This window comes from Vipera berus, assembly GCF_964194415.1.
Source record: "Vipera berus genome assembly, chromosome: 3".
Lineage (NCBI taxonomy): Eukaryota > Metazoa > Chordata > Lepidosauria > Squamata > Viperidae > Vipera > Vipera berus.
The window spans coordinates 206,329,961-206,402,049 of NC_138204.1; the positions used below are offsets into that span (position 1 = coordinate 206,329,961).

The window sequence follows — 72,089 nt, forward strand, 5'->3', positions numbered from 1 at the left end:
TAAAGATTATGACGGCTTCCAAGAACCACGTTCTTATCAGAGAGTATCTTAGGTTGACACAAAAAGGTTGAAGGCAGGGCAGTGATACCAGCACTGGGGCAGATGTGGGGGATTTCGTGAAGCCAGCCCTGGAGTCCTGCTAGGAAATGCCAGACCCTCACTTCATCCTTACTAGCACTGATAATGTTACCTAGTTTGAGGAATGAAAGGTCTGCAAGAAAACAACCAGGTTCAGAGAGTACCAAGGACCCCTCACTTGAACCCAGAGCTACAAATATTCTCCTTTATTGGTACTCACTTAACAGCCCTGCTTTCTGCAAATAGGGACTGGCCTTGCTAGACAGATGAAGAAGACAACCATACGGGCTGTAAAGGCTGGGCCAGGCCTGAGGAAACCCAGTGCAAGTCTAGCGTGAAGCTCACTGGACACTTTGGGACCATTTTTCTGGCTCTCTCTCTCTGAGCTTATTTTTTTTAAAATCCCATTTATATCCCGCCCTTCTCCGAAGACTCAGGGCGGCTTACAATCTAAAGCACAAATCAATGTGCTTAGCACTAGCCTTCATTCTATGTATATGCCTGCTTATTAGGGCTTTCACACACACCCCAAGCGGCATTATTACAAAGTCAGCTTAATTGCCCCCCACAATCTGGGTCCTCATTTTACCTACCTCGGAAGGATGGAAGGCTGAGTCAACCTTGAGCCTGGTGGGACTCGAACCTGCACTAATTGCAGGCAGCTGGTGTTACTTAAGGAGGCATTAGCCCACTGCTCCACCAAGGCTCTGTATTATTCAACCTTAGAGAGTGGTTATTCTGGGGATAACTTAGACATCCTCATAAGACCCCCTAGATCTTTCAGGAAAAGTGGAATTTTATGCTTACGTCACTTAGGTCAGATGTACAGGATAGGAAGAAAGAAAAGAAAGAAAAGAAAGAAAAGAAAGAAAAGGAAGAAAAGAAAGAAAAGAAAGAAAGAAAGAAAGAAAGAAAGAAAGAAAGAAAGAAAGAAAGAAAGAAAGAGACAGAGAGAGTGAGAAAGAGAGAGAAAGAAATAAAGAAAAAGAGAGAGAGAAGGGAGAAAGAAAGAGAGGAGAGAGAAAGAAAGGGAAAGAAAGAAAAAAAAAGAAAGGAGAAAGAGAGGAGAAAGAGAGAGGAGAAAGAAAGAGAGAGGAGAAAGAGGAGAGAAAGAGAGAAAGAGAAAGAAAGAGAGAAAGAAGAGGGAGGGATTATTTTATTTATTTATTTCCCCACCCACCCGCTGCCCCTGCCACCGCCACCATCTTTTTTCAAACACATTTTGGGTGGCAAATAAATTTAATAAATAAATAATGATAAATTCAATCATTCATTCACTCATGCATTCGATGAAGACGGACCTCGACTGACAGCCAATCGTTTAGTGACCATTCAGAGTCACAGAGGCGACAGAGGACTGAGGTCCTGGCACGGCTGCAGCAAACTCCCCGGGGTCACGTGATCAGAGCTGTAGCACCTGGCGAGCAGCAGGTGTTTATGGTCGCTGCTTCATCCCAGGATCCTGTGATGGCCCCGGGTGACCTCCCCAGGTGACATTGAACAAGCCAAGTCAAATGGGGGAAGCCCGATTTGCTCAACGACCGCATGATCTACCCAGCAACTGCAGGGACTTGTTTAACAACCAGGGCCAAAGGGGTCATAAAATCAGGCCTAAGTGACTTAACATCTGCTTCGCTAATCAATGGAAATCCTGGCCTCAGAATTTATGGTTTTAAGTAGAAGACTACCATAGCACGGATATTTTTACAGGTGGTCCTCGACTTACCACAGTTCGCTTAGTGACCCTTCAAAGTTACAACGGCACTTGAAAAAAGTGACTTATGACCATTTTTCACACTTACAGCCATTGCAGCAACCCCACATTCACGTGACCACAGGCTGGATGTTGGCAACCACATTTACAGCTGTTGGAAGCATCCTGTGGTTACATGATGACATTTATGACATGTTTTGCTAAAAAAAAAATTACATTTACTTCTAGTTTTCAACCAATCCAGCCTGGAGGGAACTATTGGTTTGCTTAACAATTATGCCATTTACTTAACAACCACCACAAAAAAAGTTGTAAGATCAGATCAATTATGTTCCAATATCTCAGGGGCTGCCCCAAAGAGGAGGGAGTCAAGCTATTCTCCAAAGCACCTGAAGGCAGGACAAGAAGCAACAGATGGAAACTGACCAAGGAGAGAAGCAACCTGGAACTAAGGAGAAACTTCCTGACTGTTAGAATAATTAACCAGTGGAACAACCTGCCTCCAGAAGCAGTGAATGCTCCAACACTGGAAGTTTTTAAGAAGAGACTGGACAGCCGTTTGTCTAAAATGGTATAGGGTTTCCTGCCTGAGCAGGGGGTTGGACTAGATGACCTCCAAGGTACCTTCCAACCTTATGATGATGATGATGATGATGATGATGTGGGTGACCCATTTTACACCGTCACGATTTACTAGCCTGATGGGTAGGCTCCATTATGGAGTGAGTCAAGGACTGCCTGTATTCATTCGAAATGATTGCATCCTTTTTTTCTCGAATTCCATTCTTATGTTTACACTGGAGGGGATGCACAAAAAAATGCAGGTGAATGTATATAAGCTTCTCCAAGCTAGGAAAATATTGGATTTGTTCACTCTCCCTGTGTCTCCACAAGATGCTATTGAACCGAGCTGCTTGTGTTCTCACTGAACCATGAGCGAACATGCCCAGGTTGGGTCTGCGTAACCAAACACCCCTTTCCATGCATGGTGCACAAACCCAGACATTCTGCAGGTGTGCTTTAACCATGGTTAAAGGTCTCATCAAAAGAAGCACTGAGCTTGTTTTCGGTTCGGAAGCTGAGCCTGGCCTGGCTGCTACTGGAATCGGAGGCTTCCCAAGAATGGGCTAAACTGGGTTGTCCTTCAATGTTTATCAATAGTTTAATAGCTGGTTTGGGACTAGTGATAGAATAGAATAGAATAGAATAGAATAGAATAGAATAGAATAGAATAGAATAGAATAGAATGGAATGGAATGGAATGGAATGGAATGGAATGGAATGGAATGGAACGGAACGGAATGGAGCGGAGAGGAGCGGAGTAGAACAGAACAGAACAGAACAGAATAATAGAGGAGTAGAGTAGAGTAGAGTAGAGTAGAGTAGAGTAGAGTAGAGGAATAGAATAGAATAGAATAGAATAGAATAGAATAGAATAGAATAGAATAGAATAGAATAGAATAGAATAGAATAGAATAGAATAGAATAGAATAGAATAGAATAGAATAGAAAACAGGACAGGACAGAACAGAACAGAACAGAACAGAACAGAACAGAACAGAACAGAATAGAATAGAATAGAATAGAATAGAATAGAATAGAATAGAAAACAGAACAGGAAAGGATAGAATAGAATAGAATAGAATAGAATAGAATAGAATAGAATAGAATAGAATAGAATAGAATAGAATAGAATAGAATAGAATAGAATAGAATAGAATAGAATAGAAAACAGGACAGGACAGAACAGAACAGAACAGAACAGAACAGAACAGAACAGAACAGAACAGAACAGAACAGAACAGAACAGAACAGAATAGAATAGAATAGAATAGAATAGAATAGAATAGAATAGAATAGAATAGAATAGAATAGAATAACAGAGTTGGAAGGGAGCTTGTAGGTCATCTAGTCCAACTCCCGGCCAAGCAGAAGACCCTACACCATTTCTGACAGATGGCAGACCAGTGTCTTCTTGAAAGCTTCCAGTGATGAAGCTCCCACAACTTCTGAAGGCAACTTCTGTCCCATTGGTTGATTGTTCTAGCTGTCAGGAAATTATTGTGCATAATGGAAGGACGTCATGATTTTTATAGCAGGGTGGTACGCAACCATCCTAGAAAAGTGGTAGCAGGGGAGGGGAATGAGCTGAACCGGTGGCAGCACTGCACAAGCCTGAGTGAGAGATGGCTGGAGCTGCAGGGCTGTCAGGGCTCAGTGGAAGCGCCAGGATTAGTGCCAGGCTCCAGCTTTTGCTGAGCCCAGAAGAAGTGCCAATCAGCTGGAATGTTGCGGCATCTCCAGGGTCTTGTGATTTACATTCAGATGCTTGGCAACTGATTCATATTTATGACGGTCACAGTGTCCCAGGGTCATGTGAAGTGACCAAAACCTGCTGCAACCATCCAGCAGGGGGGGGAAAATAAAAACCAAACACCCCCCCACCCCACCCCCACTGCCAATCCTCAACAGAAATGCTCACAACAATGAAAATCTCGGACAGGAGGAAGAGCACCGCCAGGCAGGCAGGCAGGTGTCTTGCTCGGCTGTGGCTTGGGGGGCACTTTTTCCAGTGCCATTGTAACTTCGAACAGTCACTAAGCGAACTGTTGTAAGTCGAGGACTACCTGTACTTCATCACTTTTTTCCTTTCTTTTTTTTTTTTTGGTCATCCAAGTTTTTGACACCTTGCTAGGCGACTGGTGGTACTCGGATGTTGCCATATCCTAAACGTGGTACAGTGGGTGAAAAGGTTGAAAAGCCCTGGGATATAGCATTTGCCAGAAGGACCTTGGGGTTATCAAAGACTTGACCTTTTTAAGGGAAAATGGCAACGAGAGCTCCGGAGGGGCATAATGGAAGTTGTCGCTCTCAGGACTCAGAGAAAGGAATTAATCCATCAGGCAATACACTCAAAGGCTCACGTTCATGTCTCCGAAAATGGATGGAGGACCGAAAGAAGGTTGACATAGCAAAAGGCTAATCTTGGAGCCAGGAGTGGAGAGGAAAGACGGGCAGGCGAAACCCTGCCTTGCAAGGGTCTTTGCCGACACCCCCCTCTCGGGGTCTGCCTTTTCAACGCTGGCAGCCTTTCAGAGTTTCATGTGCCAAATCTCCAGGCGATACCATTAGCCTACTTTCAAAACTGCCACAGCCTTCAAATCCCTGGAAACAGCCTTTGCGTCAAAGCCTTCTAGGAAAAGAGACTCAGCTATTCATCAACTCGGAAAAGCTGGCGAGGATGATGGAACGGGGACGGCTGCTGTTTCAGCACAAAAAGCTTACTAGGGGGGAGAGGAGGGCTGGTTTAGGTTGTTTGGGGGGGGCTCCCAATTCTGCCTTTAAATAAAAGATGACGCCACGCCCGCCGTCCGAATGGTGTCAAATCCTCCCCATAAGAGGCCTCTGAGAACAGGAAGGCGATCAAAATGCGCATTATAGACAGCTTATTGTGCGGTGCTGCTGAATTTTGGTTAAATCATGGGTGACTGAGTAGGGAACATATTAAGCCACTATGCTGGATTGTCCTAACAAGCCCCATTCTGTGCCTACTGATGCTGGAAACATTCCCAAGCATTGTCATAATAGGAGTCTGATACGACTCAGACAGTGGTTAACTTCTGGAGTTTTTTTTTTTTTATTATTCCATTTATATCCCGCCCTTCTCCGAAGACTCAGGGCGGCTTACAAACTTAGCAGTAGCCTTCATTCTATGTATATGCCTGCTTATTAGGGCTTTCACACACACCCCAAGCGGCATTATTACAAAGTCAGCTTAATTGCCCCCAACAATCTGGGTCCTCATTTTACCTACCTCGGAAGGATGGAAGGCTGAGTCAACCTTGAGCCTGGTGGGATGCGAACCTGCACTAATTGCAGGCAGCTGGTGTTACTTAAGGAGGCATTAGCCCACTGCTCCACCAAGGCTTCTTTTGATGGGGATTGAAATGCAAAATGTATTTAGATAGTCCTTGACTTAGGACCACAACTGGAACCAGAATTTCTGGTGCTAAGCAAAGAGATTGATTGTTAAGTGAGCCATTGATGATTTTTACAAGCTTTTTTTTTCTACAGTTGCTAAGCAAATCACTGTAACAACAACAACAATAATAAAGTTGGAAGGGACCTTGGAGGTCATCTAGTCCAACCCCCTGCTCAGGCAGGAAACTCTATACCATTTCAGATAAATGGCTGTCCAGTCTCTTCTTAAAAACTTCCAGTGTTGGAGCATTCACAGCTTCTGGAGGTAGGTTGTTCTGCTGGTTAATTGTTCTGTCAGGAGGTTTCTCCTTAGTTCTATCTAGGTTGCTTCTTTCTTTGGTTAGTTTCCATCCGTTGCTTCTTGTCCTGACTTCAGGTGCTTTGGAGAATAGCTTGACTGCCTCTGCTTTGGGGCAGCCCCTGAGATATTGGAACTCTGCTATCATGTCCCCCCTCATCCTTCTCTTCATTAAACTAGACATACCCAATTCCAGCAACTGTTCTTTATATGTTTTAGCCTCCAATCCCCTGATCATCTTTGTTGCTCTTTTTTGTACTCTTTCTAGAGTCTCAACATCTTTTTTACATCATGGTGACCAAAACTGGATGCAGTATTCCAAGTGTGGCCTTACCAAGGCATTGTAAAGTGGTATTAACACTTCACTTGATCTTGATTCTATCCCTCTGTTAATGCAGCCTAGCACTGTGTTGGCTTTTTTGGCAACTGCAGCACACTGCTGGCTCATATTTAAGTGATTATCCACTAGGACCCAAAGCACCTGAAGGCAGGACAAGAAGCAAGACGTCTCCGTGGTCATGTGGCCGGCATGACTAGATGCCAAAGGCGCATGGAACGCTGTTACCTTCCCACCGGAGTGGTCCCTATTTTTCTACTTGCATTTTTACGTGCTTTCGAACTGCTAGGCTGGCAGAAGCTGGGACGAGTAACAGGTGCTCACTCTGTTACGCGGCACTCGGGATTCGACCCACCAAATTGCCGACCTTCTGATCGACAAGCTCAGTGTCCTAACCCACTGAGCCACCACGTCCTTATACCTTAGTTAACTGACTAGCAAAAAGTTCTTGTATTTCCTGTTTGGTTGGGTGGCCTATAGTATACACCTATGGCAATGTCATTCCCCCCCCACAACTTTTGTATTGACCCAAATGTATTCAAGACAGTTTTCTTCATTGTCATGCTCTATTTCTCTAGAGATGCAGTTATTTCTTATAGAGAGAGCAACTCCAGCTCTTCTTTTATTTGCTCTGTTTCTTTTAAATAATGTCAATCCCTCTAGCTGTGTGTTCCATTGGTGGGTTTCATCCTACCAAGTTTGTGCTAACTAAGTGAATCCTGTAGCTTTTAAGCAAATCTGGCTTCCTCCATTGACTTGACTTGTCGAAAGCTGGCTGGGAAGGTCCCAAATGGGACGCTGCATCTGTCATAAACACCATGCCAGATGCCAAGTGACTTTGCTGCAATGGTTGCAATTGTGAGGTCCAGTCATAAGTTCCCTTTTTTCAGTACTGTTGTAACTTCAACAGTGGCTAAATGAATGGTTATAAATCCACCTATAAAGACTACCTAATTCCTGTAATCCCTTACAAAGTCGGGTTGACTGGATGAAGCTGAGAATTTACTGGCCAGGTGCCCTTCCTGACACCACGTGAAGTTCGCAGTAGTTTTTCATTGCACCCTAGGAGAGAAATATCTGCTACCTAGGATTGAACTCTCAACCTTCCGAGTGGGAGGCATCTTCTCCACTAGGCCACCACACCGGTCCTCTGAAGACTATCTATGAAGGATGCTAAACTTTGCTTTAGAACAGGGGTCTTCAAACTCGGCCCTTTTATGACTTGTGAACTTCAACTCCCAGAATTCCTCAGCCAGCGTGCCTGGCTGAGGAATTCTGGGAGTTGAAGTCCACAAGTCATACAAGGGCCAAGTTTGAAGACCCCTGCTTTAGAATATCACCCCTGAACAAAAGCCCACTTTTCCTGCTGAGCCAAAAGTGGCTAGTTGTTGCAGGTTACAAATTGCATGTCTGGAATGGTTTTTCTCCAAGTTGATGAACTGTAGGCATGTCCAGCAGAGATATAACTCCCCAGCCAGTAAAGGGGTGGGGTAGATCGTTTTAGGCAATTGTGTCATGCAACAAATTCAGGATTTTCTCCTGTGAAAGGACTAGTAAGAATCATTTAATTTCTCTCCCACGTATCTACACTAAATCTCTTTCCATTTAATTCCACCCACCCATATCATTCATCAGAGGAATGCCTATTCTTGATTTTTATCTTTAAAACTTTCCTTGGAAGAAGCAAGTTAACTATGGTGACTTTCCTAGGAGATTCGTGCAAAATGCAGTTTATTCCACCATTTGACCAAGCAAAATATATCCTTAGGGGTGGAAAGCAGAAGTATTTTACCACTTAGGAGAAGGGGTGAGCATGAATTGATAACTTACAGGGGGCATGTTTAGTAATTTCTCATTAGTAACATTCCATAAAGAATTGACCATGTGAAATTGGTAATTAATCAAAACTGTTTTAACCGTAATAAACTCTTGAAGGACAGATATTTCTCTCCCTTCTCAAACTTCTTTCTGGCATACCTCAGAAATACCACGATGTAGGAAATAGTTTGTCCTGGACCATGATCCTTCCTCTGCTTGTGTTTCAAAGACAAATAAGACTTTAACTTTTTGATGGCCATGGCGTTATACAGGTAGCCTGTCAATGCTGCTAACATCGAATGTTATTGCTTGACAAGAGATGAAGAAGTAGCCATTTCATATGTTAAACTTGTGTATTGCTTTAAAAGTTTTAGTTTAAGGTTCGGAGGGGGGATGAGTAGGATTGCACCTTCAAGGCCATCTCTCTAACTAAAGAAGATAAGGCCTTGGCAGGTTTTCTAACGGAAGGGAAACTGATTCTTTAAATTAATTGGAGAATATGATTAATGACAAAATTAGAAAGGGGGAGAATTGTGTTTAATTATATTGTGCAAGGGGTGGAGATTTCAGATTCCAGCTTCCTTCGAGCAAGCATTTGCCGGTGTATTAGGCTAATAAAGGACTTTTAAGGTAAACAATGCCTCAGAGTACTTGAAAAGCCCATACGTCGGAAACTTGACATAGTCCTCGACTTACGATAGTTCATTTAGTGACCACTCAAAGTTACAATGGCACTTGCAAAAGAGTGATTTATGACCATTTTTCACAGTTACAACTTTTGCAGCATCCCCATGATTGTGTCATGAAAAATTCAGAGGCTTGGCAACTGGTTCATACTTAGTACCATCGCAGTGTCCCAGGAGGTCCTGTGATCCCCTTTTGCAACCTTCTGACCAGCAAAGTCAAATGGGGAAGCCAGATTCACTTAACAACCCTGTTACTAACTTATCAACTGTGATGAGAAATGTCGTGAAATGGGGCAAAGTTCACTTGACAAATTCTCACTTAACAGAAATTTTGGGCTCCGTTGTGGTTGTAAATCAAGGACCACCTGTGTTGACGTTATGGTGGCACAGATGATGTAACCTAGTTGGGTAATGAAACGTCTACATGAAGACAACCAAGCTCAGAGAGCACCAAGGATCCATCCCTCAGTTCAACCCCGAGCTACAAATATTCTTCTCTATTGATGTAATTGTTGAGGGCTGTGAATGACCTAAACAGAGGCTCTGAATAGGAGAAACTTTTTTTTCCTATTCTTTCCATGCACCCTCAAATCCGATCCAGAAGCTTGAAGGGACCCCTGGAGTAGATTGAGCAGAAAGGGAAGCCTTATGGCAGAAGGTTACTTAGGCCTACCCAGAATCTTAAAAATGGGGTGGTTGTTTTGAAAATTGACTGGTCAATTTAGGGCAAGCTTTGCTATATTGTACACACAGCATGGAAACCAAAACATGTTGCCTGTAACCAGAGCTCCACTTTTCCAGCGAAACACGCTAAACCAAACATTAAAAACCCACGAAGACCTGTTTTTATAAATTCTCCAATAACAAACACATGGTGATTCTTGTGGGAAAACAGTACTTGGGAAGTCAAAATTCCATATTTTCTACGTAAAGCTAACTAGGCTGTCACTGGAACGATAATTTATTACTGTACATAACTGTTTCTCGGGAAGTGGATTAAAAGTGTCTTAATCCAATGAAGTTATGCCGGTATTAACTCATGACTTATATACGGATAGGTTTTCCAGCTGAGGGAACAAGTAAAATTAATCTTGCTAAAATACTATTAAAAGAAAAAAGAGATGGTTAATTGAGGTTAATTCATTCTTTTAGTTTCAATGGAATGTAGCTACGATTAACTTCAGCTTGATCAAAATGACCACAGGAAGGAAGGGAGATGAAGCATACTGGTCTGAGAGCAATTTGAAAAGTGCTATTTGCTTTAAGAAGGGACGCGGTGGCTCAGTGGGTTAGGACGCTGAACTTGTCGATCGGAAGGTCGGCAGTTTGGCGGGTCGAATCCCGAGTGCCGCGAAGCAGAGTGAGCGCCTGTTACTCATCCCAGCTTCTGCCAACCTAGCAGTTCGAAAGCACATAAAAATGCAAGTAGAAAAATAGGGACCACTACGGTGGGAAGGTAACAGCGTTCTGTGCGCCTTTGGCGTCTAGTCATGCCGGCCACATGACCACGGAGACGTCCTCGGACAAACGCTGGCTCTTCGGCTTTGAAACGGAGATGAGCACCGGCCCCTAGAGTCGGAAACGACTAGCACGCATGTGCGGGGGAACCTTTACCTTTACCTTTATTTGCTTTAAGGAACTTACAACCAAAATCACGTGACGTATCAGTACCGCTTTATAAAACCTTAGTAAGGCCACGCCTGGAATACTGCATCCAGTCTCGGTCACCACATTAGAAAAAAGATGTTGAGACTTTGGAAAAAGTGCAAAGAAGAGCAACTAAGATGATTAAAGGCCTAGAGCCGTGGTGGCGAACCTATGGCACGCATGCCACAGGTGGCACGCAGAGCCCTCTCTGTGGGTACGCGCGCCATCACCCCAGTCCTAGGCCTTCAGCTGGGTTTTATAAAACCTTTTCGCTTTAGGCCTCTGCAGCCACGTGCAAAAAAAAAAAAGGTTCAATCAATTTCAACTTCTCACGGAAAAAAAAAATCTCTCAAAGTTGAAATTGATTGAACTTTTTAGTCCCACCCAGTCTGCCGTTACCACCGCAGCCACGGCCACCCAATGGGCCACACCCACCCAATGGGCCACGCCCACCTGCCACCGGATGATACATAAGTGGGTTTTGGGTTGCAGTTTGGGCACTCAGTCTCCAAAAGGTTCGCCACCACTGGCCTAGAGACTAAAACATATGAAGAACGGTTGCAGGATCCGAGTTTAGCTGGTCTGCAGAAAAGGATTAGTGGGGGACATGATAGCAGCATTCCAGTATTTGAGAGGCTGCCACAAGGAGGGGGTCAACTTATTTTCCAAAGCACCAGAGGGCAACGGATGCAAACGAATCGAGGAGAAGCAACCTGGAACTAAGGAGAAATGTCCTGACAGAACAATTAATCAGTGGAACTTGCCTCCAGAAGTTGTGGGTGTTCTATCACTGCAGGCTTTTAAGTAGAGACTAGACTGACTTTTTGTCTGAAATGATACAGGGTTTCCTGCTTCAGCAGGGGGTTGGACTAGAAGAGGGGTTGGCAACCTTAAATACTCAAAAGAGCCACTTGGACCCGTTTCCCAGAGGGGAAAAAACACTGGGAGCCGCAAAACTCACGTGCGCACGCGCATGCACGCAAGGGGGAGAACTTGATGGAAGAGTTTAATTAAAAAGAAATAGAGGCTGCTGTGCATGAGTCTTCTCTCTCTCTCTCCTCCCCTCTCTCTCTCTCCCTCCTCCCCTCTCTCCGATCTTCTGCTCACCTGGCAAGATGGCTGTTCTTGGACAAGCTGACACGCATTCTTATAGGGCTGGCTCTCCTGCCCTGCTTTCTGCTACTTCCTGTGGAGATGCAGCAAAGGGAGGAGCCCCGCCCAATAAGCTTGTCAGCTTCTCGGAGAACAGCATGAGTTTTACACACACACACACACACACACACACACACACACACACACACGGAGAGAGAGAGAGAGAGAAGGGAAGCACAAATGCCTCTCTCTGTCTCTTTCTGCAAATGGCTGGGGGCCGCAAAGAGAAGGCTGAAAGACCCGCATGAGGCTCCAGAGCCGCGAGTTGCCAACCATGGACTTAGAAGCCCTCCAAAGTCCCTTCCAGCTGTATTCTGATTGATTTATACAGGATCTAAATCCAGTTCCACCAACATTACAGCCAGTCCTCAACCGTTCGCTTAAGTGACTATTCAAAGTCATGAAGGACCTCCCCAAAAGATACTTACGATCTGGTTGTGAAGCCTGAATGGCCCCCCACCCCACCCCACCTGGGTTTGGGGTGTCCCGTGGCCACATGATTGCTTTTGCTGAAAAGTTCAGCTTTTTACTTCTGCTTTTCAGCAAAAAACTTCCCATAATGACGAATGGCTTCACTAAACAACCGTGGCATTCGCTTAACGACTGTGCCTTCACTTAATGACCATGGTGATTTACTTAGTGACCGCTGTAAAAAAAAAAGTTGTAAAATCAGGTCAGTCACGTGATGGCCATCTTTTAAGACCATCCTGACAGAAACTTTTTTTTAAAACCAATTTTCCCCAGGCAGCTATTAATTACAGCCCCCCCCCTCTTTAATTACTGAAACAAACCACACTTAGAAAAATGAAAGCTGACTTTTATTATTGTTTCCACAGCCAATCCTTTGACACAAACATGCATACGTATCTGGCTACGCACACACCAATTTTTTTTGGAAAAACATTAGTTATTAAACATACAACATACATCCTTACAAAAATGAGTCGCAATGCAAACTTAACTTTTTTTAAAAAAAAACCAGCAGTTTTTACTAGTTTCTTTCTTTAAAAAAAAAATCTTTGTGTTGGGTACCATTTGTACAAACACAGTTAATTTAAACAAATCTGCTTTTAAATTTTCTTCCTGGTTGCACATAAAAAAAGCTGCAATAGAAAATGAAGTCACTGAGGATTTTTCTTTTTTCTTTTTTTTTTAAATAGCAGTAAATAGGCAGTTTTGCCATGCACGAGAAGCAATATTAAATATTAGTTTTTCAAAAACAAAAAGAAAAAAAAACCACGTTTAAAAATATTTAGTTCAAGTCACAGAACTTTCTCTCATACAGAGAAATCCATAACGCAATGCAGAAATTAGCTGCCATGTACAATGGCGATTCTGAAAAGTAAAAAAATTACCTTCCAGAGATGATACATTTCACTGATTTTGGCACAAAAAAGAAGTTATCAGCTTACCCAAGGACAAGAACGTGATTTTTTTTTTAATGGAAAGAGAGGATATGGGAGGGGGGGAATCAAAAGCAAAACTGAACAAGATAGTAGTTGCAATCACTTTTTTTAAAAAAAAAATCTGTGCATCTCAGTCATTGCAGAATACTGTTTACAGCAGGGCCACACTATACAGGTAACTGTTATTGCAACATGGATTTAATTTGCTTGGAGGTAGTCTCATCATTCAAATGTTTTGTTGTGTACCTATTGAGGAAAGAAGAACACGTAAGTTTGACGCTTTGCCGTTTCTTAAAAAAAAAAAGAGACTCAGATCAAGTATGGTTTGCAGTGCTGAGATAGCAATAGTAACAGCGTTTAGACTTACATAAGAGTTTCATAGTGCTTTACAGCCCCCTGTAAGCAGTTTACAGTCAGCATCTTGCCCCCAACAATTTGGCTCCTCGTTTTACTGACCTCAGAAGGATGGAAGGCTGAGTCAACCTTGAGCTGGTCAGGATCGAACTTCTGGCAGTAGGCAGAGTCAGCCTGCAATACTTCATTCTAACCACTACACCACCGCCTTCACAATGCTAAATAGGACCATTGTCTTCTGTCTGTCCATCTCTCTCTATCATATTCTCTCTCTGTCTCTCTCTCTCTAATTTAGAAACAGCCCATCTGTCTCACAGAGGGACTCTGGGCCGTGTACAAATAAAATTTCAAAACGTAAAAATTGTACATCAAATTTAAAAAAGAGGCAAAGGTGATTACGTTTCCACCTTAAAAAGTTAACTAAAAGGTGGGAGTTCTGGAACAACATGTTCTGGATGAGAAGTCAACTGACCCCAGTGCCAGAAGACATGTTTGGAAGAAACCAAACACAGCGTTCTCCGAGGAGAACTTGATACAACTGAAAAGCATGGTGGTTGAAAGGCTACGGTTTGGGCCAGCTTCCCAACTAAGGGCCCACAATTAATTTTTCATTGTACCAGAAGATGCTGGAGGATAAAAGGAGAACAACTGTCCAAAAAAAAAAAAAAAGCTCAATCAAAATTTGGCCTTGCAACATGACAGGAACCCTAAGTCTTCAAATAAACCCCCAGGAAATGGCGGGGGGGGGGGGGGAGGGGAGGAAAGAAATGGAGGATTCTGGAATGGCCAAGTTAAAGCCCAGATCTAAAGTTCATTGAGATGCTGTGGTTTGAAATGGGCCACGATGCAATAAACCCCGTAAGCACTGTTTCGTACAGCTGTAAAAAAAAATGTATGGAAAAGTGGGGAAAAAATTCCTTTTAGCTGATGTCACAGATCAGTGGGCAGTTATTAAGAAATGTCTACTTGAGATTACTTCTAACCGAGGGACAAAACCTAGGTATTAGATCCGTGTGTCAACGCTGCTAACATCGAATGTTATTGCTTGACAAGAGATGAAGAAGTAGCTATTTCATAGGTTAAACTTGTGTATTGCTTTAAAAGTTTTAGTTTAAGGTTCGGAGGGGGGATGAGTAGGATTGCACCTTCAAGGCCATCTCTCTAACTAAAGAAGATAAGGCCTTGGCAGGTTTTCTAACGGAAGGGAAACTGATTCTTTAAATTAATTGGAGAATATGATTAATGACAAAATTAGAAAGGTGGAGAATTGTGTTTTAATATATTGTGCAAGGGGCGGAGGTTTCGGATTCCAGCTTCCTTCAAGTAAGCATTTGCCGGTGTATTAGGCTAATAAAGGACTTTTAAGGTAAACAATGCCTCAGAGTACTTGAAAAGCCCATACATCAGAAACATGACACCATGGTGTATTTTTTTCCACAGAAAACATGCTATGCAGGTAGTCCTCGATTTACAACCACAACTGAGCCTGCAATTTTGGTCATGAGTCACAATGGTAGTAAAGTGGGTCATTGTGTGACCATGCCTCATTTTATAACCTTTTTTTGCAGCGATTGTTAGGTGACTGTCGCAGTCCTCAAATGAACACCATGGTCATTAAGCACATCCATTATCTACTATGGGGTTACTTTTTTTTTTGCTGGAAACCAGAAGTAAATGTTTTCCGGAGGGGGGGGGGGGAAGAAAGGCATCATAAATTGTTAAAAAAAGAAAGAAAAGGTTTTTCAGGTCCATCGTAACTTTGAATGGTCGCCAAGCAACTGGTCATAAGCCGTGGACTACCTGTATCTATTTTTTGTTGTTGTCGAATAAATGACTGCAAGGTGAATTTTTCATAGGACCTTTTTGTTCAATTACCTCAGCACTCCCTTTATATTCTGTTTGAACGAAAATCAAAAGATTTGATATATTCACCCGTTAAAACAAAGGTTCACACGGGATGTGCTTGTGGACTTATCTTTTCACAGGATGGCACTTGATTCAATTAGCATTTGCGATGCAAAATGTTCTTATTGCATCCAACTCGATCTTTCAAATTTGTACCATTTCAATTTTAACTCTGCTTTGTCCCTAAGCTCAAAACAGCTTCAGGCATGAAGGGTTTACACCACTGCTTAACCAGCAAGTTAAAGAGGTCAGAGGACTTGCTAATTTTTAGCAGCCTGTTTCTCAGAAGCAAGAGAGTCATAGCCAGCAACTTTATGAAGACCTCTGCGATTCAAACAGAAGGGCATTCATGCTGCGTCAAGACGGATTTAAAAAAAAAACACACATCCAAAATGCAGTGATTGTGCTTCACACAAGAGGGCTTGTTAGGTACCTGAGAGCATTTAGAAGACCTTCTACGCTGTTTGGAGGTTGGTCTTTAAGAACCTTGATGCATCCTTTCATCTAGAGTGCCATAAAACAGAAAAACAAAAGATAGTATTTCAAAGTACGTCTAGACATGATGCAGTAATTCCATACCTGTAATTTTCAGCTTACTGATTCATACAGATACTTTATTGGATATTTTAAGAAATATCCGAACTTGGTGTCAGTGTAAGTCCCCTAAATTCTTAAAATGACAACTTAATAATAACAATAAAAAAACCCCGCCACCACAGAAAATCAAAGAAGCTGTAGAATAAATTTCCCCAAGCTCTGTCTAGTTGTGAACTTGGGAGAGACCCATACATGTAAAGTAATCCTGAATTATACCATCGATTGTCTAAATATTGATTTTTTTCCCCCCTAAATTATCCCATCTATTATTTAAAGCAGTAGTTTGAATGCTACTTCATCCACGTGTTGTTTCAAATGCGTTGTTAGGAGAAACACATGAAGGATAGCAAAAAAAAACACCACAAAACCAAATATGGTTACATAAAGAAGCAGATTTTATGAAGACCTAAAGTAATAAAGAACACACAGGGGAAACAGAAAATAACATCAAGGAGAATCCAGACGAGTAGCCTGAAACAGCAGAGTTGGAGTCATGAAAATAAAAACGCAAAATCATTGGAGGCCAGCACAGAACATTAAGAATAAGAGAAAGGGGCTGCTTTGGTTATGTTCAAAGCAAAAGGAAAAGAAAATCAACGTATCATCTATTGAATGTAGAAAGGTTAACTGCTAACAAGTAATAAAGAAGAAGCAGAGTTATTCCTGTTTTTATTTATTTATTTATTTAATTAGTTTTCTATACCACCCTATTCCCGAAGGACTCAGGGCGGTTTACAGGGCAATATTTAAAAGACAATATAAAATTAAGATTTAAAAAATAGAATTAAAAAGAATTAAATTAATTAATAGCCCAACAATAAAACAATGTTAAAAAAACTTGAAACTAAAAAACCCCTCAGTCCAGGCCGGATAGATCGAAAAGCCAGGTTTTCAGGTCCCGGCGAAACGAGCGCAGGTCAGGGGCAGCCCGGAGTTCCACAGGTAAATCATTCCAAAGGGCAGGCGCGCCCACAGAGAACGCCCTCCCTCTGGGGATCACCCGCCGGCATTCCCTGACCGGCGGCACCCTAAGGAGGCCCTCCCTATGGGAGCGCACAGGCCGATGGGTAGTTGATGCTGGCAGCAGGTGCTCCCTAAGATAATCCGGGCCCATGCCATTTCATTCCATCTTCTCTAACCAAATCTTGTGAAGAGGAGGAGGAGATAAAACTTGAGTCTGATAAAACTATGGTCGTGGAATACTTCTTTATTTTGAATGAGTTTAAATTTCCAGGGCCAGATAAATCTCATTCCGGAATGCTGAAGGAACCACCTGATGGGCTAGCCAAATATTTGGGTATTATTATTATTATTAGACTCCCTGGAGAACGGAAATCTCCTTATCTTCAGAAAGAGGAGAAAGGAAAACCAAACATCCAGAAAACTACAGTAATAGATCTGTTTCTAAGCACTTTAAAAATAAGGAAGCCAGCACGGATTTGTCAAGAACAATTCTTGCCAGATCAACTTTATCCCATTTTTGATCAGACAGCTTCCCTATCAAATTGTGGGAAGGTTACAGATTTAATATTGATTTAGCACACACACACACACCCACTTGGCATCTCTCTCCAATTTGACGAGGTGGGTATAATTATTGAGCTAGCTATTTATCCACTTAATTGGAATGCTTTCCAGCCCCACAGTTCATTAGCTAATCAGCATTTTGTAGGAACTTGGACTGAAATGGGGTAGAGAATGCCTCTCCGATTTGCAGCCGATACAAAATTGGATGGGAGAGTTAATAGCTTAGGAGATAGTAGTAAAGTTTAAAATAAGTTTACAGGCTAGGGGGGAAAAAAGCTGATACTCTGTGAAAAAAGTACAGGTAGTGGTCAACTTACAAAAGTTCATTTAAAGGGAAAGGTAAAGGTTCCCCCGCCCATGCGTGCTAGTCGTTTCCGACTCTAGGGGCCGGTGCTCATCTCCGTTTCAAAGCCAAAGAGCCAGCGCTTGTCCAAGGACGTCTCCGTGGTTATGTGGCCGGCATGACTAGATGCCAAAGGCGCACGGAACGCTGTTACCTTCCCACCGGAGTGGTCCCTATTTTTCTGCTTGCATTTTTACGTGCTTTGGAACAGCGAGGTTGGCAGTTAATTTAGTGAGTATTTAAAGTTACAATGGCACTGAAAAAGTGACTTATGATCGTTTTCCACACTTGCAACCGTTGCAGTAACCCCCACAGTCATATGATCAGAATTGAGACCCTTGGCAACTGACTCATATTTAAGACGGATGCGGCGTCCCGGGGTTATGGGATCAACTTTTGGGACCTTCTGATAAGCAGTCATGGGGAAAGCCAGATTCATTCAACAAAACGTGTTACTAAGTTCACAACTGCAGTGATTCACTTAACAACTATGCCAAGAAAGGTCGTAAAATGGGGGCAAAACTCACTTTAACAGCTGTCTCGCTTAGCAACAGAAACTTCGGGCTCAACTGCGGTCATAAGTCAAGGATTACCTGTACTCGCCCCTTTCAGATTTTTGTCAAGGTTCTCACTCGGTGGCAAAAAAATGTGCAAAACTTTCAAAAATCTGAAAAGGGAAAGAAGTGCTGTTTTGCAGAAGTATAACAGAAACAGTCTCAAGTGCTTCACCTAGGAAGCCAATTCCAAATGTCCTAAGATTGGACATTTAGGGAAAAGATCATGGAAACGTCCTAGATTGCAAACCGAATTTGAAACCGCAGCCTGATGTTGCAATAAGAACACTTTTATTAGGCTGCCTCAACAGAAGCACCGTTGCCAAATCACAGGAAGTAATCACGCTCCCCTTTATTCTGCTTTAGTTAGATCCCCCTGGGCTCTGATTTAAGGATTCAGAGAAATTGGAGGAGGCTAAGAGGGGTGCAATAAGGATGATCAGGGGAGGCTAAATCTAAGAGAGAAGGAAGGAAGCAGTAGGATTAGGAAAGCTATCCCAGGGTCAAATGACAGCCCTCTTCAAATACAGGAATGACTTCGTCACATAGAAAGTCAGGATCCGACGCTCCCCTTTCAGAGTGCAGGAAACGGAATCAAAAATATGGATTAAAAAGTTACAGGGAAGCAGATTGAAACTTTCTACCTGGAGAGGATCCAGATAATTGGCTTCACCTAGGCCCACCTGAAGCTTGAATGCCTACCATTCTCAGAACAACTTTCCCCAAAAAGGGAAGACTGGGAAGAAAATTATCCAACACTGTTTGAGTTCTATACTTAGGTGCTGATCCGTGGCCTGGAGGATAGAAAGGTATGGATGGGGAAGGAACTTGCTCCAACTCAACCGTACAAAGACAGAGCGGCTTTGGGGTTTTGCTCTCCTCCCTCAGACTTGATGAGGTATTATCTTTTCACTCTTGATGGAGTTAGCATTCGTACTCCTTGTACACACACGATTGTGTATTGTCCGACCCATCCACTGCGATCATTAAGTTCGCAGATGATACCACCGTAGTGGGTCTTATTACAGGTGATAAGACGAAACAGCGTACAGGGGGGAGGTACAAAAACTATCCTCATGGTGTCTAGAGAACAACTTGCACCTGAACATCGGCAAGACGAAAGAGATGGTGCTAGACGTCCGGAGGAAGAGAGAGGAACCTACCACACTTTACATCTGGGGGGGAGAGAGGGCTGTGTGGAGAGTCTTCTCCTTTAAATTTCTGGGAGTCTACCTCTGTGAAGATCTTACTTGGAAAGTCAATACAACCCAGGTGGCCAGAAAGGCCCATCAGAGACTCCACTTCTTCAGGGTCTTGCGGAAGAACAGGGTAGAACAACGGCTAATGACCCTCTTTTACCGGTCTACTATAGAGAGCGTCCTCTCGTATGGTATTGTGGTTTGGTATGCTGGTCTGACAGCCACGGATAGGAAGGCATTACAGAGGGTGGTGAGCACAGCACAAGACATTGTGGGCTGTCCCCTGACACCACTGGATGACATTGCCAGGGCCCGCTGCCTTGGAAGAGTGAGGAAAATCCTCAGGGACGACTCACACCCTGGACGGTACCTCTTTACTCTCCTACCATTGGGTAGGAGATACAGGAGTAGAGCCAGCTGTACCAACAGGCTGAAGAACAGCTTCTATCCGTGGGCTGTCAGGCTCTTGAACGGGAAATAACTTTATGTATGATTGACTTGCGAGGCCGGTGTGTTGTGCAATTAGCTCACATGGTGTAACAAGATGGTGGGTTTGTTGTCACTGTGAGTTGTGGGGGGGGAGCACGAAGGGGAAGCTCCGCCAATCTCATTTTATACATGTTGTACTTTGATAATAAAGGTTCATAAAAAAAAAGGCAACCAGACTTTCTTTGAACTGAATAAGCTTCTTAGATGAGAAGTGAAACGTCTTGAAGAAAACCTAGTTGTCCCTTGAAAACCGTGAAACGACCAGGATGACTTGAGAATTTCCATATACCTTCCTCCAGAGAGAAATGGCATGCGATGAGGGTGGGAGGGATGTTCCTAGTCCAGGGCTTTTCAACCAGTGGTACGGGTACCACCTGTGGTACATTGGCACCTGGCAGGTGGTACGCGACCATCTGAGAAAAGTGGGAGCTGGGGAGGGGAATGAGCTGAACCGGGGGCAGCACCGCACAAGCCTGAGCGAGAGACGGCTGGAGCTGCAGGGCTGTCAGGGCTCAGCGGAAGCGCCAGGATCAGTGCTGCTTTCCAGCTGATCGGCGCTTCTTCGGGGCTGTCAGCGGGACCTTGGCGCAGATCCTGGTGCTTCTGCTGAGCCCAGAAGAAGCGCCAATCAGCTGGAATGTTGCAGCATTTCTAGGGTCTTGTGATTTACATTCAGATGCTTGGCAACTGATTCATATTTATGACGGTCACAGTGTCCCAGGGTCATGTGAAGTGACCCAAACCTGCTGCAACCACCCAGCAGACAGGGGGAATAAAAACCAAACACCCCCCACCCCACCCCCGCTGCCAATCCTCAACAGAAATGCTCACAACAATGAAAACCTCGGACAGGAGGAAGAGGGCCACCGGGCGGGCAGGCAGGTGTCTTGCTCAGCTGTGGCTTGGGGGGCACTTTTTTCAGTGCCACTGTAATTTCCAACAGTCCTCTTTTTTGGGGGGGGGGTCATCAGGTTTTTGACACCTTGCTAGGCATCTAAAAGAGGAAGAATGGGCGAAAAGGTTGAAAAGCCCTGCCCTAGACTCACAATTGCAGATGACAACCCCAGGAGCCTGGGATGCTGCAACCATCATAAATGGAGGCTGGCTGCCAAGCAGCTGAAGTTTTACCATGTGGCTATGGAGATGCAGGGTCCTTAATAAGCCGTTCTGAACGGTCATTAAACCAGTGGCTGTAAGCAGAGGATCACCTCTATCGTTTTGAATGCCTTGAATGCTACAAGGCAAGATTACTAGTGGGGTGCCTCTCCTTTCTGCCACATCAGACGGGGGGGGGGGGTCATTTAGTAAGTTCTCAGAAATTCACCTTCTCCAAAGCAGCCCCTGCCTGGTGGAGCACTCTTCCTCCTGGGTGAGATCCAGCAACTCCTACTTCACTAACCTTCCAGATGGCTTTGAAAACCTGGGTCTTCCTGCAGCGTAAGAATGGAGTCTAGTGACTGACGGTTGATGGATCGCGTAGTGCTATTTTAGAGGTCCGACAGGTATTTGGGGATTTTGGTTTTACTGTTTTCTTTTATTGCTGCTATCTGTGAGCTGTGCCGAGTTACGGTAGGTAAGATAGGCAGCGATATTAATGTGTTGAGCTAAATAAACAGTTGTAGAACAGGCTTCCTTTTGGTAGGAGCCATTCACTAACAGAAACTTAGGAGAAATGATTGGGGGCGGGGGGGGCTGTACTGCATGGGTTACAGTGAGGGCGATGACTATTTGTCTGGGGTATTTTAATTGGATTCGTACACCGATCACAGTGGCCTAAATCAGGGGTGCCCAACCTTGGCAACCTGTGGACTTCAAGCCCCAGAATTCCCCATCCAGGCTGGCTGTGGAATTCTGGGAGTTGAAGTCCACAAGTCTTAAAAAAGTTGCCAAGGTTGGATACCCCGGCCTAAATAGTTCTTTCCAATTTATAATGAACCCTCTACGCACTCCCATTGTCCCCACCACCACCACCGCCACTGCAGTCAGCAATGGAAAGGAATATTTCGACTATCCAAACACAGAACTTACATCAATTTTTGAAGTTTTTGCAAAAGCACCTACTGGATGCACATGGTCGTAGAGGATTATAACACCCACCATTACCCTCAGGCAGAAGGATACGGTCTCCTCGTTCGTGAACCTGCTCCTGTATTCCCTGGAGAAACAACAGACAACATAACAGAAATTGGGTTGCCAAAAGCTGAAGCGAGCTCCCATTGTTCTGTACCAGCCTACTACCGGCCCTGCAGAAAAGGCAGGGACAACCCCTTTACAAAAAGGCAAGAGGCTGGAACTAAGCCTGCCAAATTTATTGACACAAAACAGAGCAAACAGAGCAAAACCAAAACACGAACCATGAAACAGGAGCTATTCAAACGGTTGCCTTCAGCAAACCAGCCCTCCCACACATTCCCCTTTTAAACAGTTCAAGGCGTGGCTTCTCTCTGCCTCCTTCCGAGGTGCCCCATTGCCTTTCTCTGTTTACTCCTGATTGACTGCCTCCTGCGTCGGGCGTCCTTGAACAGAGCCAGCTGTGGGTCATCTTCATCCACGCTGTCACGCTCACACAGCTGGGTCTGCGTAGTAACCAGATGAGAGGGGCCTGGCTGAGGGCTCTGCGAAGCCTCAGGGCTGTCCTCTGCAGGCTCTCCAACACCCCCCTCCTCCTCCTCTGAATCGTCCGACCCAACTGCCGAACCCACAGGCTGACCCTGAATCACAACACCCACTTATAACACACGTGCAAGTTCAGCTCAGTAACTTCCCAAAGTACGACTTACATTTGCAATGAGTGATTGTTATGACAGCCCGTTTGTGAAGGCTCATAAATTAAGCTTATCAACTATAAAATTCAACTATTGTTATCAGTCCTTCTTGGATGCATCCAGCAGTTCTATGGGAGCCCTGGCTCAGCTCCTGAACTTTATTTTTTTAAAAAATTATTCATTCATATCCTGCCTTTATTATTTTTTTTAAAAACAACTCAAGATGGAGAACCTATCTAATATTCCTTCTTTCTCCTATTTACTCCACAGCAACAACCCTGTGAGATGGGTTAGGCTGAGAGAGAGTGGCTGGCCCAAAATCATCCAGCCAGCTTTCATGCCTAAGGTGAGACTAGAACTCACAGTCTCCTGGTAATTGGCTCAAAGTCAACCAGCTGGCTTTCATATCTAAGGCAAGACTAGAACTCACAGTCTCCTGGTAATTGGCTCAAAATCAACCAGCTGGCTTTCATATCTAAGGCAAGACTAGAACTCACAGTCTCCTGGTAATTGGCTCAAAATCAACCAGCTGGCTTTCATATCTAAGGCAAGACTAGAACTCACAGTCTCCTGGTAATTGGCTCAAAATCAACCAGCTGGCTTTCATATCTAAGGCAAGACTAGAACTCACAGTCTCCTGGTAATTGGCTCAAAATCAACCAGCTGGCTTTCATATCTAAGGCAAGACTAGAACTCACAGTCTCCTGGTAATTGGCTCAAAATCAACCAGCTGGCTTTCATATCTAAGGCAAGACTAGAACTCACAGTCTCCTGGTAATTGGCTCAAAATCAACCAGCTGGCTTTCATATCTAAGGCAAGACTAGAACTTACAGTCTCCTGGTAATTGGCTCAAAATCAACCAGCTGGCTTTCATATCTAAGGCAGGACTACTGACAAGGATGTGCAGAGTACCTCTTGAGCTAACAAGAGCATGCACAGAAAAAGAGGATACTGAGAGTAGTCAAGTTTACGCAGATACACCGAGGTGTGTAAAAAAGTTTAGGCCATAGTCATCTACCTAACAACTACAATTCACAGTCTCCTGGTAATTGGCCCAAGGTAACCCAGTTGGCTTTCACATCTAAGGCAAGACTAGAACTCACAGTCTCTTGGTTTCTAGCCTGGTGCTTTACCCACTAGACCAGGGGTAGGCAACCTTGGCTCTTTTGTGACTCGTGGCCTTCAACTCCCAGAATTCCACAGCCAGCATGGCTGGCTCAGGAATTCTGGGAGTTCCAAGAGTCATAAAAGAGCCAAGGTTGCCTACCCCCGCAGGAGACCAAACTGGCTCTCCTTTATTTTGATATTGTTTTTAATCAAAGGAGGAAGCTGCCGGGGGGGGGGGGGGGAGAAACTGGGCTTCAACTTTACACAGACTGTACTCTGGGCAAAATAGACATCTCTCATACTTTTTTTTTAAATTATGTAGGAGGTGAAAAGATTTAGGAAAGTACCAGCGACCTTGGAACGCATCTCTAAGTGTTGAAATATTTAACAGTATTCCCGCAAGAATAAACTGGAGAGCTTCCCCCAAAACATAAGAGACTGTTAGAACTGCAAAGTGCCAAGATCTTTCTAAGAAGAATGTAACTCCATCTGCTCTTTTAGTGGGGTACTAGGTCTACTGGAAGAATAAGGGAAACAGTCCTTATTTGCCTCATGGTCACCACCTGATGAGAGAGGGCAGAGGCAAAATGTATTTTTCGTGGTTCTATTTTATACCACCGCTCAGGTCTCATCGAGATCCTCCTTTGCAGAACTGTTGTACTCTTGCTGAGAAAGGAGACAGGATAAGAGGATATATCCCTGCTCCCTATGATTCCTGCCTCTGGCAAATCTCCTGTAGCATCCCTGTAACACACCTATGTGGATAAAAAGATCAAACCGAAAGAAGGGGCAACAGGCTTGTGACCCAGCATTTTGGAAAACGTGATTTTATATAAAACCGCTGGAGAAAGAGACCTAAATACTGACAATACACCAAATATTTCCTGTCTTTCTGGCTTTCTTTCTCTTGCTCTCTCCTTCCTTCCTTCCTTCCCTCTGCCTCGCCCTCTCCTCTCCACTCCCACGGCTGGGAAAAGATCTGCCACACAGCTCCCCACCACCAATCTCTACCCTAAAAGCAACTTCAGGGCTGAAAGGATATCTTTTGGGAGAAGAGGAAGCTAACTTAAGGAAAGTAGGTTTGGTCTCAGCCTTTGTTCTAGATGTTGCAACAACCTCAGCGGTTGGGTGAGAGATGGGAGGAGACTGGCATTCTGCAATATTCTGTCGTTTTAAAAAGGTTCTGGCTAGTTTAACGTCAGTGCAGCTGTGTGTGTGTGTGTGTGTGTGTGTGTGTGTGTGTGTGTGTGTGTGTGTGTGTGTGTGTTTGCAGAGACCGGAATAAATTGATTGGCTGACTTTACCCTTCTTTCTTTTACCGATTTTAATTTCTTTCAGTCTCTTACAAATTTACTTGTACCGATAGATTCACTGTAATGATGATCCTCACCTATTGAAAAAACCCTCATTTAGGTTAATTGAAAATTTACAAAATACTACTCGCCTTCTTTGTCCAGCAAGGAGGTTAAAATGGGGAAGGGAGGAGGGGGGGGGTTGAAGTCTCCAAACATGTATTTTAGGCTATAAAATCTATTAAAGTAATGCCAAGTTTTGTCAGAGATTCTTCCAAATCTATCTGGGAGGAAAAAAGAGTCAACATATAATAGTTGCTCCTATGTTTGTTAAAATCAATGCTGGTTCTATCCTTTTGTGTCAGGTAGTCCTCAGGTTATGACCGTAACGATGCCTGCTCATCACATTGATGGTCTTATGATGGTCCAACCCACTTGATTTTACAATCTTTTTCGCACCAGCTGTTAAGTGAATGTCATGGCTGCTAAGCAAACATGACACTCGCTACACAAACCAATGAGTCGAATATGGGTGTGGTGTTGCCAAAAACTGGAAATAAATGCCGATTTCCCCCCACAAAACCTTTGTAAAAGGCATTCATGTGACAGTATAAATGCAGCCTGGTTGCTTAGCTCCCAAAGTGCAATCACAAGACTGGGAAGGGGGGGGAGAGAGAGGGGAGAGAATGCAACCGTTAAAAGTTTGAATCCTGGTTGTAAGTACCTGTCAGGTAGATCTGTCAGAACCCTGAACGGCTCGTAAGTGACCAGTCGTAAGTTGAGGACTACTTATACTTAACATTCCGATATGAAAAGTAAACACTCCTTTGGGTCAAGGTAAGTATTTAGTAACTTCACCAACCTGTCCGTGTACCTTTCTTGGGAACACGATGGAAGTGGCCTGCCACTGCCTCCTTCGTGTTTTTGTTGCATTTTACTTCTGGGCTTCCCAAACTAGCTTACACCTCTGGTGCTCCCCATCCAAATAACTTACCAGACCTAATGCCACTTAACTTTATGAGTTCAGCCAGGGCCAGTTCGGCATAGCCATCTTTTGTCTGTAAACTGCATGGATCAAAAAAAAACACCAACTCCCACTTTTCCTCCTGTCTGCTCAGTGTAGACCAGGGGTCTTCAAACGTGGCCCTTTTAAGACTTGCGGACTTCAACTCCCAGAATTCCTCAGCCAGCGGCCAAGCTTGAAGGCCCCTGGTTTTAGACCCTGTGCATGTTGATCTTTAACAGTGGTGGTATCTGAAGGAATCGCTCTACTTACGGGGTTTCCAGCATGACTCTGCAAACGCTGGCCATGGTGCTTAAACAATCTGTGGTGTTTTCAATAGGTAAATTCTTGTTCTGTGAACAGGCGGTAAGGAAGAAAAGTTACTGAAACGTGATCGGGAGCATCGGGTTTTTGCCTCACCTTTCCTAATGGGGGCCTGTACTAAGAGTCAATATGGTTAAAGACGGCACAGTGGTTATCTGAGCCATTTCTCCCAATTCTAAACTGTGCAAGGCATTCAGCAGGAATATTCAGAGGTTCTGCGGTCCAACAGGTTTGTGTTCTACCTGGAGCGGCCCTTGAAGAGCACCCCAAGGCTTCCGCTGGCACAAAATGTGTTGTGACAGCGGAGAACGCACAGACAGTCACACCTCTGCTCTGTGAGTTGCACTGGTTGGCAGTTTGCTGCTTGGTGAAGTTCAAGGTCTTATGGCTTTGACTTTCAACTTTTAAAGCCCCAAATAAAGCCCTAAGATCTTATCTGAGGGATCGTGTCCACCATCCCATTGGCATATGTAGCAAAAGAAACTCCTGGGACATTATTTTACCAAGACTATATATATACATATATATATATATATATATATATATATATATATATATATATACATATATATATATATATATATATATATATATATATATATATATATATATATATATATATATATATATACATATATATATATATATATACATATATATATATATATATATATATATATATATATATATATATACATATACATATATATATATATATATATATATATATATATATATATATATATATATATATATACATATATATATATATATATATATATATATATATAACTTTACTGATGGATCCAGATAGGCACAGTAGAAGCAAAGCCTGTTCTGAGGTTTACTGGCGAAAAAAAATTGCATAGTTAAAATAGCCCCTTTATCTACCACCACCCCCGGGGCCGTCCACTGTCCACCAATCCAGTGCCATCTTTTTGTTTTGGAAACAGTCAGCTCAGCTCAGAAGGCCCTCATTGTTCGACTTTGAGGTGTCAAGATTCTCCCAGGCCAACAGACGACGCAATTCCTCAATTCCCTCCCGGCCAACCATAACATTCCAACCCTGGTTTCCGCTGTCTGGCTGCGAGCAAAAGTGCACAGCCCTGATAACGGCCACACTTGGAATACTGTATCGTTTTGGTCACCACGATGTAAAAAATATGTTGAGACTCTAGAAAGAGTGGAGAGAAGAGCAACAAAGATGATCAGGGGACTGGAGGCTAAAACATATAAGGAACGGTTGCTGGAATTGGGAATGTCTAGTCCAGGGCTTTTCAACCAGTGGTAAGGACCTGTGGTACATTGGCACCTGGCAGGTGGTACGCGACCATCCTAGAAAAGTGGTAGCAGGGGAGGGGAATGAGCTGAACTGGTGGCAGCCCTGCACAAGCCTGAGCGAGAGATGGCTGAAGCTGCAGGGATGTCAGGGCTCAGCGGAAGCCCCAGGATCAGTGCTGCTTTCCAGCTGACTGGCGCTTCATTAGCCCTGATCTAGTCTAATGAAGAGAAGGACAAGGGAGGGACATGATGGCAGCCTTCCAATATCTCAGGGGCTGCCACAAAGAAGAGGGAGTCAAGCTATTCTCCAAAGCACCTGAAGGCAGGACAAGAAGCAACGGATGGAAACTAGTCAAAGAGAGAAGCAACCTAGAACTGAGGAGAAACTTCCTGACAGAACGATTAACCAGTGGAACAACCTGCCTCTAGAAGCAGTGAATGCTCCAACACTGGAAGTTTTTAAGAAGAGACTGGACAGGCATCTGTCTGAAATGGTATAGGGTTTCCTGCTTAAGCAAAGGGTTGGACTAGAAGACCTCCAAAGTCCGTTCCAACTATTATTGTTGTTGTTGTTATTGATGAGACCATCTCTTCCCAATTATATTTATCTACCCATCCAACCAAGCCTAGCAGAAGAGATATATAATCCAGGTCCCATCCACAAAGAGGTCTGGGGGACTCGGTAGATGAGCCTTATTTTGTTGTAGCCTCCACCTTCTGGACCATCAGTCCCTCTGAGGGGATATTAACCCCACCTTTGCCAGCTTTCTGGAAAGCCTTAAAGTATGGCTCTTCCTCGGGGATCCCGTGGTGAACCTGCAAAGTCCTTGTATGAGGCCAAAGGAGGTTGAGTGGTCCTGGGTGCCACTCTGAGCTTGGTTGTTTTCTTGCAGACATTTCATTGCTCAAATTAGGTAACATCATCGATACTAGACTAGCAACCATCATGTTCCTTAGCTGGGTAATGAAATGTCTGCAAGAAAACAACCCAGCTCAGAGAGCACCCTCATTTTAACCCTGAGCTAATAATATTCTCCTTTATCGATATGTTGAGGTTCTTTCAGGTTTTCACTTTTGTTCTTATTTATTTTCGATATTTTTTTTTTAATCTTGCGATATGGCTTTGCTATTCTACTTGTAAGCCGCCCAGAGTAATTTTTGTGAGATGGGTAGCTATACGAATTTGCGAAATTAATAACAACAACAACAACTTCCCAAACAACATTACACAATTCTTGCTGTCCATGAAGAACTGTTCATAATACTGACAAGGTTTGATCCTTTGTCTCCACTGAAACCCCAAGCACAAGATTTATGCAAATCAGTCGCAAGATGCATTAATTGTTTTCCAAAGCAATTCTGCATTAATAGAAATTAAGACCTGCACATACCTCTGAAACAAATTTTGTCGTGGCATCACTTAAGGTTTTCAACATTGGTGTCGCTTCAGCGTAAAATAAGGACATTCTGTTGGCCAATTCATTGTTTACTTCATTTTCCCCTTCTGCCTACCAAAAGTTAAAATAAATGTTTGCATAATTGACTTCATTAAACAGGTCAAGGAGAAAGGAACACAGTGAGTCATTTTCTTCGACTCTCCTTAAAGGTTACTCACTGGGACATTGTTGATTCTCATACGACTTAAGGTTCTTCTATAATAACTGAAATCATTCTGAATTGCAGGATTTGTCATCTAAAAAGAAACACCAGAGACCAAGAACATCATGACAAAATTACATGTAAGCCTGGGCAAGTCAGTCTCTGATACTCCAAAATGACGTCCACAGAACCTCCATGAAATATTTTAAAAATTAATTGCCAAAGCTTGTGAGTCAGGATCCCCAGGGGAGAATACATGAGATTTGAGGAGAGAATATGCCAATTCTTGAGGCAGAGGAATCCTGAAATCACGTGTAAGATTTGGTGAACTTGTGAGATATATTTTTTTTTTACTCTTTTCTACTTTCTTATCTTCTTATAGGCAATTTATATGCCTGTCGATCATGAACACTGTTAAGCAGGGGTCTTCAAGCTTGGCTCTTTTATGACTTGTGAGCTTCAATTCTCAGAATACCTCAGCCAGCCACGCTGGCTGAGGAATTCTGGGAGTTGAAGTCCACAAGTCATAAAAGGGCCAAGTTTGAAGACCCCTGCTGTTAAGTCTTGGTGACTCACAATCAAATTATTGTGATTTTATTAGGGGAAATGCCCCAAAGGGTTGCCAATCTCTGCCTTAACTTGTTCAAAAGAGAGCTGAGTTTCTAATTTGTAAAAAGTGGAAAAATTAGACAGTTATTTGATTTTTTTATCCCACCTTTATTACTTAACAGATAACTCAAGGCAGTTGAGTTATCCTCCTATTTCCCCAACCACCTCACTGTCTCCTGGTGATTGGCCCGAAGTCGCTCAGCCAGCTTTCATGCCTAAAGTATGCCTATAACTCACTGTCTCCTGATGACTGGCCCAAAGTCGCTCAGCCAGCTTTCATGTCTAAGGTAGGACTAGAACTCACAGCCTTCTAGTTTGGCCCAAACTCCCCAGCCAGCCTATATGCCTAATAAATAATTATAAATAAAATGGCATTTCAAGCCCAAGCCACTTCAGTAGTATTGATTATCACGGTTCAGGACCTGATCATATGTAAAGCTTAATCAACTGGACTATTAAGAGATGCTCCAAAATGTAAAGAAGCAAAAATGGGATATAACAATCAGATTGTTTTCCTCTTCCCTTGAAGATTTTCCGTATATTGCACTGAAGTGAGGGATAGGATTAAAAAAAAACAACACAAAACCTAGAACGGCTCCTGAACTGATCCAGAAGGTCTCATTCACACACACGTATATATGTGTGTGGATTAATGTAGATTAATATCCTGACTCATCTAACAGACGTTTCACTAGTCAATATGAATGTTCTAAAAGAATCTGTTAGAAATCTATTATTTCTGCAAAAGGTGGAAATGGGAAGAAAGACATTTAAGCGCCTCCTCATTTGTTTTAAACATAGTCTAAAAGGAGACCAAAGCTCACAATCAATATAATGTGACGTGGCGATCAGCCAGCTAACAGTTCGGCGGGGAATTACTCTGTACTTACCTTCAGCTCATCAAACCGAAGCGTGAAATGAAGGATTTCTGCAAACTGTTTAGCAAGAGCCTGCTCTCGCTCGAGATGCTGCGTAGGAGAATAAGGCGTGCTAGTCAAGGCCCCGAGGAGACCTCGTAAAGCAGCTTCTATTTTGAGGGTGGAAAAAAAGAGAAAAGACAGGAATATATCAAACGCTGGGGATGTGTTGACTATCTTGGCCTAATTCACAGTTACAAAAACAGGGCGCGGTTCAAGCGTGACAAAATCCTAGGTGTTGCGGTGTGTTGTCTAAACAGACGAGTTTAACCAGCCTCAAAAAAGGAGGAGGAGGAGGAGAAGAAGAAGAAGAAGAAGAAGAAGAAGTAGTAGTAGTAGTAGTAGTAGTAGTAGTAGTAGAAGAAGAAGAAGAAGAAGAAGAAGAAGAAGAAGAAGAAGAAGAAGAAGAAGAAGAAGAAGAAGAAGAAGAAGAAGAAGAAGAAGAAGAAACAGGTTCTTGCCTAACTGTAGAGACGCTGAAAATTTACAACTCAAACCAACCAGCAGCAAGTTGCCAAAATTATGTGTGGGTGTGATACTGTTCTTAAAAGTTATCTCCAATCATCTGTCGTGCTAAGCTGGATTCAGGGCTTTGCATCACTAAACTAAAATTGCACAAGGCAACAATACAGAAATTTGCTAAATGAATAAAATAAAATAAATACTATGAACGATTAGCTAATGTTCTTACCTAGCCTCTGAGAAAATTCATAGAATTTCTTTAGTTTGCCCACTAGGGGGACAACTGCACCCCACGCCTTCTCTTGCAGCCTCTCATCGGTGGGATGCTGTATTGCCTGGAAAAAAAAAACCCGTTTCATAAACATAGAAATTCCCTTTTACCCCTATCCTTTTCTTTAATATTATCTGATGACAAAGAAGAGGCATTATTTTGTATGTCGTGTATATGTTTGGGGGGGAAAAAGAGAGAGGTACAATGATCTAAAAGTTTTCACTGTACACATCAGGCTGTGAGGTCAATAGCAACTCTACGAGGATCACCTTTTACAACACGTTTGTGATGCAGACGCTTGGCAACTGGTGTGTGTTAACATAATGGTTGCAGTGTTCCATAGTCATGTGAACTCCATTTGCAACCTTCACGGACGGCTTCTGATTTGCCAAGTCGAGGGAAGTAGTAAGTTGCAGTCAGGTGACACAATGACTTAATGACTGTAGGTGACTAACGTAATGGCAACAACCAAAAAAGATGAACTGCTGTTGTTAAGTTGGGCATAGTCACATGGTTTTTCATGCTACAGTTGTATCAGTGACGGAATTGCCAGTCCCAAGTGCAGTGTTTGACCCACGTACTGATGGCTCAAAAAGTGTGTGGGGGGGGGGGGGGAAGGAGATGCCTTAAAGAAAGGGTATCCTTAAAATCTACGGAGATTCTCAGTCATCCAGGTCGTAAGTTATCCCAAAGATGCTTTTTCACGAGGCAACCGGACTTTCTTCTCATCCAAGAAGCAAAACCTCTTCAAAGGAAAACAAGAAAGTCCTGTTTCCTCGTGAAAAAGCATCTTTGGGATGTGGTCCTTAAAGGAAGCAGCGCGGTGGTGGCACAACAGATGAGGAATAGATTGCTTACCTGGAAAAGCATAAAGAAAGCCTCTGCATGCAATTAGTGCAGGTTCGCATCCCACCAGGCTCAAGGTTGACTCAGCCTTCCATCCTTCCCAGGTAGGGAAAATGAGGACCCAGATTGTTGGGGGCAATTAAGCTGACTTTGTAATAATGCCGCTTGGGGTGTGTGTGAAAGCCCTAATAAGCAGGCATATACATAGAATGAAGGCTACTGCTAAGCTTGTAAGCCGCCCTGAGTCTTCGGAGAAGGGCGGGATATAAATGGAATTAAAATAAAAAATAAATAAATGATTGCTAAAGACATGCTTGATCAAGACCATGTCTTCTCCAAACATGGCAACTTTAAGCTGCGTGGGCTTCCAACTCCCAAACTTCCCCAGTGAACGTAAGGCTGGCTGAAGGCCACCCAGAGTTACCAACTTGTAAGTTAAAGCTAATGAACAAACAACAATGTCCAATGTAGGGGTCTTCAAACTTGGCCCTTTGATGACTTGTGGACTTCAACTCCCAGAGTTCCTCAGCCAGTCTGCCTGGCTGAGAAATTCTGGGAGTTGAAGTCCACAAGTCATCAAAGGGCCAAGTCGGAAGACCCCTGGTCTAATGTTTTCTCACTTAAGACATCCAGAGGCCTTCACTGATCTAAACGAAGCTCATGGGCATTACTCTTGTATAAAAGGTTTGTTGAATTGAACATCCAATATAAACTTTTACCTCTCGTATTTCATGACCAGCTCCTCTGTACGACTGTAAGTCTTCCAGGATTCCTTCTGCATCCTTTAACACTACATTCACCTGATGGTAAATGTCCTTTTCTGATTCTGTAGGTTGAGCATCTACACACAGGAGAGAATATCAGGTTGTGTATGGAATTATCCCCTTCACAAATCCAAATACTATGTCCATATTTTAGTCCTAACTCTTATCAACTGTCATCAACTTTAGCAGAATATCTTTCCACTAAAACATATTTGTCATCAAGGTAAGGTTTGTGTTGGCTTAATTTTATTTGTATTTATCAACCAGTGAATCTCTTTTAAATGTTCCATTGGTGGTGGCCTTCTTTTATGTTTATTGGATCTGTTTTTATCAGTTTACTTTCATATATCATTGCAAAAAATCTTGCAGATTAAAGTAGATCAACTACATTTTCAGGCAGTATGTCCTTGTGCCATGTCCCCAGCAACAAAAATAAAAATATTATCACTGTTCTAAAGGTATGTTAATAAAGCATGCTATGTTGTACTATGGTTTCAAGATCAGCCTCTTTTGGAATTTGAGGTACCATTCTGAGTGGTTTTAAGAGGCTAATAAAAGAAGATTCTGCAGTTATTACAATGCCACATAGGCATAGAACATATTTTAATTTTCAAAAACATCTATATTCAAAATCAGGAACGTTCAACCCATTTCTCTACTCTCTAGCAGGGCCTTCTGAAAATTAGAAGGCCCTGAACTGTGTACTACTTTGGATGGGGAAGGAAAAAACGTTTTCTACACTCATGGGAATAACAATGAAGCACATCTCATTAAAGTAGCTGCATCTTTTCCCAGGGTCACGCGGCTGCCTTTTACAGTTGCCGTGCAATCCAATAAAGAGGGATGTAGTTTATGGAGTGACCACCTAGTGACATGAGTATATCACTATGTGCTCCAAAGAATCTTTTCTCCTTTAAACCTGAAGGGCTGCACAGCCTTAATAAGAAATTCTAAAGGAAAATGCTCATTATTGACTTAATCAAGAGAGTTACACAGAGATGTTTTTGCATGCCCATCCAGCTGCTTTGCAGCAACTTCAATTTTACAAGGAAGCCCTCTAAATCTTGGGTTTTTGTTTCATTCACGTCGCAAAACTCTGTTCAAAAGAAACCAGTTTCACAATAAGGGCCGCCTTTTCTTTTGAAGTTGGTTTCCCAGTTCTGATGGAGCAGGGGTAGGCAACCTTGGCTCTTTTATGACTCATGGACTTCAACTCCCAGAATTCCTGAGCCAGCCAAGCTGGCTCAAAAATTCTGGGAGTTGAAGTCCACAAGTCATAAAAGAGCCAAGGTTGCCTACCCCTGTGATGGACTCTGCAAAATCTGTCCCACTAGAGTTGAATACAAGCTGTGGGCACCAACACAATATTTAAACATATTTATTATAACCTGGAATTAATTAACACAATAACCCCTTTTCCCCCCCTAAATGTTGTCTCAGTGAATGCTCCTAACAGGTGCTCAGATTTTTCATCCTTGAATAACCCACTCTCATATAAATTAGCTGATAAAAGGAAACTTAATTTATGATCCGGGCACTGTCTAGTAAGGTTCTTTTTCAGAAATGCGTAAAACAAACAGCCGGGGCTTATGATACGTAAGTAGCCAACAGTCCTCACTTTCAAAATCCAGAAAGAAGTTTGGCCCCTGTTCAAGGTCTGTGCATGTCAAAACTTTAAGAAGGTTCCCCATGTTAAGATACCTGTTGAGACAAAAAAGAAGACACATTTTCTTTAGGAAAGTTTTGAAAAATTAAGAGGTAGTGGGAGATGTATGCATCAATATCCACAAACCTTTGGCAGTTTTCACTTCCTGTCAGTGATTAACAGTGGACCCATCACCTGCAAATTCCCAATATCCTACAGATGACCATTGGCTCTTCCATAACAAATGAAAGACACAAGAACCCCAGTCTGTATCCACTAAAGCCACAAACCACACAGCTCTCCAAACACACTTATACTACTCTTCTTAGATTTCATAGATGCATAGAGTTGACAGAGAATGAGGTGGCTGGATGGAGTCACTGAAGCAGTAGGCGTGAGCTTAAAGAGACTCCAGAAGATGGTAGAGGACAGGAAGGCCTGGAGGAACGTTGTCTATGGGGTCAAGATGGGTCGGACACAACTGCGCAAATACCAACAACAACAACATAAGAGTTGAAAGAGGCTCTTTGGACCAAAGAATCCAAATCCGCTTGAGAGCGAGCAAATAGATTTTCGCTTTGCCCACAGCTTGTAGATTGGGCAAATTTGCAACTGGGTCTTTCTTTCTTTCTTTGCTGCTTTTATATCAGATTAACAGAAATTTCTCATCACTCTCCCATACTTTAAAATAGGGCCAAGCAAGATGATGATGATAAAAAGTTGGACGGGACCGTGGAGGTCATCTAGTCCAACCCCCTGCTCAGGCAGGAAACCCTATACCATTTCAGACAAATGGCTGTCCAGTCTCTTCTTAAAAACTTCTAGTGTTGGAGCATTCACCACTTCTGGAGGCAGGTTGTTCCACTGGTTAATTGTTCTGTCAGGAAGTTTCTCCTCAGTTCTAGGTTGTTTCTCTCCTTGATTAGTTTCTATCCGTTGCTTCTTGTCCTGCCTTCAGGCGCTTTGGAGAATACGTTATTTTCTTTAGGTAAAGGTAAAGGTAAAGGTTCCCCCGCACATGCGTGCTAGTCGTTTCCGACTCTAGGGGCCGGTGCTCATCTCCGTTTCAAAGCCGAAGAGCCAGCGCTTGTCCGAGGACGTCTCCGTGGTCATGTGGCCGGAATGACTAGACGCCAAAGGCGCACAGAACGCTGTTACCTTCCCACCGTAGTGGTCCCTATTTTTCTACTTGCATTTTTACGTGCTTTCGAACTGCTAGGTGGGCAGAAGCTGGGACGAGTAACAGGCGCTCACTCTGCTACACGGCACTCGGGATTCGACCCGCCAAACTGCCGACCTTCTGATCGACAAGCTCAGCGTCCTAACCCACTGAGCCACCGTGTCCCCTTCATTTTCTTTAGAAATGCCCTTAAAATGCTTTGGAGTATGACTTCCAAAACAGCTGATGGGAACTGTAATCCACAGCATCCAAAAAGCAGAAAGGTTTCTTCCTCAATCTGTATCATCACAGCAGGCATCCAGCATAACCAATACAGTTATAATTTTTCTTCAATATTCAGCCTTTCTCCTATTTGCCTTCTTTTTTCTGTAACTGCATAGCTTCACTCCTCTCCCTATCCCCCCTATGTATCTTCTTGAACTATCCATAGAAAGGGATATCAAGTTTATCACTGCTTAATTATTTACATATTAATAGCCAATATACAAGGGACGCAGTGGCTCAGTGGGTTAGGATGCTGAGCTTGTCGATCAGAAGGTCGGCAGTTTGGCGGGTCGAATCCCGAGTGCCGTGTAACAGAGTGAGCGCCTGTTACTCGTCCCAGCTTCTGCCAACCTAGCAGTTCGAAAGCACGTAAAAATGCAAGTAGAAAAATAGGACCACTATGGTGGGAAGGTAACAGCGTTCCGTGCGCCTTTGGCGTCTAGTCATGCCGGCCACATGACCACGGAGACGTCCTCGGACAAGTGCTGGCTCTTCGGCTTTGAAACGGAGATGAGCACCGGCCCCTAGAGTCAGAAACGACTAGCACACATGTGCGAGGGAACCTTTACCTTTACCTTTAGCCAATAGATATGTTGAGGAGGAAAATATTGGTTTCTTTCATGCAGAGAAGAAAAGTATTAATACAATTCAAAGAAAAACCCATAACACCTCCAAAATAATGTTTCTGGAGTTATTTTACTACCGAACCAGGAATTGAATGGTAATATTTCCTTCTCACCAATTGGTTTTAATAATGTCCTGCTGCCCAGAAAGTACTTATAATTTATTGAGAAATGTTAAGTGCAGCCCAGTCTTCTGCAGCCTTGAGTCAGGAGCTAGTTGTACATTTCACTTCTGAAATTACTTTCCTTCACCCCAACAAATGATACGTTTGTTTTTCACAGCCAAACTGTTCAGGGAAAGCTATGGCTTAAGATGGATGACACCCTTGAAATACTTCCTTTTAGGTCTAAAAATCTGAAATGCTGACAATTTAACAAGATGTCAAGCCTCTGCTTTAAGGTATCATGTTGAGACAAATGATATTCTGGGAAAATCGGCAGTGTGGAACTCCGATGGTGCAGGAAACCATCTGTTGAAAAAGCAATTATTGGTGCATGCATGAAGAAAATCTTGCTTCCCCACAGTTCTGGGGCAGACTGCATGCATTAAGTAAGGTTAAAAACGCAGGAGGATGGGTTTCTAAAGCTTTTTCAGATAAATCCTTAGGTCAGAACTGTCTTGGGTGATTAATAAACCAGCTGCTATCAGAAATTAGAATCTTTCAACATCACAGGACAAGGATACAGAATTAAATCTCAGATTCATTAGGGTTACTTTCCCCTAAACTGACTACCCATCAGTTCCCACAGCTTATGATGCAACCACAGCAACCCATAATGTAACATTGATTTATGGAGCAAAGGGGAAAGAATCCCCAGCACAGCGATATACAGGCACTTCTAGCAGGCTCCTATATTAATAGAGCTCTCTATATTTATAATTATGGTCACACGTAATGCAGAGGGAACGAAACCACAGTTCCCCACCAGCCCTATGGAGAAACTACCTTTGCTGAATGTTACTTACTGCCTGCTATTATATTAGCAGCCATTCTCTCAAGCTGCAACAGGTGTAGGAGGAGGATTTTTGGCAGCTAAGTTTGAGAAGTCAATAATTTTACCTGCCTTCTGCCTTTCAGCTTTTACCAGCCGTGTGCTGCAGCTGACAAAAAAAGCCAACGCAGTCCTAGACTGCATTAATAGAAGGATAGAATCAAGATTACATGAAGTGTTAATACCACTTTATAAAGCCTTGGTAAGGCCACACTTGGAATACTGCATCCTGTTTTGGTCACCATGATGTAAAAAAGATGTTGAGACTCTAGAAAGAGTGCAGAGAAGAACATCAAAGATGATTAGGGGACGGAGGCTAAAACATATAAGGAATGGCTGCTGGAATTGGGTATGTCTAGTTTAATGAAGAGAAGGACTAGGGGGGACATGATGTTGTTGTTGTTGTTGTTAGCTGCGAAGTCGTGTCCGACCCATCGTGACCCTATGGACAACATTCCTCCAGGCCTTCCTGTCCTCTACCATCTTCTGGAGTCCATTTAAGCTCAGGGGACATGATAGCAGTGTTCCAATATCTCAGGGGTTGCCACAAAGAGGAGGGACTCAAGCTATTCTCCAAAGCACCTGAAAGCAGGACAAGAAGCAACGGATGGAAATTAACCAAGGAGAGAAGCAACCTAGAACTAAGGAGAAACTTCCTGACAGCAATTAATCAGTGGAACAACCTGCCTCCAGAAGCTGTGAATGTTCCAACACTGGAAGTGTTTAAGAAGAGACTGGACAGCCATTTGTCTGAAATGGTATAGGGTTTCCTGCCTGAGCAGGGGGTTGGACTAGATGACCTCCAAGGTCCCTTCCAACTTTACTATTATGATTATGACTAGGATTATGATTAATCCATGATCTTAACAACATGGGATGGTTATTTAAACAGGACCCAGTTCTTCTTAAGCAGACCCCATTTCAACCACCACCTTCTCTTGATATTTACTGGATTTCTTCCAGTATGCTCTTCATCATCCTTTCAAGCTCTGCAATAGCATCTGAGTGTATGCATATGTCTCTCTGAGTGTGTCCAGGTCAGGGGTAGGTAACCTTGGGCTCTTTTAGGGCTCGTGGACTTCAACTCCCAGAATTCCTGAGCCAGCCATGCTGAGGGGAAAGGGTGAGGTTTCCAAGCTGAGCCATGCAGGCTTAGGAATTCTAGGAGCTGAAGTCCACGAGTCATAAAAGAGCCAAGGTTGCCTACCCTTGGTCTAGGTCACAGGTCTGCAACCCGCGGCTCCAGAGCCGCACACGGCTCTTTCAGCTGTCTCCTGCGGCTCCCAGTCGTCTGCCATGTGCAGTCCCCCCCCCCAAAAAAAAAGTGGGACTAAAAAAGTTCAACCAATCAATTCAAATATGCAGGGTAGGTGCATATCTCTCCTTGGCTCCACTCTTCAGTCAAACCCTGTTCTGCGCATGCGTGCATGTACGCACATGCGCACACATTTTTTGCGGCTCCCAGTTTTTCCTTTTGTGAGGGAACCGGTTCCGAGTGGCTCTTTCACTGTTTCAGGTTGCTGACCCCTGGTCTAGGTGTATGTGAGTAGGATGGGGAGGGGTGGGCAAGAGAATCGCTGAAGGACAATAGTGAGAAAGTTTTGTTAGAACACTTCCCCCCCACACCAATGAGTTGTGCTCATGTAAGTGTACATAGAGCTGACAAATTCACAATGTTGTGTGTCCAGGGCTAATTTTAAATAATTTGATGCCCACTTTTTGTTCTCTCTGGAATTAGGAGCTGCAACACTCAGAATTTCCAACCAGCATAGCTGAATCCAAAGAACTGCATTCTTAACAGATCTAGCAGGTAGCAAGTTAGTAAAGATGCCCTTTCTACTTCCTAGGCAAGTAAAGTCATTTGGCCATAATATACATCCACCCCAGGTATAAAAAAATGAGTTACAAACAACTGAAATCAACTGTGGTTTTTAAAATATCACTGGAGGAAATAATAAAGCTACAACGTCTTCTTTCCTCTATCCAAGGCTAAAACATATGAAGTACAGGTGCAGGAATTGGGCATGTCTAGTTTAGAGAAGAAGGGACGCGGTGGCTCAGTGGGTTAGGACGCTGAGCTTGTCGATCGGAAGGTCGGCAGTTTGGCGGGTCGAATCCCGAGTGCCGCGTAGCAGAGTGAGCGCCTGTTACGCGTCCCAGCTTCTGCCAACCTAGCAGTTCGAAAGCACGTAAAAAATACAAGTAGAAAAACAGGGACCACTACGGTGGGAAGGTAACAGCGTTCCGTGCGCCTTTGGCGTCTAGTCATGCCGGCCACATGACCACGGAGACGTCCTCGGACAAGCGCTGGCTCTTCGGCTTTGAAACGGAGATGAGCACCGGCTCCTAGAGTCGGAAACGACTAGCACGCATGTGCGGGGGAACCTTTACCTTTTAGTTTAAAGAAAAAAAGCATGTCTAGTTTAGGGGTGACATGATAGCAGTGTTCCAATATCCGAGGTGCTGCCACAAAGAAGAAGGGGTTCAACCTATTCTCCAAAGCATCGGAAAGCATGACAAGGAGCAACTGATGGAAACTAATCACGGAGAGAATCAATTTAGAAGGAGAAAAATTTCTGACAGAACAATTGATCAGTGGAACAGCTTGTCTTCAGACGTTACGGTGCTCCATCACCAGAGGCTTTAAAGAAGAGACTGGACAGCCACTTGTCTGGAATGGTACAGGCCAGGGTCTCCTGCCTGAGCAGAGGGTCAGACTAGAAGACCTCCAAGGTCCCTTCCAACCCTGTTATTCGCAGATCCCTGGTAGTTTACAGTAGGGGGAAAAAACTTCTAAAACAAAAAAAATCCCTTGGAGGAATAGAGCATTATAGAATATGAACCTATAAACATCATTTAAATCAAGCTGAATTGGGCATCCTAACACATCAGAAGCTTCTGAAATATTATTTCATTTTTCGAAAGCTTCCAGGAAGCCGAGATAGCAGAGCTAACCTAATTTCTACAGGCAGTTCAACCATGCCTTATGGAAATGAGACACTCATCAGCAATTGCTCCAGGGATGGATACATTGGGTAGGTCAATTCTAGTTAGAGAACCCATTCTTATAAGCCGGGGATCTTCAAACTTGGTTCTTTTATGACTTGTGGACTTCAACTCCCAGAATTCCTCAGCCAGGCACACTAGCTGAGGAATTCTGGGAGTTGAAGTCCACAAGTTATAAAAGAGCTAAGTTTGAAGACCCCTGTTATAAGTACTTCAGCACCAAGCAATCTAAGGCAGGGGCTTCCAACCTTGGCAACTTTATGTGGACTTCAACCCCCAGAATTCCTCAGCCAGCATGGCTGGCTGAAGAATTCTAAGAGTTGCACCACACGTCATAAAGTTGCCATAAAGTCCTCTTGTCATAAAGTTGGAGACCTAGGGTGCTATAGGCAATGATCAGTAATTTCACTGTATCCAAAGCCGTGGGATACAGGTGCAACACGCTCATGGCAATGGTCATTCATTACAGTCCTGCTTTGTTAAAAATATAATAATTTTCCTCTTAAGAATGAGAATGCATTCATCTATTTTAATGCTTTCCCTTTTATCTATTGTTAGGCACCAATTTTCATTCTCAGATGCTGCCTGATGGAGCTATTACAGACCGAAAGGCCAGTGACCGTGTGATTCTTACCATTGGTTGGTCCAGATTATACAGCAAGGTATCGGCAAACGGTGCTTCCGGCCCCTCTAAGAACAGACTGCAGGAATCATTGGGAAATACTATTTCCAACTTGACCTACTTTTGCAAAATTAGACACACGAAACGCTGCATTTGATTACAATGACTAGACCCATTCCAGCCTTATGGGATTGTCTGATGCGAGGGGCCATGTCAAAATCAGACAGGCAGAAAGCTGGGCCACATTTTCGAAACAAGACTCGCACGCACGGCCTTCATGCTGGATGCATCTGACACATTTTCGTTTGGGCTTAATTCAGAGGAAGAGGCCATGGAGTTTACAAGATGTAATGCCAATTCTGAAGGATCAAGAGATAACTCCCTGAGGGGTGAGACTACATTAATAACTGTTTTGTTCCCCGCTGATCTACCGAATGCATGGCTCAGCAAGTGGTTAACAACCCCTCCCCTCCACATCCAATTTCAATACTTTGGGAAGAAAACCCCTAAGGTAAAAATTCTTGGAAGGGAAGGCTCAACATAATGAACTGCAAAGCTATTCTGCTTTTTTTTCACTGGGAGAAACAATACTGAAGGCACTATGGCGGCTTTTCTATACACCGAGCACCTGCACATACTGTAGATCTCTTCTTCCTAAATGAAATTCAACGTACGCAGATTGAAAGCTGACTGACACATTTGCACCAGACAGTAAGACTGCTTAGAGTAGACCTCTCCCTCTCTTACACCCAGGTGTGCAACAATGATCCTGAAGCCCAAGTGCGGATGTGGAAGGATTTAATAGTAATGAACGGGAGACTGTCAAATGCTTACATCTCAGAAAACAACAGTGATCGTGAGTCAGTTCCCATAATTTCCAATAATGGATAAACAGTGCACACAATAAACTAGCTACATGTTTTGATGTATCAATGGCATCCAACCAATGGCATCCATCCATCCATCCAACCAAGCGGCATGCGGTACAGGTGGCCTTTGATTGACCACAACTGAGTGCAAACTTTCCACTACTAAGCAAGACAACTGTTAAGTGAGCTCTCCCCCATTTTACAACCTTCCTTGTCACCGTCGTTAAGTGAAACACTGCAGTTGTTAAGTTTTTTTTTTAATCCCATTTATATCCCGCCCTTCTCCGAAGACTCAGGGCGACTTACAATCTAAAGCACAAATCAATGTGCTTAGCAGTAGCCTTCATTCTATGTATATGCCTGCTTATTAGGGCTTTCACACACACCCCAAGCGGCATTATTACAAAGTCAGTTTATTGCCCCCAACAATCTGGGTCCTCATTTTACCTACCTCGGAAGGATGGAAGGCTGAGTCAACCTTGAGCCTGGTGGGACTCGAACCTGCACTAATTGCAGGCAGCTGGTGTTACTTAAGGAGGCATTAGCCCACTGCTCCACCAAGGCAGGAACACCGTGGATCTGGCTTCCCTGTTGACTTGGCTTGTCAGAAGGTCACAAAAGGGATCACTGACCCATGGGACACTGCAACCGTCATAAATACATGCCGGTTGCCAAGCATCCAAATTTTGGCCACGTGACCCTGGGGATGCGGCGAGTGTGACAAATGGTCGTAAGTCACTTTTTTCAGTGTTAACTCTGAACAGTCACTAAACGAAAGGCTGTAAGTCGAGGATTACCCGCAGAGCTCAAGCAATCTTCACTCACCACCTGTGCAAATTACAAGCTACTCCATGCAGGTCTCCCATCCCCTTCGAAATGAAGGTGTCTGCATACACTGTGGCACACAATAAAAGGCATTTTATTTCGTATAGCTTTTAAGCTGCTTTCAATTGGATCTATGAATGTGCGCTTATCCAAACTCTTAAGGAAGTGGCTGATTGGATTATTTGTTTATTTTATTTATTTAATTAGTTTTATATACCGCCCTCCCCTTCATGGATTACTGCCTTGTCGTGGCAAAGGGGCTTGCGTAATTCAATGAAGCTATGAGCTATGCCGTGCAGGGCCACCCAAGACGGAAAGGTCATAGCAGAGAGTTCTGACAAAACGTGATCCACTGGAGAAGGAAATGGCAAACCACTCCAGTATCTTTGCCATGAAAACCCTATGGACAGTACCAAAAGGCAAAACGATATGACGCTGGAAGATGAGCCCCTCAGGTCGGAAGGCGTCCAATATGCTACTGGGGAAGAGCAGAGGGCTAGTACTAGTAGCGCCAGAAAGAATGAAGCGACTGGGCCAAAGCCGAAAGGACGCTCAGCTGTGGATATGTCTGGTGGTGAAAGGAAAGTCCGATGCTGTAAAGATTTTTTCTCCATAGGAACCTGGAATGTAAGATCCATGAATCAAGGAAAGCTGGACGTGGTCAAACAAGAGATGGCAAGACTAAACATCGACATCTTAGGTATCAGCGAACTAAAATGGACAGGAATGGGTGAATTTAATTCAGATGACCATCAGGTATACTACTGTGGGCAAGAATCCCTCAGAAGAAATGGAGTAGCCTTCATAGTCAATAAAAAAATAGGAAAAGCAATACTGGGATACAATCCTCAAAATGACAGAATGATCTCAGTTCGAATCCAAGGCAAACCATTCAATATCACAGTAGTCCAAGTCTATGCCCCAACCACCGGTGCTGAAGAGGATGAAATTGACCGGTTCTATGAAGCCCTACAGCACCTTATAGAACTAACACCCAAAAATGATGTCCTTATCGTCATGGGGGATTGGAATGCTAAAGTAGGAAGCCAAAAGATAACTGGAATAACAGGCAAGTTTGGCCTTGGAGTACAAAATGAAGCAGGGCACAGGCTGATAGAATTTTGTCAAGAGAATACGATGGTCATAGCAAACACTCTTTTCCAACAACCCAAGAGACGGCTTTACACATGGACATCACCAGACGGTCAACACAGAAATCAGATTGACTATATGCTCTGCAGCCAAAGATGGAGAAGCTCTAAACAGTCAGTAAAAACAAGACCAGGAGCTGACTGTGGCTCAGACCATGAGCTTCTTGTTGCAAAGTTTAGGCTTAAATTAAAGAAAGTAGGGAAAAGTGCTAGGCCAGTCAGGTATGAATTAAATCATATCCCTGTTCAATATACAGTAGAGGTGACAAATAGATTTAAGGAATTAGATCTGATAGACAGAGTGCCTGAAGAACTATGGACAGAGGTTCGCGACATTGTACAACAGGTAGCAACCAAAACCATCCCAAAGAAAAAGAAATGCAAGAAAGCAAAATGGCTGTCTGAGGAAGCTTTGCAAATAGCTGAGGAAAGGAGGGAAGCGAAAGGCAAGGGAGAAAAAGAAAGATATGCCCAATTGAATGCAGAATTCCAAAGAATAGCTAGAAGAGATAAGAATGCCTTCTTAAATGAACAATGCAAAGAAATAGAAGAAAACAATAGAATAGGGAGGACCAGAGATCTTTTCAAGAAAATTGGAGAGATGAAAGGAACGTTTCATGCAAAAATGGGCATGATAAAGGACCAAAATGGCAGGGACCTAACAGAGGCAGAAGAGATTAAGAAGAGGTGGCAAAATTACACAGAAGAACTATACAGGAATGAGCTTAACATCCCTGACAATCACAATGAGGTGGTCACTGACCTCGAGCCAGACATCCTAGAATGTGAAGTGAAGTGGGCCTTAGAAAAGCTGAGCAACAACAAAGCTAGTGGAGGTGACAGTATTCCAGCTGAGCTATTCAAAATCTTAAAAGACGATGCAGTAAAAGTGCTACACTCAATTTGCCAGCAAATTTGGAAAACTCAACAGTGGCCACAGGATTGGAAAAGATCAGTTTACATTCCAATTCCAAAGAAAGGCAGTGCCAAAGAATGTTCAAACTATCGCACCATTGCACTCATTTCTCATGCTAGTAAAGTTATGCTTAAAATTCTACAAGCTAGACTCCAGCAGTATGTGGATCGAGAACTACCAGAAGTACAGGCAGGATTTCGAAGAGGCAGAGGAACTAGAGATCAAATTGCTAACATACGCTGGATCATGGAGAAAGCTAGAGAGTTCCAGAAAAACATCTACTTCTGCTTCATTGACTATGCTAAAGCCTTTGATTGTGTGGATCATAACAAACTGTGGCAAGTCCTTAAAGAGATGGGCATACCAGACCATCTTATTTGTCTTTTGAGAAACCTATATGCGGGCCAAGAAGCAACAGTGAGAACTGGACACGGAACCACTGATTGGTTCAAAATTGGGAAAGGAGTCCGGCAAGGCTGTATACTGTCGCCTTGCCTATTTAATTTATATGCAGAGCACATCATGAGAAAGGCAGGGCTAGATGAATCAAAAGTTGGAATTAAGATTGCCGGAAGAAACATCAACAACCTAAGATATGCAGATGACACCACTCTAATGGCAGAAAGTGAAGAGGAACTAAAGAGCCTCTTGTTGCGAGTGAAGAAGGAGAGTGCAAAACTTGGGTTGAAACTAAACATTAAGAAAACCAAGATCATGGCATCTGGCCCTCTCAATTCCTGGCAAATAGATGGGGAAGAAATGGAGGTAGTGACAGATTTTATTTTCCTGGGCTCCAAGATCACTGCAGATGGGGACTGTAGCCAAGAAATTAAAAGACGCTTGCTCCTGGGGAGGAAAGCCATGGCAAATCTAGACAGCACACTAAAAAGCAGAGACATCACCCTGTCAACAAAAGTGCGTATAGTCAAGGCTATGGTCTTCCCAGTTGCAATGTATGGCAGTGAAAGCTGGACCATAAGAAAGGCTGAACGCCAAAGAATTGAAGCCTTTGAACTCTGGTGCTGGAGAAGACTCCTGCGAGTCCCTTGGACTGCAAGGCGATCAAACCGGTCAGTCCTAGAGGAGATCAACCCTGACTGCTCTTTAGAAGGCCAGATCCTGAAGCTAAAACTCAAATACTTTGGCCATCTAATGAGAAGGAAGGACTCACTGGAGAAGAGCCTAATGCTGGGAAAGATTGAGGGCAATAGAAGAAGGGGACGACAGAGAATGAGGTGGCTGGATGGAGTCACTGAAGCAGTGGGTGTGAGCTTGAATGGACTCCGGAGGATGGTGGATGACAGGAAGGCCTGGAGGAACGTTGTCCATAGGGTCGCGATGGGTCGGACACGACTTCGCAACTAACAACAACAACAACATATACCGCCCTATTCCCGAAGGACTCAGGGCGGTTTACAGGGCAAAATTTAAGACAATATAAAAGTTGAAATAGAAATAGAATTAAAATGAATTAAATTAATTAATAGCCCAACAAATTAAAACAAAGTTTAAAAACTTAAAACCCCTCAGTCCAGGCCAGATAGATCAAAGAACCAGGTTTTCAGGTCCTGGCGAAATGAACGAAGGTCGGGGGTGGTCCAGAGTTCCACAGGCAGATCATTCCATAGGGCAGGCGCGCCCACAGAGAACGCCCTCCCTCTGGGGATCACCCGCCGGCACTCCCTGACCGGCGGCACCCTAAGGAGGCCCTCCCTGTGGGAGCGCACCAGACAATGGGAGGTTGATGCTGGCAGCAGGTGCTCCCTAAGATAATCCGGGCCCATGCCATTTAGGGCTTTATAGGTAATCACCAGCACTTTGAATCTCACCCGGAGGGCAACTGGAAGCCAATGCAGCTAGCGGAGAAGAGGCGTTACACGGGAGTATCGGGAGACTCCCATCACAACTCGCGCGGCTGCATTCTGCACCAGCTGAAGCCTCTGACTGGTCCTCAAGGGCAGCCAAATGTAGACAGCGTTGCAGTAGTCTAACCGGGAGCTCACGAGCGCATGAGTGACTGTGCGTAGGGCATCTCGGTCCAGATAGGGCACACCAGGCGAACCTGGGCAAAAGCCCCCCTGGTCACGGCTCCTATATGATCTTCCAAACTGAGCCGTGAATCCAGGAGGATGCCCAAGTTGCATTACTTTCCATTGGATGAGAGAACGCTTTTAGAATATTTCTATAATTATATTTTTCCTTGTTTATTTCCAAATGCATCAATCTGTATTTTTTTTTAACAAAAACAACAGGGCAGCATAATGCTATTCTAAATTTCAGGAATTGGATCAGTATAGGACTGTCCCTGATTATGGAGATTAATTTTTGCCACGTGCAAAGGATCTACTGAACATATAAAAATTCTTGACTGTGCTGTGCTGAGTAGTGTATGCCCTTTAATTTAGGGGCTTCTTAATGTTCGCGAGCTTCTTAATACCAAATTTCTAAGCTCCATGGTAACAAAGAAAAAAAAATGCATATTGTAATCAATTTGCATTTAAGCATTTCAATCAAGCTTTCCATAAGCAAATGGTAAAGAATCGTGGTCCCTATTTCTTTATTCTTCCCCTCCCTTATTTTCACCTTTAAAATCTTAACAATGCAAAAGAGGATTACCTCTTTTCTACACCAAAGCTGTGGTGCTTATAGCTTTCTCAGTTGTGCTGCTTATAAAAAGATAACTGTCCCACACTTGAAGCTTTTATCTCAAAAGGGGTGATAAGGGGGGAAAAAGGAAGAACATATTTTGTTTTCAGAACTGTACATGTGTATACAAAGCCCATTTATACGAGCCTACAGGATTTCCATAATTTATTAAAAATGTATGTATGTGTGTGTGTGTGTGTGTACATACACACACACACACATATAAAATCCCAAGTCTTCATGGATTGCATGAAAATAATAAAAATAAATAATAATACAGGGATACTAAACAATATTATTTCAAGAGTGATGTAGTCAAGTGTTTTTTGGGTAACTGCAAAAACAAAAGCTGGATTGGAAGCTGAGAAATGGAATTATTTTGATCCAATTTTCTTCCTTTCTCTTCTTTGTATATTGAGATATATAGAAGACGGGTGGATGGATAGATGGACATCTCTTAATCACAAAATCCCAAGCCCTAAGGCAGGGGTGGGGAACCTTGGCTCTTTTATGACTCGTGGACTGCAACTCCCAGAATTCCTGAGCCAGCCACACTGAGGGGAAAGGGAGAGGTTTCCAAGCTGAGCCACGCTGGCTCAGGAATTCTGGGAGTTGCAGTCCGCGAGTCATAAAAGAGCCAAGGTGGCCTAGCCCTGCCCTAAGGAGATCCATAGCAAATGACAGTGCAAGAACACTGGACAAGAAATTTAATCTAGATACTGAAATAAGAGGAAACATATGCTAGACTTTTGTGGGAATGGGGACATAGGATTCAGCAATCTTTTCTCTTTAGCAAGTTCAGTGTTTTTATCTTTATCTGCCTTTGGTCAGGAACTGCACAAGAAGAACCTATTTTAATATTGAAAGAGCAGCAAATGAAAGCAAAACGATGAAAGGATAATATCTAGTCCTAGAATAAGCTGCAAAAACCTCTTAAAATTCTGTACACCATGGGACGCTGCTGCAAGGCCAGACTTTACGACCCCTCTACCCTAACTGTGAATAGAATAAGGCAGTGGAGGTGAAGCAATCGATCAAAGGATAATAATAATAATAATAATAATAATAATAATAATAATAATAATAATAATAATAATAATAATAATAATAATAATAATAATTTTATTTGTATACCGCCCTTCTCCTGAAGGACTCAGGGCGGTGAACAGGGCAAACATACAAAATACAAGAATACAAAAATTAAAAGAGATTAAACAGGGTGCCCAAAAGCTTACAGCAGTAAGTTAAAATACATTCAAACAATAATAAAACCCAAACCCATCCCCCATCAGGCCAGGCCGGCTTGTTCGAACAAGTAGGTCTTCAGATCGCGTCAGAAGGAGCGAAGGTCGGGCGCCATCCGGAGCTCAACCAGCAAGCGGTTCCACAAATCCGGGGTGCCCAGACGACATTCTCTGACCGGTGGCACCCTGAGGAGGCCCTCTCTGTGGGAGCGCACAGGGCGGAGGGAAGTTGACGCCGGCAGCAGGTGATCCCTAAGGTACTCCGGACCCATGCCATGTAGGGCTTTAAAGACCATTACCAGCACCTTGAATCTCACCCGGAAGACAACTGGGAGCCAATGCAGCTCATGGAGCAGAGGTGTAACATGGGAGTATCGGGAGACTCCCAACACAACTCTCGCGGCTCCATTCTGCACCAGTTAGAGCCTCTGAGTGGTCCTCAAGGGCAGCCCCATGTAGAGAGCATTGCAGTAGTCTAAATGAGAGGTCACGAGCGCATGAGTGACCGTACGCAAGGCATCCCGGTCTAGATAGGGCCGCAACTGGCGCACCAGGCGAACCTGGGCGAAGGCCCCCCTAGTCACAGTTACTATATGGTCTTCTAAAGAAAGCTGTGAATCTAGGACTCCCAAGTTGCGAGCCATATCTACGGGGGGTAATAACTCACCCCCCATAGAAAGAGATGGAATATTCTGAATATCTAAGGATGATGTAGGTCGGAGAACGAAAACTGCTCCATTTCTAAGCTTGTTCGCTTACCACACATTCCCCAACCTCGACTTCCCAACCAGCTATCTGAGTAAAGCAGGCACACTAGCACACTTCCATCAGCCTAGTGGGACTACATGCCATCAGAGAGCTACAGTCTCTGGCAATGATCATCAAAGTTCCCTAAGAGCAGAAAAGAACTACCAGCTGCAATTAGGTTTCTTAGAAAGTAAAATCCAGGCTGTAAAATGTATTGAGCATAATAAAGGTGAATAATTCAAGCTCAGGGTTGACACGAGGGGTCCTTGGTGCTCTCTGAGCTGGGTTGTTTTCTTGTAGACGTCTCATTACCCAAACTAGGTAACATCATTAGTGCTAATAAGGAGTGCTGTTGGGTGTCAAGTTTATATTCTAGTGACTTGCCCTGTCAGTCTTGATAGGGCTGGTCTTTAGAGATTCAGCACCCAGATCAGCATAGATTAACTCAAGCTATTCTCCAAAGCGCCCGAAGGCAGGACAAGAAGCAATGGATGGAAACTAATCAAGGAGAGAAGCAACCTAGAACGAAGGAGAAATTTCCTGACAGTTAGAACAATTAATCAGTGGAACAACCTGCCTCCAGAAGCGGTGAATGCTCCAACACTGGAAGTTTTTAAGAAGAGACTGGACAGCCATTTATCCGAAATGGTACAGGGTTTCCTGCCTGAGCAGGGGGTTGGACTAGATGACCTCCAAGGTCCCTTCCAACTACTTCTTCTTCTTCTTCTTCTTCTTCTTCTTCTTATTATTATTATTATTATTATTATTATTATTATTATTATTATTATTATTATTAATTATTATTCCAAGGTTAACATCAGACCAACGATCAAGTAAACAATACCCCAATCAAGAAACTTCCAAAGAAGCGAACACCAAACAGCCCAACCAAAGAATCTCTAGGAGTATCCCCTCACAAACACTGACAGGCAAAGCCACTAGAACTGTGTTGGCGAACCTGTGGCACGCAGAGCCCTCTCTGTGGGCACACGCGCCATCGCCTCGGCCCTGGGCATTCAGCTGGGTTTTATAAAACGTTTTTGCTTTAGGTCTCCGCCATCTTGTGCAAAAAAAAAAAAAGGTTCAATCAATCAATTTAAACTCGCGGGGAAAAAAAAAGATCTCGCAAAGTTGGAATTGATTGATTGAACTTTTTAGTCCCACCCAGTCTGCCGTTACCACCGTAGCCACGCCCACCCAATGGGCCACGCCCACCCGGCCCCTGACAATACGTAAGAGGGTTTTGGGTTGCAGTTTGGGCACTCGGTCTCTAAAAGGTTCGCCATCACTGCACTAGAATATAAATTGAGACCAAACTGCACTCCTTACTAGCACTGATGATGTTACCTAGTTTGGGAAATGAAACTTCTGCAAGAAAACAACCCAGCTCAGAGAGCACCAAGGACCCCTCACGTATTGAGCATTTTAAAAGACAAGAAGCAGTGATACACAACTCGACCCCCTAAAACAGGGGTCTGCAACCTTGACAACTTTCAAGACTTGTGGACTTCAGCTCCCAGAATTCCTCAGCCGGCTAAGTCCACAAGTCTTGAAAGTTGTCAAGGTTGCAGACCCCTGCCCTAAAGAATCCTCATGCTTTTAATACTTCTTTAAATGTTTAAAAGCAACGCTTAAATCTTTGGAGAATATCAAAGAGACGGTGCAAAGGCTGAGGCACTTCCTTTTCACTCACTTTTGAAACTAGTAACTAACCACCAACACAGGCAAGCATTTCCTCTTAGTGAATTGCACATAAAAACCTGGCAGCCATTTTGCACCGTACAACTGTCCTTTGAAGATGTTGGTCAATAGAATTTAAATTGCAAACACACACATGCAGAACCTGCGGCATAACTCAGCAGGATTATATATTCTGAAATAAAACTGTAGAACGTGAATTTCCCAAATTCTTTCTGCCACTACACCAGGAGTCCTTGACTTACAACCATAACGGAGTCCAGAATTACAGCTGTAAGTCGTGGCGGTCGTGGATGCAAGTTACCACATGACTGGGACCTGACTTTTAAGATTGTATTTGTGGTGGTTGTTAAGCGAATGTGGCAGATAAACGAATGTGGGGATCGTTAAACAAATCCATATATTTTTTTTCAGAAACTGGAAGTGATCACCAAAGATAGGCAAAATAACACCAAAAAGTGTGGTTGTGTGACTGTGGGATGCTGCAAACCACCACAAATTGAGCCTGTTGCCAACCACCCAAAATGTAACCACATGCCCAGAAGGGGTGGACATCTGGAACTGGGTCACAAGGAGGGGTTTTTTTTAGTTCTATTTTAACTTTGACCAGTCACTAACCATTAAGCGGGGACTACCTCTATTTGTTTCCCAATTGTCAGAGACCATCTGTAATTTTCCATAGACTTACAGGTTCAATCCTCTTAGTTCTTTGCTAAAGGGAAGTACAACAATCAATATAGTGGTATAATTTCATACACCAATATAACTTCTATCCCTCCCCCCAATAATTGCAGAGGGTTAAAAATGAAAAAAAGAAACAAAAAGGTCTAAAATCAAAGTAAATTATGCTACTGCAAGAAATACTGTTTAGGCCACAAGTTCCAGACCTATACATGGCTGCAAGGAATAGTTGAACAAGCATGGGTGCCAAATGCAAGATAAAACAAATCTTTTGACTTATTTATGTATCTTGAGCTACATCCTTCCTTATTCTCTTTTCTACTGCTGACATCTAGTGGCAAGTTTTAAGTATGCTGCTTTAGATTGGTGCAAGAACCCTATAGCTAACGACTACAGAATAAGTTCATTAATAGGGCTATTTATAAGATATTAAAAGCAATCATCTGTCAGTTCTCTTCATAACTGGTTTTTCTAATATTTATCACCATAAAAGCAATTCAAGTAAAACACATAGCAGGAACTTTATAAATAATACGCAAATGTTTTATTTAAAGAGGTTTAAAATAGACTATAATCACCATATTATTATTATTTTTGGTGACTCCCAATTTTCTCTAATAGAATGGAAAACTGAATGCTACACCCAAGTGATTTCTACATTTAGCTTCTGCTTGTCAACTATACGATAAGATGCAACCTAAACAGCATCACGTTTAGGTAAATAGGATTTACAGCAATTCCTAATACTTGTGAGAAATCCTATGTGATGTCTCATGGTCAGCCTCTTTTGCTTTTTAAAAAATACACTACAATCAATAGCTAAATGTTTAGTGCCATGGAGAGTTCATTATTCTTTGAGCTATAAGGAAACCATTTCAAAGGAAATAGCATGTTAGAAGGGGAAGACATGTTTATTTATTCTATTAAGTCATTCGCTCCTATGCATTAAGATTGCTTTATGCTTTACGTAGATTAGAAGAAGAAAAAAAACAACAATATTTCATTAGTGACTGTCTTAAAGTCAGCTTTCAGATACCATCCCCAAACCAAATTTAGATAACAATCCTCACTGCAAAAAACGAAAGAAAGAACAAATATGCTTCAGCAAGGGTGGCGGTTGCAACAGGCATCTACTGTGTAACAGAACAACATTCTCACCTTCAGCCAGTGCTGCTCTGTTTTTGTTCCCAATCTAAAAATATAAAAAGAGGAAATGAAACCATGTCCAGTCAGTTTTCAACTAACACTTCATTTGGTTTCTCCCCCCCAAACAGAATATATTTTTAGTCACACCCAAGTCTCTTTAAGCAAATATACTAGGGTCTAACAGAAGCTAACAGCAAGTTCTCTGTATCAAATATTAGCCTACTGTCTTTATAGCTATCAATATTCTAAATATAATTGCAGATACAGTTAAAATGTTTAAAAATAGGAATAGATTTTTGCAGATTTTTTCTCCCTCCATTGGCTGTGGTGGGGTGATTATGTTATAGTGTTTATCAGCCAGCAAAATTCTTATTTAGATGAAATCAAATCACGCAATTACCAAGTTTAAGCAGAAGATCTTAATGCTGATACCATCAAGATTTGGTCACATATCAGGATGTGAAACCAGCATATGAAATAAGGATGCAAATAAAGGCTAAGTCATTTCCCCTCTTTCTCCAACTTCACCATCTGCCATACGACAGAGACCTTGCTGGCATGTAGACCATCTAGTATTTTTCATGCCGTTCAAATTTGGTATGTATCATAGAGACTTAAAATGGAAGATGGAAAAGTGTGATTGAGAGATGTCAATCAGCTCATAACACAGCAAGCTAACTATTTATATGGACGTTGTAAGCACATGGTGAGGCAGCCATGTAAAACATCTCACTGCACATGATCTAATAGATAGTATATAGGAAGAACCACGGGGGTAGTGTATGTCTGTGAGAATTGACAAATGACGAAAGTAGAGTACGGACAAACCATTGGTACACGCAGCTGGAACATCACATAGTAAGCTCTGAATTTACAAAAGTAAGGAACCACACAATATGGCCTACAACAGGGGTGTCAAACTCGCAACGTCATGTGACGTGTCGTGACGTATCACGACTTTTTTTCCATTGCCAGCAATGGGGTGGGCGCGGTTTCGCCATGATGACACGCCTGGCCTATAATCTCACTATTTATCCTGCAAAGGAACTTGGGCTGAAATCTGCTTGTTGGCCCTTCATATCCATTTCGTGACAAAAGAGAATCTGAATCCATTCATAATTTTCCCTCATTAATTGCACGGTATCAACACTGGGAAGAATATTGAGTATGCCAAACATTAAGATTTAAGGAAGTCGTATAAAAAGCACTGAAGGAATAGATAGATAGATAGATAGATAGATAGATAGATAGATAGATAGATAGATAGATAGATAGATAGATAGATAGATAGATAGATAGATGTGTGTGTGTGTACTCACATATACATATACACACACACAGAGAGGTCTCAATTTAGTTTCAATTTACTGTTTAACTTTAGGACCTGTTTTAAATATAAGCAGTTTTGAAAAGATTGATAGATTACCTTTGTTCTAATCCTTACCACAGCTAACAAGAAAGAGATGGATGAGGTAGCCCCAATAAAGAGATTACTATTTCAGCTACCTCGAAAAATATGTTGCCCTAAACTGCCATAGGAAACTTTATTCGAAGACATCTGGATGGAACATAACTGCACATTGTCCAGGAGTTCTCCTTGACAAAATGTACCAATCAGGCTGACAGTGGGAAAACCATGGCTATCTTGATGGATGCGTTGTTTTAGTTCAATGTTAGATAAGCTGCCTGATCCTGATGACTTCAAGCATCTGGCCTTAGAGCCTTCCAGATATATAGATGTAACTTCAACATCAATCATAGCCAATGGCCTTCTTCAGTTTCCCAGCCCAGGATGATAGTCTTCTGATACAATGAAGACTTATCTTCTCTCCCTCCATCACACTTGTTATGGAGAGCAACACAGTGGGGATGATGAAAGGGAGGATGCAAATTTGGGGTTGGGGCTAAATACAGGGATCACTGCTCCTGTCATCTTATTTACGCAAGCATTATGAATGGTGGTGTAGGCCTAGGAAGATGTAGGTTCAAATCCCACGACAGAACAGAAAACTCACTGAATGAACGGCATTAGGCTAGCTATTACACAGGACTGGTTTTGGGGGGGGGGGGAATATATATTTATGTATATATGTACAGAGCCTTGGTGGAGCAGTGGGCTAATGCCTCCTTAAGTAACACCAGCTGCCTGCAATTAGTGCAGGTTCGCATCCCACCAGGCTCAAGGTTGACTCAGCCTTCCATCCTTCCGAGGTAGGGAAAATGAGGACCCAGATTGTTGGGGGCAATTAAGCTGACTTTGTAATAATGCCGCTTGGGGGGGTGGTGTGAAAGCCCTAATAAGCAGGCATATACATAGAATGAAGGCTACTGCTAAGCTTGTAAAGCCGCCCTGAGTCTTCGGAGAAGGGCGGGATATAAATGGAATTAAAATAAAAAAAAATAAAAAAATAATTAAAAAAAATGTATACATGAACCAAATCCCAGGCACAGAAGCTTTTCATCTGGTCTTGCCGTTTAACCTCCTCTATTTCAAAGTGAAGAGCAAGAGAAAGCTGCAGAGGGATATTTTTTTCCTCCTGTTATGCATCTCAGTTCATTTTAAGGCATTTCAAAATCCAAATCACGCCACGAGACATAATGTATTAAGCAAGAAATCAGTTAAAATCTCCACTGCTACTTGCAACTGGAAAATGGGGAACCGAGAGCCATTTGCCAAAGCCCTGTCCTCGTGAGGATCGGTGGATGACACCAATGTTGCTGAGCCTTCAAGCTGCCTCAGTGTGAATTATAGTCTCAATTACCTAAATTTGTTAACTGCAGACTTAGGTACCTAGAGTGGCTCATTTTAGCTTGCTCAGTTTTAACTTAAAAGCCATTTGCAAGGCAACAAGAGGCTTAGCCACAGATAAGTGAACACCCAAGAAACAAAATTGCACACCCCATCATATTTCCCTACTCTATGCAGCTGGGAGCCCAATTAGACACACTTGCTGAATTCAAAGACCACCAACCAATACGCACACATCAAATATACTCCTATACCAGTATGGCGAACCTTTTAGAGACCGAGTGACCAAACCGCAACCCAAAACCCGCTTATTTTATCGCAAAAATGCCAGGGCCACATCAGCATTGTGGTGCCCTGGGGGGGGGAGAAGGGGGGGCAGGGAGGCGCCTCTGAGTGCCGCCTCTGGCATGCAAAAAACGGGGGGCGCAAAAATAGGCCATGCTGCAAGGTGCAAAAATGGCAGCCGTTGCGCTGCGGGGTGCAAATACAAGGCGCTGCATCACGCAAGAACAGGGCAGGGCTAGTGAGTATCACCCAGGCACTAGCCCCGCCCCATTTGCAGCATGTGCGTGCTCGCGGCCCCATGTGTGCATGCACGCAGGTAAAATGCTTCCCCCTCCCTTTTCTCCCAGTCCACCAACCGACAATGGTCGGTGACCTCTGCTCTACCACCTCTACTTGAGATTGCTAGTCAGCTGCTTCGTCTTTGTGCTGGGCGGGGCTCCTGCTCCGGACGGTGGTGGCAGCCTGATGGACCGGTTGCTGGGGGTGGTCGTGCGCGTGCCAACAGAGTGCCACCTCTGGCACGCGTGCCATAGGTTCGCCACCACTGTCCTATACCCACATTTTTTATTTTATCGGAACTGCTCCATTCAATACTAAATCACATCCTGCTAGAAGATCGTTGCTAAATCCTTATGATAGAAATCTGTTCGTTGCACCTGTGAAAATTATAAATGAGAACAATACTCCTACAGCCAAGCAGAAAATCTATTTTGGAAACCCCTGCTTTTCGGAGCTTTCTCCAACATGGAAAATAAGTCATAAAGGGTACTAGCCCCTAAAAGTATTAATTAATTCAGTCTTCGAGTTAACGTGCGCCAGTTATCCAGAGACGTGAAAAGTCCAAGTGGGGGGGGGGGGAGACAAAAAAATCAGATAAAAGTGTATTTCTCCAAATCCTTCCATTTTTATTTCTATTTTCTCCTTACATCAGAGACAAAAACGCATTTGCATACCGCTACCCAGCTTAATGTTCCAAGCGGATTTCTTCAAAACGATGTGAAAGACAACTCACTGTGTGAGCACATTAAAAATTCTATACGTGGAAGGCAACCTATAGAGAGCAGTTCCCAAATGCAAGGGCAGCAATCTATTTATAGGGTTGTTTCCATCTGCTGACTTTTGATCCAGAAATTGGGGGGGTGGACCTGTTCCTCAGCTATGGAAGCAGGACAGATATTGGCAGCTGTATTCGTATAACTCTATCTGTAGCGCAGGGCTGGACAAGATTTTGTTCGCAAAGAGCCATATTTAACATCTTTTACGTGGATGGAGAGCACAGGGACTGCTTTCACGATGTCAAATAGGTGGAAATAGGATTTTATGGCAGTTGGTGAGAGGGGTTTTGAAGTTTCTCTTTATAAAACCATAATGAGCCAATTCCAGGGCTGACACCGCCGTTTCTGAGCAACTCTTTCTTCAGAGCTGCAAGTAACGATATCATGGTTTTTCCACAGCTTTGATTGTTAAGTATCTTCTGGGCCCGCAAAAAAAAAAAAAGAGGCTGTGTAGACCACATGTGGCCTTGTGTGTGTGGGGGGCCCTCAGATTGCTCACATGTGTTATCAATGATGCTTAAAAATAAGCAAGCATCACTTACTGGGGGTTCCTCTACAGGTAGTCTTTGACTTACGACCACAATGGAGGCCAAAATTTCTGTTACTAAGGAAGACATTTGCTAAGTGAGTTTTGCCCCATTTTACGACCTTCGTTGCTACAGCGGTTCAGTGGATGACTGCACTTGCTAAGTTAGTAACACGGCTAAGTGAATCTGGCTTCTCCGATGACTTTCCTTGTCAGGAGGTCGCCAAAGGGGATCCCAGGACCCCAGGACAATTGCAACCGTCATAAATACATACCAGTTGTATCTGGCTTCCAGCAACTGTAGCAGTTCACAGATTTTTTTTAAAAAAAACAACAACAGAAAATGATAAAAAACCCAAAGAACAAAAGATAGCCCAAACCAGGCAACAACCAAAGCCAACTTATATTAATGTTGAGAAGTTTTGACCTTTATTTATCTTTTATTTCACAGAGTTAGGTTTTTAATGTGATTTACAGGTGTCTCAGATATGTCTGGTACTCCGATGCTAGCCATTTAAGCTGCCTGTAAGACTAGTAAATAAATAAGATCTGCTAAAGGAATCAAAATGGTGGCTATCATTCCATCGGCAACTTGCTTTTAAATGACCGTTTTCAACTGTCATCAATTGAGAGCAAGACATGTCCAAAAGGAGGAGATGAACCCTGACTGCTCTTTAGAAGGCCAGATCCTGAAGTTGAAACTCAAATACTTTGGCCACCTAAGGAGAAGGAAGGACTCACTGGAGAAGAGCCTCATGCTGGGAAAGGTTGAGGGCAAGAGAAGAAGGGGACGACAGAGAATGAGGTGGCTGGATGGAGTCACTGAAGCAGTAGGCCTGAGCTTAAATGGACTCCAGAAGATGGTAGAGGACAGGAAGGCCTGGAGGAACGTTGTCCATGGGGTTGTGATGGGTCGGACATGCGATGGGTCGGACATGACTTCGCAACCTACCACACACACATGAGCCTATTTGGGGTCTGCTTCGCATGAAACACCACAAACTATTGGACCAAATCTTACATTTACTCATTTCTCTTCCCTTCGCCGTTGCTTCCTCTTTCTGCAAACCAAACTAGCAGAGCTGAAATTACCCTTTAAGGCAACTTTCCAGGGTCAGCGTAAACCCTAAACGTCTTTTCCAGATGCAATAATGTGAAACAGCCAATTCCGTGCGGTAGCAAAGTCAGAAACCACAACGAGGCAGAAGGGGGAAAGGTACTTGGAAAAGACCTGAGACATCTGTGGTCAGTAAGATCTTGCATTGCCATAGTTGCTTTACCAGTGGTGGTGGTGGGGAAATCCACTATATCCTGTATATCTCCCAGAGTTGAAAGTTAAATTTTCTCTCTTCAACTTTTGGAGGCTATGTTTCCTGAAATATGCTCAGGTAGAGAACAAGTGGCAAGATTGCATTTGGTTTGCACTATAAACAAGCATTCACTTATCAAAATTATCATCAAGGAAGATCTAGTTAGTAAGATTGACACAAGGCAAATACAATTATGTATTTCCCCCCCCCCCTTTTTTTCAAGAAGGAACAATACTGCCTACTAATGCAGCGGTCCCCAACCTTTCCAGTTCTGTGGACCAGCAGTGGGGGTAGGTGGGTGAAGAGGGGATGGTTTTGTTCGTGCGTGCATGCGCGGCTTGTGCAAATGCAGCTTTGTGTGCTTGCACACTAGCCTGCCGCTTGTGTGGCCCAGTTTCCACTGGGCTGCGGTCAGGCACCAGGCTGGAGACTGGGGGTTGGGGATCCCTGTACTAATGGACTGAAAAGGTGCAGGTTTAATCCATAGCTTTGCTCAGCATTTGAAGCCTTTCACATAGATGGATAATTTTTTTCATAATAGTAATAATAACAACAATAACTAACAAACAACAATAATAATAAAGTTGGAAGGGACCTTGGAGGTCATCCAGTCCAACCCCCTGCTCAGGCAGGAAACCCTATACCAGGGGTAGGCAACCTTGGCTATTTTATGACTCGTGGACTTCAACTCCCAGAATTCCTGAGCCACCCACGGTTGCCTACCCCTGCCCTATACCATTTCAGACAAATGGCTGTCCAGTCTTTCTTAAAAACTTCCAGTGTTGGAGCATTCACAGCCTCTGGCAGTTAATTGTTCTAACTGTCAGGAAATTTCTCCTTAATTCTAACTGATATGAACATCTTAAAGATACGTACCAGGTAAACTATATCTTGAAACTTCTATAGACACTTACTCCTTGCACGCAAGATGCACCACCTCTTGTATGAAGCCTGAAAAGACGAAAAAGAAACAAAACACAATAAAACTAAAACCATTTAATTAAAGACCTGTCTGGTGTGTGTAACTGCAGGAACAAATGTCACAGTGATACCAACAGTCTTCAGATCCAATAGTTACTTCAAATAAAATATTCTAAATCTACATGCATTTTCCTTAAGACAGTGAAAATTAATTGATAGGTAATGAGCATAGTCAATGAAAAACAGAGGTCTTCATTTCTCTACTGCATAGACAAATGATAAACCCTCGTGAGATTTACATTAAAATGGTAAAGGTTCCCCCGCACATGCGTGCTAGTCGTTTCCAACTCTAGGGGCCAGTGCTCATCTCCGTTTCAAAGCCGAAGAGCCAGCGCTTGTCCGAGGACGTCTCCGTGGTCATGTGGCCGGCATGACTAGACGCCAAAGGCGCAAGGAACACTGTTACCTTCCCACCGTAGTGGTCCCTGTTTTTCTACTTGCATTTTTACGTGCATACGAACTGCTAGGTTGGCAGAAGCTGGGACGCGTAACAGGCGCTCACTCTGCTACGCGGCACTCGGGATTCGACCTGCCAAACTGCCGACCTTCTGATCGACAGGCTCAGCATCCTAACGCACTGAGCCACCGCGTCCCTTAGATTTACATTAGATAATGTTTTATTTATTTTGTTGAGTTTCAAAAGTGTGAAGATAACGTGACCCCGATGCAGATTCTGCTCTTGAAGAGTTTGTGTATTTGGCTGCCATCATTACTTCTTTTCTTCTGCCTCTTTTTATCCAAAGAGGATAAAAAAGAAGTCGAGAGAAAAAGATTGCTTCCTCCTTAAGACAAGGAAGGTAGAATAGATTCACACAGGGTCACTGAAGATCAAGGCTTCACAGGAAGGAAAGTAAACTTCTCTGAAATATTTATCGTCACAGTAGCCGTCTCTTACGACAAATATTCTCAGACTGACAACTGTGTCATCCAACTACACCCAAAAGCACAGATTTAAGACAAAGCACAACGCACTGCACACTTTCACAAGTCCTACTTCTTCCTCTGCAGCAAGCCTTCCCAGCTTTACCATGATAAATGCACAAAAGCAATCAGGATCAAGGAAAAAACAAACTTACAAGAAAATTGGATCTTTAAAGAAAAATAAAAATAAAAATATAGGTTCGTCCTTGACTTACAAACCATTCGTTTAGTTTTTCATCTCAGGTAAATTGGGTATGGAGACCTTACAGGTACTAGAAAATGGGATTTCCCCCCCCCCCATATCCAGGTTGTCCTCGACTTACAACAATTTGTTTAGTGACTGTTCAAAGTCACAGGGACTGAAAAAAATGACTGATGGCCATTTTTCACACTTGTGATCGTTGCGGCATCTCTGTCATGTGATTAAAATTCAGACGCTCGGAAACTGATTCATATTTATGACGGTTGCAGTGTCCCGGGGTCATGTGATCCCCTTGTGTAACCTTCTGACAAGCAAAGTCAACGAGGAAGCCAGAATCATTTAACAACCATGTTACAAATCTAACAATAATTCACTTAAGTCTGGCAAGGTAGGTCATAAAACTGGGCAAAACTCACTTAACAAATGTCTCATTTAGCAACAGAAATTTGGGGCTCAACTGTGGTCTTAAGCTTATCTTAAATTTATAACAGAGGATGTCAGGGACTTGCTATATGAATGGGAAACTTGTATTTTCTGCCATGTTGCCTCCACTGCCCATACAATTCATTTAAGGCAGCCACATAATAAAATACTTAAAGTAGGAGTGTCCAACTTTGGAACTTTAAGACTTGTGAACTTCAGCTCCCAGAATTCCTCAGCCAGCTAGATTACCCCAACTCTCTGCCTGAAGAAATGATCATCTCAGTTCTGTGATCCTCAAATGTGGTAACTACCATATATATAAGACTTCAACTCCCAGAATTTTCCCGCTAGCATGATTTTTGCAAGTTCACATATCTGGAATTGGTTCTGCTTGGGAAACATTAAATATACTCCAGTACTAATCAGAAAGAGTGACAAGCTGGCTGCTCCCAAGAGCTCTAAAAAAAAAATCATGGATAAAGAAAAGTCAAGACATTGGCATGTTAACATAATCACTGCATTTACAAATAAATCTAGTTAACTTTTTTCTTTTAAAAAAGTTAAAAGTTAAGATATTAAAGTTTTCTCACTTAAAGATCAACATAACCCCCCCTCCTAAAAAAAAAAAAGATGTGATACATTATTTTACAATGCAGCATTTCACTGTAGAATCTCCTGATTCTAGAATTTAAGACTCAATTCTTAATGTCACTTCTAGAGGAGCAAGAACATCTAGCCCTCCAGATTCTGTTCCACTGCAACTTAAGTTACCAGCCCCCACTAACATACCAGCGTCAGTGGTCTAAGTTTACCAATTTCTGAAAGGATGGATATTCCCCACCCTTCCTTAGGAGAACCAAGTGGTTGCCATTTGTCGGTAACCAAATCCCACATTATTCCAGTAATGTTTGAATGATTGGAACACATGGGTATTACCCAAGACAGCAAGGGCTGGGGTGGTGATGCAGCATATGAATAATAGCCGTGCAACTGCATTACTCAGCTAAAGTTGTGAGCAATCCATCCAGATGAGAAGTCGCAACCGTATCAAGTAGAAAGATCAATTAGGCCTTGTTTTCTCCAGCTAAGTCCGACACGGTCCAGTCCACTGCGGGAGACCTTATTATGACATAAGTTTTCGGAAACGTGTGGCCATTTTGCCAGCTGCGTGGGATATCATGCTGAGAAAAGAGCTTATGTGCACCAGGGACTTGCAAAACAGCTCAGAGATCATCGGTGGTTTCTATCAGAAGGCAAATATGACAGCACCAGGCTGGCACCAGATTGACTTCCATCTACCCCAAAATCCATCCCTTTATGTTGTTATTAGTTGCAAAGTTGTGTCCGACCCATCACGACCCTATGGACAACGTTCCTCCAGGCCTTCCTGTCCTCTACCATCTTCTGGAGTCCATTTAAGCTCACGCCTACTGCTTCAGTGACTCCATCCAGCCACCTCATTCTCTGTCGTCCCCTTCTTCTCTTGCCCTCAATCTTTCCTAGCGTTAGGCTCTTCTCCAGTGAGTCCTTCCTTCTCATTAGGTGGCCAAAGTATTTGAGTTTCAACTTCAGGATCTGGCCTTCTAAAGAGCAGTCAGGGTTGATCTCCTCTAGGACTGACCAGTTTGATCACCTTGCAGTCCAAGGGAATTGCAGGAGTCTTCTCCAGCACCAGAGTTCAAAGGCCTCAATTCATTGGTGCTCAGCCTTTCTTATGGTCCCTTTATACTTGACTTTATACTCAACTCTGGAATTTCCGTTGGCCGTAAGTCAAGGTACCCACGTGCTCAACCTGATTACACCACATATTTTTATTAGAATAACAGAGTCGGAAGGGACCTGGGAGGTCTTCTAGTCCAACCCCCTGCTCCAGTGGGCGAGCCCGTACCATTGTGGGGCAGGCAGTCATTAAGCGAACCCATGGTCTGCGATGAGCATTTTTGCCAGAAAACAGAAATAAAGGCCAGTTTCTGCAAAAATACATCATACACCATGGTCATGTGACCACGGGATGCTGCAAACGGCTTTAAAGGCAGGCCAGCTGCCATGAGCCAAAAAACACATGACCATGGGGGGTGGGGGTGGGGGGAGGGGTCACAAGTTCAAACCAGATTGTATGTACCTTTTTGGTGGGTGGGGTGGGGTGGGGGTCTGCAGAAACCTCAAATGGCTGGTTGTAAGTCTTAGGGTGGGGGCTACCTGCAGAATGTCCAAGCCTGGTAGAATTCCACCCATCTACTTACTGCTCAAGATGCTGCTTGAATAGTGGATGACTCTGCAGGGCAAAGCACCTAATTGTGTGTCTCCATAACTCCTGGAAAGGACGCGGTGGCTCAGTGGGTTAGGACGCTGAGCTTGTCGATCAGAAGGTTGGCAGTTTGGCGGGTCGAATCCCGAGTGCCGCGTAACAGAGTGAGCGCCTGTTACTCGTCCCAGCTTCTGCCAACCTAGCAGTTCGAAAGCACGTAAAAATGCAAGTAGAAAAATAGGGACCACTACGGTGGGAAGGTAACAGCGTTCCGTGCGCCTTTGGCGTCTAGTCATGCCGGCCACATGACCACGGAGATGTCCTCGGACAAGCGCTGGCTCTTCGGCTTTGAAACGGAGATGAGCACCGGCCCCTAGAGTCGGAAACGACTAGCACGCATGTGCGGGGGAACCTTTACCTTTACTATAACTCCTGGAGGCAGACATTTACAACCCAGGCAGTTCCTGCCTTTTCCATGAGGAGCCTTTTAAGTGCAAAGACGCTCCAGGACCAGGCAACCTGACTTTACGCTGGAGTGATGCAGAAGCTGAAGCCTCGTGAGTTCCGAACAAGCGTTTGTGCGATTCACCCGTGCTCACAACATCCCTCCAATGGGGGATTTCCTGATCACAAAATTGCAGGAAGGTAGAGAAGAGGAAATCAGGCCACAGGTAAGAGGATGGGACAGTCTTGAGGGATTGGATGTCATCTGTCTGGAAGGGTGCAGTGTCTCCTTGCTTGGGGTAGAACACCTGCCAGGTCCCTTCCAATTCTGTTATTCAGGATTCACTGAGCAAATATTCCCTCCCCGGTCTAAGCCTGCCAACCTCAGCCTGAGGTAACAAACTTGCAGCACATTGCTGGGAAAAAGAGAGACCCTGGTTGCTGACAGCCAGCAGTGGGCTATACCAGGGCTATACCTTGGCTCTTTTATGACTCATGGACTTCAACTCCCAGAATTCCTGAGTCAGCAGCTGGCTCAGGAATTCTGGGAGTTGCAAGTCCATGAGTCATAAAAGAGCCAAAGTTGCCTACCCCTCCACTGTACTATTTTCTATGGCAGAGGTCCCCAACCTTTTGGGCACCAGAGACCAGAGAGAGGTTTTTCCGTGGACCGGAGGGGGCGTGGTTTTGTGTGCTGTCTGCATCCCGCAGATGGGGCTTTGCTTGTTTGTGTGGACTGGTTGCTGGCATGTCACAGCCGGTACCGGACCACGGACCAGGGGTTGGGGACCCCTGTTCTATGGTAGATTATCTGAGTGGAGGAAGATAAGGGGGGCAGACCCATTCCACTCCAGACCCATCTTAAGTTGCTTTGGGACTCATTTATCAGCTGCCCATCGCTCCTCAAGCTTCCTCAATCAACTGCCATGGACTTACCTACAAGTAGTGCTTAACCTGCAATCACAATTGGGCCCAGAATTTCAGCCACCAAGCACTGAAGTCATTAAGACAGTCACCACATGACTGGAGCTGTTCTTATGATCATTGTTACTGTGGTTGTGAAGTGAACCCCATGGTCAGTAAGCAAATCTGAATGCTGGGAAGGTCACAATCATGTGACCAAAAGGCACTCCAACCGTCCTATATGAATTGTGATCACACAACTGTGGGGGTAGTGTGACGGTTGTGAATTTGAGGATGGGCCGTAAGTATACCTATTCTAAGGCTGCTGTAACTCTGAACCATCATTAAATAAACGGGTTGTAAGCTAAGGGCACCTACACCTTCACGCCTAGCCAAGAACAATGTTGTTTAGCCCCAGTCTCTGACTCTTAGGAGTTAATTTTAAAGTAATCCCTTAATGGACAGGCTGGAATTTATTTTTCTGCCAAGATATCCTTTTGGCCTTGGAGGAGGTAATTAATTTGGAAGGGTTGTCTGTGTCTTGCTGGGCAGATCAAAACTACAGAGCCTACTAGCAATCTCTCCTCACATTCCCTTCAAATAATATACCTCCAGGGCAAAGGAGATTTATATTGGGGTACTTAATTCAAAAAAGGCAGCATAGGGAGAGGAAATTTGGTTGCATGATCAGAGGCACAGAATCAGTACCACTTTATAAAAACTTAGTAAGGCCATACCTGGAATACTGCATCCGGTTTTGGTCACCACGTTACAAAAAAAAAGATGAGACTTTTGAAAAAGTGCAGAGAAGGGCAACTAAGATGATTAAAGGCCTGGAGACTAAAACATATGAAGAATGGTTGCAGGAACTAGATATGGCTAGCCTAGAGAAAAAGAAGGACTATGGGTGACATGATAGCAGTATTCCAGTATTTGAGGGGCTGCCACAAAAACAAGGGGGGTCAACCTATTTTCCAGAGCACCAAAAGGCAAGACAAGAAACAATGGATGGAAATGGATGATCAAGGAGAGAAGCAACCTGGAATTAAGGAGAAACTTCCTGACAGTGAGGACAATTAACCAGTGGAACAGAAGTTGCCTTCAGAAGTTGTGAGTACTTCAACACTGGAGGTTTTTAAGAAGAGATTGGACAGCCACTTGTCTGAATTGGTATAGGGCAGGGGGAGGCAACCTTGGCTCTTTTATGACTCGTGGACTTCAACTCCCAGAATTCCTGAGCCAACCATGCTGAGGGGAAAGGGAGAGGTTTCCAAGCTGAGCCATGCTGGCTCAGGATTTCTGGGAGTTGAAGTCCACAACTCATAAAAGAGCCAAGGTTGCCTACCCCTGGCCTAGGCCTAGGCCGCTTTATGACTCGTGGACTTCAACTCCCAGAATTCCTGAGCCAACCATGCTGAGGGGAAAGAGAAAGGCAACCAAGCTGAGCCATGCTGGCTCAGGAATTCTGGGAGTTGAAGTCCACAACTCATAAAAGAGCCAAGGTTGCCTAACCCAGGCCTAGGCCGCTTTATGACTCGTGGACTTCAACTCCCAGAATTCCTGAGCCGACCATGCTGAGGGGAAAGAGAGAGGCTTCCAAGCTGAGCCATGCTGGCTCAGGAATTCTGGGAGTTGAAGTCCACGAGTCATAAAAGAGCCAAGGTTGCCTACCCTGGGTATAGGGTCTCCTGCTTGAACAGGAGGCTGGACTAGAAGACCTCCAAGGTCCCTTCCAGCTCTATTCTGATAGAAAGAGAGGAAAGGAATTGCTTCCTATTCTTCTTTATTGTACAGAACACCAGATATTTGGCAACCTAATGCCTCTGTTTACCTATTTAGTCTCCAACGTCTGGGTGAAAAGAAAGGAGCAAGAAACTTACACTATTTCTCCCATGACGGAAAAACCACGTGAAATGGTTTCAGGTTTTTGTTTCAATGAGATAAAACCAGCTTGAGTTTGGGCCTATTCAACCACAGGCAATCTGAGCGGAACTTTTAACGTGCTATGTTATGTTTCCAGTATTGTTATTTTTCAGCTACAGCACTGATGATGTACACCTAGAGAAGTCTTGGAGGAGGTGGCAACCATGAGGTCAACAGGATACCGAATACAAAGATACAAATCAGTAATAGACATCTAGAGAGCTAATCACAAAATAGCTAGCTGCTGGCAGTGACAGACATTCCTGCAACCGACAGCCTAATCCTTATGAGAGAGCATTATTATCTTCTGTTTGCTGAAGGTTTTAACAGCTGAACCTTGGAAAGAACTTTCACTGTCTGGCACTATGCTGTTAAAAAGAACAAATTCAGCATGGATTCACCCTCTATTCATAGCTGATTGCTATCAGGAGCAGAGTTACAATATATTTATGGCATTCCTGTATGCTTTTCCATTGGTCCAAAATTATTTCCTAATTGATTAAAGCAGAAGAGTCCAGCTTTGGTAACTTTAAGACCCATGGACTTCAATTCCCAGAATTCCCCAGCCAGCTGGGGAGTTGAAGTCCACAGATCTTAAGGATGCCAAGGTTGGACACGCCTGGATTAAAGCATACAGACGTTCACACACAGGTATAAATAGTTCTTGACTTACGACCAGTCATCTAGCAACCACGTGAAGTTAAAACAGACCCCAACAAAGGAACTTATGACCTAGATATTAAGTCCCAAGGTCTGCCATATTTTGGACTCTCAGCAACCAGCCAGCATTTATGGCTGCTTGCAGTGTCCCACAATCACAATTAATATTCCATCCAGAAACTGGTGTTTACTTCCTGTTTCCAGGAAAATATATATATATATATATGTCCCAATTGCAAACAATGGGTTTGTTTAGTGACCATGTTTACTTGCTGACCACCACAAAAATGATTGTAAAATCAGGCACAGTAACGTGATGACATGCCTCATGACCATCATGACGACTTACGACTGAAATTGTGGGCTCAATTATGACTGTAATTTGCCCTCATTTAGCAACTACATTTGGGACCAGTAACCAGTAACTATGGGCCCTATGCAACAAAATGAGCTTTAATGTGGTGAAAAGCAAAGGTTTACATTTAGGCAGGAAAAACCAAAAGCACAAATATAGACTGGGCGAGACCTGGCTTCAAAACAGTGACTGTGAGAGGGACCTCGGAGTCCTAGTGGACGATCACTTGACTATGAGCCAGCAGTGTGCAGCAGCAGCCAAAAAAGCTAATGCAATCCTGGGTTGTATAAACAGAGGCAGAGAATCAAGATCACGCGAAGTATTAGTACCGCTTTATAAAACCCTAGTGAGACCACACCTGGAATACGGCAGCCAATGTTGGTCACCATACTACAAAAAGGATGTTCAGGCCTTGGAAAAAGTTCAGAGAAGAACAACTAAGATGATCAAAGGCTTGGAGACTAAAACATATGAAGAACAGGTGCGGGACTTGGGTTTGGCTAGTCTAAAGATAAGAAGAATTACGGGTGACATGATAGCAGTGTTCCTGAATTTGAGGGGCTGGCACAAAGAGGAGGGGGTCAAACTATTCTTCAAAGCACCTGCAGGCAAGACAAAAAACAATGGTTGGAAACTGACCAAAGAGAGAAGCAACCTGGAATTAAGGAGAAACTTCCTAACAGTGAGGACAATTAATCAGTGGAACAGCTTGCCACCAGAAATTGTGGGTGTCCCATCGCTGGAGGTTTTTAAGAAGAGACTAGACAAGTCACTTGTTTGAAATGGTATAAGACCCTGCTCAAGCAGGGGGCTGGACTAGAAGGTCCAAGGTAAGGTTCTGTTCTGTTCTGTTCCGTTCCGTTCCATTTTCTATTCTATTATTCTATTCTATTCTAAAGGGATGCAGTGGCTCAGTGGGTTAGGACATTGAGTTTGTCGATCAGAAGGTCGGCAGTTTGGCGGGTCGAACCCCGAGTGCCGCGTAACAGAGTGAGCGCCTGTTACTCGTCCCAGCTTCTGCCAACCTAGCAGCTCAAAAGCACGTAAAAATACAAGTAGAAAAACAGGGACCACTCCGGTGGGAAGGTAACAGCGTTCCGTGCGCCTTTGGCGTCTAGTTATGCCGGCCACATGACCACGGAGACGTCCTCGGACGTCTTGGCTTTGAAACGGAGATGAGCACCGGCCCCTAGAGTTGGAAACAACTAGCACGCATGTGCGGGGGAACCTTTACCTTTACCTTTATTCTATTCTATTCTATTCTATTCTATTCTATTCTATTCTATTCTATTCTATTCTATTCTATTCTATTCTATTCTATTCTATTCTATTCTATTCTATTCTATTCTTCTATTCTGTTAAGCAAAGCAGTCATTAAGAAAAATCAAACTGCTTATTACCATCTTACTTCAGCTTGTTTGCTTTACAGACCTGCATAGATTATAAATTCAAAGACTCTTTGCAAAATTACTTTTTCACCAGCAAAACTGCAAACGGTTGCTAAATGGGACAACTGATAAACAAGGATTACACGTAGAGATAAAATTATCATCTTTACAGAACCAAGAAATGAATGTAAAACACAATTAAATCAGCATTTGACAATCAGGGAAAAAAACCATAATGTGTAAATATCATTACATTATTATTATGGTTGATTGCCCAGTCAGCCAGATGTTTAGACTGGATGTTGTTTGATGCTGTCGAAGATATAGTTACAAATGTAAACTGTTCAGAGTAAAGCTGTTTTTTGCAACTGACTTATAGGGATTTTGTCACTGCTGATGATATTCAAATGGTGCTCAGAAGTTTTGGAATTGCACCCAAGGAACCTATTATTATTGCACTTTGCTTTCTTTTGCCAGTCAGTCTACTTCTGTTTGGAGGTATTTATCATTATGGGACCATTGAGTCAGCCTTTACTTGGTAAGATTTTGGAAATTGTTTCATTGCCTGTTTCCTAGAGCTAGGAGTGACTGGTCCAAGGTCACCCAGTTGGCTTCATGCCTAAACTAGAGCTACAACTCAACAACCTCCATTTCTAGACTGACTAACTTTAACCATTACACCAAACTGACTCCCAGCACCTGTATTAAGAGCAACTAAAAAGTCTGGCAGAAATCTTCATCAGGCAGAATGTTACAAATAACAGGGAATGAGAAAACCCAAGAATATTCAAGAGTGTGATCAGATAGATTTAGAGATTTAACATCTATAAGAATATGGAAATTGCAGACTGAATACATTAGACCTGTACGCTGTTTAGCATCCAGGTCCACAGATTCTGGAAATAAATAATAATAGGTGATATTGATGTCATGGAAAGCAACGATGGTTTATGAATCACAAAGGAGATTGGGGATCAGTGGTGCCTTTTTGGAAGATGTACATAGATATGAGATTAAAATTAATGTGAAACAAGGAGGTTACACGCTCCCTATGCTCCAATTATTTCTGGTATCAGTGATTAGAAGATGTATAAATTCTTCAATTGTACTGAAGAAATGGATGGAAGCCAATCAAGGAGAGAAACAATCTTAGAACTAAGGAGGAATTTTCTGACAATTAGAACAATTAATCAGTGGAAAGACTTGCCTCCAGAAGTTGTGGGTGCTCCATGACTGGAGGTTTTTAAGAAGAGATTATATATATATATATATATATTTAATCCCATTTATATCCTGCCCGGAGACTCAGGGCGGCTTACAATTTAAAGCACAAATCAATGTGCTTAGCAATAGCCTTCATTCTATGTATATGCCTGCTTATTAGGGCTTTCGGGGGCCCCCAGCGGCATTATTACAAAGTCAGCTTATTGCCCCCAACAATCTGGGTCCTCATTCAGGCTTTTGTCTGAAATGGTATAGGGCAGGGATGTCAAACTCGCAACATCATGTGACGTATCACAACTTTTTTGCCATTGCCAGCAATGGGGTGGGCATGGTTTCACTATGATGCATCCAGCCTGCGGGCTGGCAGTTTGACAACCCTGGTATAGGGGTTTCCTGCCTGAGCAGGGGGTTGGACTAGAAGACCTCCAAGGTCCCTTCCAACTCTGTTATTCTGAGTTAGCTTATATATATGTAATGGGGCTAGATAGGTGGTGGTAAAAGCAGGAATAACGACATATTATAATCTGTAGGAAATGCATAAGAAAAAAATCCTCTAAATACATATTTCAAAACCTAAACAGAAGCTATTTTGTGAATAAAGTGAAGTTGCCAAAGAAAGTTAACGCTCAAATAATTGAAAACATTATGTGCCATCCTGCTGTACTTTCCATCTGCAAACCATCTCAATTACTTCTTGGCACACATGCATGAAGTGTAAGCATCTGTCCTCTACCTCACATGCTGAGTCAGCATCAGGCTCTTCTTATAGGTGTCCTAAAAATGCTTCCTCAGTAGAATGTAGCCTTGGCCAAAATATCTTGAAAAGAAACCAAGGAGATAGCAAAATGAGAGAGAGCTCTGAAAATTAATCTTGCTATCTAGGGAAATCAAAGCCAGTACCCAAGGCAGG

The 72,089-nt window shown here is 43.3% G+C and overlaps 1 protein-coding gene across 1 annotated transcript; it reads right to left on the bottom strand.

Moving 5' to 3' along the window:
- Positions 1-12,507: 12,507 nt before the first annotated feature.
- Positions 12,508-35,023, bottom strand: CYRIB (CYFIP related Rac1 interactor B). Its single transcript, XM_081323314.1, has 10 exons — positions 34,945-35,023; positions 33,282-33,403; positions 31,675-31,780; positions 30,957-31,093; positions 29,474-29,551; positions 29,250-29,366; positions 26,527-26,606; positions 22,114-22,240; positions 15,810-15,880; positions 12,508-13,363 (listed from the first exon to the last, which is right to left on the bottom strand). The coding sequence occupies exons 1-10, from the start codon at positions 35,015-35,017 to the stop codon at positions 13,300-13,302; spliced, it is 975 nt and encodes a 324-aa protein (XP_081179440.1). The 5' UTR covers positions 35,018-35,023; the 3' UTR covers positions 12,508-13,299.
- Between the last annotated feature and the right edge of the window lie 37,066 nt (positions 35,024-72,089).

Excerpts from the sequence above, each read along its gene's own strand:
- CYRIB (XM_081323314.1), bottom strand. The coding sequence starts at position 35,017 with ATGGGGAACCTTCTTAAAGTTTTGACATGCACAGACCTTGAACAGGGG. Across the intron at positions 29,552-30,956 it reads TTCGGTTTGATGAGCTGAAG|ATGACAAATCCTGCAATTCA; the intron begins GTAAGTACAGAG and ends GTTTCTTTTTAG. Across the intron at positions 13,364-15,809 it reads GGTCTTCTAAATGCTCTCAG|GTACACAACAAAACATTTGA; the intron begins GTACCTAACAAG and ends TTTCCTCAATAG.